Here is a 71,156-nt window from a genome sequence, read left to right as displayed (position 1 = left end):
AGCAAATTTTAGCTTAAAGTGCTGTGGTTGTTACTGCTTCCTTAGGCTGCAAGAACAGAGCAGGCATAAGAGAGGCTGGGTAAGTTACTTATCCTCCTGGTCTGAAACACAGTGCAAACAATAATTGTATTCTTTAGGGCATTAAATAAGGGGCTGGTGCCACAGCTATGACAGAAATCACTTCTTACTATCTTTTCCAATATCAAGCCATTAGCAGAAAGGAAAATAGAGACAGAGGGAAAACCAGGAGCCACAGTTTCCTGAAGAGATCTTGAGAGGGTGACATGCTTGGCTCTTACCGATGTCATGCTGATACTCCTGGGACAAGTTCAGGTGTGCCGTGTTTACCCAAAATGACAGATCATAGAACTTTTTGTCCCTTCCTCAGGAAAGCCTTCTCTGGTCACCTGCAGAGGAGAAGAGGCCTGGAAGGTATCTGCCGTTTCAGAACCCTATGCTTCTCCTTCACAGCATTCACCACAACCCTCACACAGATTATTGTTGTAATTGTTTGCTGTGTGTCTACCATGTGACCGCCTGGCTTACCTCTGTATCCTTAGCTTCGTCACAAAGATTGGTTCTTCTTAGGCAATTTAAATGTTTGATGAATTGAATAAGTCCTCAGGGGAGAGGGCAGAGGCTGTGTTCTTTTGTTTGTTGTTTAAATGTTTTTACCTTCAGTATCGTGAAGCACTTCAAGCGAAAACGGTGTCCTCAGCTCTCAATCAGTGTTTTGTGAAAGGACCCGTCTCTCACTCATCAGGAACTCTACATGCTGTAGTAGCTGCAGTCGCCTCGGAGGCTCCTTCCAGCTCCTTTCTTGAAGGGAAATCATATGAACTCAACAGGTGGCACATGAAAATAGATTTTCTTTGATGTCACTTGTAGAGGGCTTTTAGAGTGATCTGATAAAGTTGTGGAGTGGGCACTCAGTTTGTTGTGACTTTACTGTAAGTTCTATTTTGAAAGAGTAGTTCTCAAAGTGTGGTCCTGGACCAATCATTTGTATCACTATTGCCAGAAATGCAAATCCTTAGACCTCTGTATAGGCCTGATCAATCCTAAAGTCTGGAAGTGGGGTTCAGCAATCTGTTTTAATAAGTCTTCCAAGTGATTCTGATGCATGCCAAAATTGGAGAACTACTCTCTTACACCAAAGTTTAAGTCCACTTTAAGGATTAATAGTCCTCTTGGCTACCTCTGCTGGTGAGGTCTCTAATAGCCCAGACTACAGATGCTCCTTCCAAGCCTATGTGCCCTGCTCGGTCTGTACATTCCGCCCGCAGTTTACAAATCTGTGAACAGCCCAGCGATGCTCCTATGTGGCACAGGTGTCCGCCACAGGAACTTCCTTAGGGTATTAGGATAAGATGAGCTTCTGAAAGTACAGTTTGCTCATCAAACACGTCAGGTAAGCAGTAGCAACTACTGATAGATGACACCAGAATGACAACCTAAGGAGGCTGATTGTCAAAATGAGTGTGAAATTTGCACGCTGTGCGTTGTGGGGAGAAGGTGAGGAGGCACCTCGAAAACGTGGTTGCTATTCCAATTCTGAATTTTCACGTCACTACATAAATAGTGGAACCTGCATTTTGGTGCAGAAAAAATACCACCCAGTGCCAGTTTTCTCCAAAACAAACTCCAATTTTGTAAGTTGAGTGGTTAAACTAAGGGAGGGCGGGGCGGGAGGTGCAGAAGATAACCCGGCTAGGAAGGCTTTCTCCTGCTAGGACGGGCTCTCCTCATAGTCGCCTCTTGCCCTTCTACTGGTTTGTATTTTCGGGGCCTCCTCCTCCCCGCGTCCCCCGCAGGCTGCGCTCCGCCCTTCTAGATCTGAAGTGGCCAGGAGGCCCGCTGGGACAGAAAGCGAACGCAGAGCCCGGAGGGTCTGTATAGTCTCCGCGGCAGAGGAAAGGCTGCCCTCGCGCGGCGCTCGGACGCAATCCTGCAGACGAGGGCGCGGGGCCTCTTCCGCCGGGACTCGGGCCCGTGGCCCCGCCCCTTGCTGCGGCGCGCAGAGACACGCTCGGCGCCTGCGACGACCCCGCCGGCCTGTGGCGAGCGCGTCTCGGCCAATGAGGCTCCAGGAGCGAAAAGCGGTGACCAATGAGACGCTGGGAGGGTCTGGGTGGCCAACCAATCGCGACGCCTGGTACCCGGATATGATTGCTGCGTCTGCAACCCCGCTCTGAGGGAGTGTGAGGGGCTCGGCACGTGGGGCTGGGTGTGTGAGCTGGGCGGACGGGTGACCGGGTATTAGGTTCAGTGTCTCGCGCGTGGGGCTGACGTGTGAGCTCATCCCTGGGGTTTTGAGCGAGGGATAAGTCAGTGTGGTTGTCTGTCGTGGGAAGAACAGCACGGCAGGGTGCCGGTGCCGGCGTGTGTGGAAGCCCCACCGATGGTAGCTCAGAGGGCGAGTAGCAGAGTCGTGAGGACGCAGCTCGGACAGTGACAGTATGAACCTCTTACCCAAGAGCTCCAGGGAGTTCGGCTCCGTCGACTACTGGGAGAGGTTCTTCCAGCAGCGGGGAAAGAGAGCTTTCGAGTGGTATGGGAGCTACCTGGAGCTGTGCGGGGTGCTGCACAAGTACATCAAACCCAGGGAGAAGGTGAGCGCGGCCTGGCGTCCTGCGTGTGTGCTCGGGAATGTGCGGACTGAGAGCTTTAACCCCGCGCTTGGAGATAGCGACCGGCCGGATCTGACAAAAGCACATGGGGCCCATGTTTTCCGGCGAAAAGGCCGTTTTGAAATGTTGCCAGACCTCCTGCCTCAGCCCATCCTTGAGTTCGTAATCTCACTGGAAGGGTGACTTTAGTCGTGCAACGAGCTGTGGCCTCCCAGAGCCGCGGTGTGCGTTCTGTCACTGTCCCTCCCCGTAAAGCAGGTAATACCTGTGGCTTTACTGAGACGGGGGTCTGTAGACGGAACGGGTGTTGCTGGCGCACTGAATTTCAGGCGCCGCGCTCAGCCCATAAGCAGCAAGAGCCGGAAGGCACGTCCCAGGGTGACGACTGCTGAGTACAATGCTAGGGCTTTGATGGAGTGCAGTGTCCTGGAGCTGGGGAAGAAAGAGGCGTAGAAAGGTAACTTCCGTGGGGGATGCTCTGAGTGCCAAGACCGATGCTGGGTGCTGTGTGTGTGTGTTCCTTCAACAGCTGAAATCTCATAATAACTTTGTAAGGTTCATTCATTGTATTGACTGGAAACAGGCTCTGGGCACCAGTTTCTTGCCCAACAGCGTAGGTATAGTGAGTGGTCACATGGGAGTTTAAACTCAGCCCCCTCCAGTCCAAGACTTACCCACTTCCCACCAGGCTTTTCCAGAGATGGTGACATTGGGGCCTAATTTTGAGGGACCAGTGGGCGATAGCTCCACAGAGAGGGAGGCAACAACTTGTGTTTAGGTTTGGCTTTTGAAAATGACAGAATAAAGGCACTTGGGTGGCTCAGTGCATTACTCAGTATAATCAATTCAAAAATCAGTGTATTGAGTAAAAAATGCACATCTGGTTACTCTATATCAGAGGGAAACTAGTGGGGCCTTTATAGGATTTCTCCCCTTTGTTGAGCACTTGTGATTTCCTCATCCTGCAGGGCTGTGTGTATTGCCATCTGTATGGTACAGTAAATGGCGATAGGTGTTGGAGACAGGCAGTCCCAGGTTCACATCCTGACTGCACCTCCTGCTGTTTCTGGGGCTAATTATTAACTCTTCAGATCCTCGGTTTTTCATCTGCCTAACATGGGTATTATAAGGTTGTTGTAAGAGTTACATAACTAGAAGTCCTAGTATAGTAATTGGCACGGAGGAGGTAATTACTGACTTTAAGTCCTACTTCTCTGAAAGGATTTATAAATAAACTTGTCCTGTTAGTGGCCTTCTATTTCTCAGTGTAAAGGGGCTAGGACTCCTCAGTTCAGTTTTCCTAGGGTTTTGGGTGCGATTTGCCACCTTTCCCTTTTTTTTTTTTTTTTTAAGAATTTATTTGAGAGAAAGCAGAAACGGGGGGAGGGATAGATGGGGAAGCAGACTCCCAAGGAGAAGGGAAGCCCGATGTGGGGGTCAATCCTGACACCCTGAGATCATGACCTGAGCTGAAGGCAGACATTTAACTGACTGAGCCACCTAGGTGCCCCACTTTTCTGAGTTTTTGGTGTGCAGTGGTAGTGTGAAATGTTTAACAGCTGTGTTTTCAGGGGGAAAGAAAAACCCTAATATGTACTGTTTGCCGATTTCTGTGGCATAAAAATGGCCACCACAGGCAGATTTCAAAGAACCAACATGTCAACCAAGTCACAAAATTTGTGTATATTTAGCAGTTGGGTTCTTGAGTCGAATCAAGCTGGCTACAGCACAGTGCTGCTGGTATGGCTTGCTTTCCACGGACGAGAGTGCTAAGCATAGGACCTCATCATCTCTCTCTCTCATTTAGCCCAGAAGAAACGGAAAAAGGACAGGAAGAAGCAGCGGCCTGCTGACACTCCAGAGGACCTCCCTGCAGCCCCAGGGCAGTCCATTGACAAGAGTTACCTGTGCTGTGAACACCACAAAGCAATGATTGCCGGCCTTGCCCTGCTCAGAAACCCGGAGCTGCTCCTGGGTGAGGGAGACGCCGCTGCCTTCCACAGGAGGGGGCGTGTAAGATTACAGCTGTCTTGTGGCTTGAGCACAGCGATTACAGACCAACACATGCACATATCTTCATAGTTTTCTTCTTCCCAATCTTCTTCTAAGTTAATAAACATCCAGTAACTTTTCCTCAAACTCAAATTGTAATCTCGAAATGGCTGCACGTGTGGAAGTCTAAATGTTTTCTTTATTCGTTTATTTAAAATATTAAAGTATGAAATGTATTCAGTGAGATACATGAAATACACAGATTTTAAGTTGTTCAGTTTGATGAGTGTTTGCATATGTGTCTACCCATGTAACCAGAGGGAATATTTAAAAATCTTGATTCCAGAAATTCCTGTGCACTTGAGAAGAATTTCTGGTTTCAGTAATGCATTATTTGAGCACCAGATGCAATTGTTTCTTGAATTTCTACTTAAATAAAAAATCTATAAGTAGAACAATTATAACATTGTTTCTAATAATAAGTTTGGATCTGGCCACAGTAGCAAAAATGTTTATTTTTCTGTCTAGGCTTGTAACTGTTCACCCAAAGTCCTGAGGATGTCTTACTGAAACACCCTGTACTCTTGGCCTATCTTGGTGTCGATGTATGTCCCTAGAGTCTCAGTTCTTACGCTAATCCTCAGATATTAATCCCACATTTAATGTCTCCTTTCAGTGATTCTTTCTTGTTTCTTGTTTTGTTCTGTCTGCCTGTGGTTGCTGAGGTTTCTTTGTACTTAGAACTAGGATTTGGGCCTTTGTTTTCCCGTGATTTCTGGAACCTGGATGGATTGCCTTCATTTGGCTGATGTGTCTGAGAAGGCAGTTGTGGCCTTTGAGTTGAAAGCTGGGCAGAGGGCATTGCATCTACGTTGCCTTGTGATCATGAGCGAGATGTTGGCCGTTGTCCCTTCCAATTCCTAGGGGAAGTCTAATAATGCTTATGGTGGGGAATCTTGGCACAATGTCAGCTGAGTGCTTTGGGTCTGTTGTAATAGCACACTGGTTCAGCCTCTAGGTCTAGTAAAGGAAGGATTGTGAGGCCAGGGTTGAGTTTTCAGATGTCAGGTTGGCCCCTAAATTTCTGGGATGAGACAGAAAGGCTAGGCCTCTAAATCTTGTATCCCTTGGGTAGAGCCAGTAATCCAACTCCCTCCCTTGCCCTCCCCAAGGCTGGTACAAAACTTTGAGTGAGCAGATCGTCAAATGATGCTTTATTTCTTTATTGCAGAGACCCCACTGGCATTGTTGGTGGTAGGCCTGGGTGGGGGCAGCCTCCCCCTGTTCGTCCACGATCATTTCCCGAAGTCCTGCATTGATGCTGTGGAGATCGACCCCTCCATGTTGGAAGTGGCCACCCAGTGGTTTGGCTTCTCCCAGAGTGAACGGATGAAGGTCCATATTGCAGATGGCCTGGACTATATTACCAGCCTGGCGGGAAGAGAAGGTATGGCTATTGGAGAATTTGGAGGGGTGTTGAAGGAAAGTCATCCAAAGTCTGTAGATCTGCGAGGGCCTTTAGAATTCATCTCGAACAATTAGCATTGTCCCGTCTTTCACCCTTTTTTGTTCATTCATTGGTTGATGTATTGACTCAGTGAATCTAGAGTGCCAGCCATGTGCTCAGCACTGTGCTAGGAGTTGGGGTACAGCAGCAAGTAAAACCAACCATTTCTGCCCTTGGGGTGCTAACCGATCAGTGGGCTTTTCTCGTGGTTCTCTTCTGACTGTGTGTCCTTGCCACATCCTTATCTTCCCAAGGCACCTAAGGTCTGTAGCCGGGTGAGAAAAAGGGGAAGAAAAGTTGGGGTGTGTGTTGGAAGTTGTTTTTTCAATCTTTCAGCTGGGGAGAGAGCCAAACAGCATTCATGTAGGTCAGTGTTTGTACACCTGAGGGCATTGGGCAGTGTCTGCAGACATGTGTTTGGTCCTTATAACCGCAGGGTATGGGTGCTTCTGACCGCGAGTGAGTAGAGACCAGAGATTCTGCTAAACATCCTGCGGTGCACAGGACAGCCACCCCTGCCAGTGATCTGACCCCAAGTGTCAGTAGTGCTGAGGGTGAGAAATCCTGAAGCACATGCTACTCAGCGTGCTCCTTTTGACACTTTATATGTAGGCTCCTGGAGACTGGTGCTTCCCTGAGCATGAGTCCCTCAGGGAGAAGTCAGTCAGGTTGGTTCAGTTTTACGTGAACCTAGTGAGCTCAGGCCACCCACCCTTCCTGGTCTGCCCATTCCATAACTGATCCTCTGGTTCTCACTGGATCAGAGCATCTCCCAGGTAGGGTGTTGCAAAGTAGGATACCCGGGGTGAGTACTTTGGTGCTGGGATGGACAGATGGTACAGGAATTGTAATTGCACACTGAACTTAAGTATGTCAGAGTTTCACAGGTTACCTCTCTGAGGCTGGGGCCAGGGTGGGGGCCCAGACCCAACACAGTTAATACATGGGAATTTAAAACTGTGCTAGGCTCATGGCAGTCTGTGATATGTGGCCATCATTACTGCCCATCAGTCAGTTTTGAACAGCCTGGTGATCATCTCTAACAACCACCTTCCAGATTATTAGAGGGCTCATTGCTACAAATGTGGGCATGGTTGTCCTTAGGCTTTGATGAGCCAACATGTTCTGCTCTGTAAGAAACCAACACAAGATTTGTGCCATGGCAGAATGGGCATGCAATAGTCCTATGTCAATATTTATTAATTATTGAATAATCATTATCATAGTCTCAAAAGTTTGCTCAAAGTCAGTAGCATTGCAGGCTTAACCCTTGTAGAAACTATTTCTGTTATAGCAACGAGTGCATCCGATGCATCATCAGTTCTTTCTCGTGCGTTTAGCAAAATCTTTCTTGAGCCAGTGTTCTGCACAAAAGATTCACAACAGTCATGTTTCAGTTTTGAAAAGGAAAGAAAACTTTATTATTTATTACAGAAACCTAATTGAAACAGAAAAGTGATCTACACATAGATGAAAATAATAGTAGACAATAAATGAAAATAAGGCAAAGCTACATCAGATCAGGTATTTACAACATCCGACCTCATCAGCTGGGGAAGCCCTGGGGAAACAGCCAGGCTGGAGTCCTGATTGAGAGGCCTGGGGGGAGCATCCGCCCATCAGGTGAGACTTGCAACTGACCATCCCCATAAAGGCCATAATTATAGGGCAAATGACAGGGTTTGAAGTTAAACATTTACTTGCCTATGTGCAGTTTGGAACCAGCTGCATTTCCATGTTATCATGTTTCTGTATTTTCAAGGAGCCTGGGCTGTGTGTGTCTGCCTCCTCTCCCTGATTCCATGCCTAGGGGCAGCCCAGCCTGGAGCAGGAGTGGATGTGAGACAAGATATGTAGTTCTTGGAATCTAGAACAGAAGGGCCAGTTCTGACCGAGAAGCCAGATATTTTATTTTAAACAACTGGGTTGTCAAGGTTATTCACACAGCATGAGTCTCACAAATAGCATTCCTTAGCCTGCCTGTGTATGTGCAGGTCCAGGTGGTCGGTTATGGGGGACAAATCATAAAAACATTTATCCATACAGAACAGCCAGCTATTGTTCAAGTACTAGAAAAGATACACTAACTTTAATTTGAGAACATTTTCTCCTACAACCATTTGCTGGGTCAGCCCTTAAAGGCTTAGGCAGCTGCTTTGCCTAAATCAATAGTTCTTAACTCTGCCTGTATTTAGAATTACCTGGGAGTTTAAGAAAAAATACCTGAGGCTTCCTGTTTCCCCTCCCACCTGTTCCTTCCCACACCAGGATTTTTTGACCCTGAAATATTGAAGTATTTCGAATAGTCCCAGGTGACTCTGATGTTCTGCTGAGATTAAAAATTACTTGTTAGATGGACTCTTAACGAAGTAGTAATCATGCTAGCGTGGATCCCATGAATGTGTGTGCTTTCGAAGGTGCTTTTAAATCTGGAAAAGATCAGGTAAATGCCCTGTTTGTCATGTGGATGCTCACAGCAGAACCCGATTGACAATGATCTCCTGGACAGTGACGTCAGTGCCCTTACAGAAAAACCACAGCCTCCATGTCATCCTTCTGACTGAGCCGCCTGCGGCCACCACAGGTCACAGGGGAGATATGGGTAGGAATGTAAATGGTGTTAGACAAAGACTTGTTTGCTTCTCTTTCCCAGCACCGCCCCACTACAATGTCGTCACCTTTGATGCCGACAGTAAGAACCCAACACTGGGAATGAGTTGTCCACCACCAGCTTTTGTGGACCAGCCTTTCCTGCAGAAGGTTAAAAGCATCTTGACTCCTAAAGGTAGGAAATACAAATGGTTGGGGAGGGAGGAAGGATGGTTTCTTTAAAAATTTTCTTTTTAATGAAAAACACACATGTCATAAGTATGTAGCTCGATGAATTTCCCCAAATTGAACACACCCGTTTTACTCTTATCAAACACAGAACATTTGCAGCCCCCCCAGAAAGTCCACCTCTTACCTCCTTCCAGTAACTCCTGCTCCTCTCAAGGATAACCCCTACCCTAACTTCAGTCAATATAGCTTAGTTTTGCCCATTTTTGTTCTTTGTATAAATGGAATCTTACAGAATGTATTCTCTAAGTGTTTTTTTCTTTCATTAACATGATCTTTGTTTCATCAATAGTGTGTACATTTTTCCTTTATAGTGTGGTCTCTGTTATGTGACTATACCACATTCATTTCTCCATTCTGTCATTGATATTTAGATTGTTTCCCTTTTGGGGCTTTTTTTTTTTTTTTAAGATTTTATTTATTTATTTGTGAGCAAGAGAGGGAACACAAGCAGGGGGAGTGGGAGCGGGAGAAGCAGGCTTCCCGATGAACAGGTAGCCTGATGCGGGCTCAATCCCAGGACTCTGGGATCATGACCTGAGCTGAAGTCAGACACTTAATGACTGAGCCACCCAGGCACCTCCCTTTCGGGGCTTTTATAAGTAGTGCCTGCCCTGGTGATGAAGTCCAGACTCCTCCATCTCTGCCCCCAAAAGGAACCTGCGCATTTGGAAAGGTTGTTGCTTGCTGTGAAAATGAGACGTGCCTCCCAACCCCTCAGAGCCTGCACCAGTGACCTGGTGTCACCAGACACTGGCCTTTATCCATGTCTCTTCTCCCCTGACTTCCTCAGATGGCTTAGGTGCGGTATGCAACCAGGTAGTCTGCACCTGGGGCCCTCCAGGCCTGGGGAGTTCCGGTTGGTCTCAAAGTACCTGCCAGGCCTCCAGTCCTGTAGGAGCCCACTAGCCCCCAGCAGACCTTTTTCAGGGTGCTGCTTTCTTTGGACAGCTGTCAGTCCCCCTTTGGAACGGCTGCCAGAGAGCCCCGGCCTTGCCAGTAATGAGGCCTCCAGGTGTGTCTTGTTGAACACTGCCCCAGGTGGTGGCCACCTGGCAATCCAGACACCCTCCAGCTTTCCCTTCAGGGCTATTGTGCACAGTGGAGCCGGTTGCATCTGGGATTTATACAAATGCCTTGTAGCCAGGACAGCCTGTTTTCCGGCTGCTTCTCTAGACACTTGCCCTCCTCCCGGCCTCTGCCCTGACTTGCACAGCTCGAGCATGTGCACTATGAGCCCTCCAGGCCTGTGGAGCTCCTGCTTGTGCACAATACCTGCTGAGGCTTGTGGGCGTAGGGATCCCAGCCCCAAAAGGCTTCTGAAGCAGCACCTGGAAACTGAAGTCAGCCACTCCAGCTTGGGACTGGCTGCCTGACCGGGTTGCTGGCTTCTCCACCACTCAGTAGTGCCAGATGTGTCTTACTGGAGGGTAGCACCACTGCTGGTGGGGTCTGGGGTCCACGCTCTAGCCCCAACCCAGTGGGGCAGGCCATTTTTCTCCAGCTCTGCCTTCTGGGGAAGTATGAGCATCAACGTAGGATAAGGCTTAGAATGAGGCAAATGCCAAAGGCCCCAGATAGCCCCCTTTTCTGAGCCAAGCCTGTTTTGTCATTTTGTTCCTCTTAGCTGCCACCTCATCTGCAACCTATTAGCAAGCCTTGGTCTTCAGGGAACTTCCCAGGCCCCCAAAGTTCTGGATGGTCCTTGGCAACTGAATGGGCTCAGGGTGTGAAGAGCTTATACCCTGAAAAATATTTCTTAGGCTCCTTTTGATACTGGGAACTTTCAGTCCCCATTTGGACCAACTAGTTGATTGTGTCCTGGGCTCCTCCAACAGTCAAGCCTTTCAGGTGTCTTTGTTGGGTTATCCTCTGTGACTTACTCATACCTGCCCTTGCAAGGCAGTCCAAATTTTTCTAGCTCTGCCTTCAGTGGGAACTTTGATATTTTGAATGTTTGTGCTTGGAATTAGGCAGAGTTTTCCCACATCTGAAAGCGGGCACCAGCTACACGGCCTTTGCAGGCACTTTCCCTGTGCTGGGTGCACAGTATGCACTTGGTCATCCCAGGGACTGCAGCTGTACCCATACAGGCCTGTGGGCATCTTAGTGAAGAACCATGTGCTCAGCCTCCAAAGTGGTAAGATCTCACACCCCAGAAACCATTATGAGGTGTGAGCTTTAAACTTGAAACACTGAGTTCAGATTTGGACTGACTGCATGATTAGGTTTCCTGTTTCTTTGGTAATCAGTGCTCCCTGATGTGTCCTTTTGGGAAATACCCAGGCCGCCTCACCAGATGCAGCCCTGGCATAGAATCTAGAGCTTTCCTGCTTTGTCTTCAAGGGGAATATTTACATTTTTTGAAATTACAGCTTGGAATAAAGCAAATGTCAATATCCCCAAATAGTCCTCTTCTTCGACCTTGCTTACCAGACATTGCTTTGTTTTAGGTCTTCTACTATCTTGAGTTTGTGCTATCTATGCCCTGACAGCTGGCCTTGGACTGCCAGGGCTACTCCAGGCCTATGGAGCTTTGGCCAGATCTCAGCCACCTGAATGTCCTCAGGGTGAAGCAATCTCTCACCCAAAATTTTTCAGCAATGGAGCTTTAAACTGGTAATCCTCCCATTGATACTTGTTGTCTGATGGTATCACAGGATTCTCCAGCAAGCAAGGCTCCTTGGTGTCTGTTATAGGAGGTTACCCAGACCATCTTGTCTTGGCAAGGAAGTCCCTATTCCCCCAGCTTTACTTCTAGGAGTATAATACTCATTTGTGTAAGTTAAACTTTATTAGGCAGATGCCATGTATCCCTGTTAGCCCAGTCTGTGTCCTGTCCTTTCGAGACACTTACTCTGTCCCACGTTTCTGGCTTCCCTGACTTAAGCAACCTGTGCATGCTAAGTACATCCCCTGTTTGCTGCCCTAGGGCAGCTGGAGCCCTCCAGGCCTGTAGAGCTAGGGCCCATCTTCAACCACCTGCACTGGAATGAACCCACCCACTGAAAATTACTTGGAGGCAGTTGCTGAAAAGGGTGGTTGTCAGTCCCCATGTGGACTATCTGCTAGGGTCCCTGGCTTCTATAGCAGTCAGGGTTCTCAGGTGCTCCTGTTGGAGGATACCCCCAACAACCCATCAGATTCAGCCCTGGCAAGGCAGTCCAGATAACTCTAGCTCTACCTCCAGTGGTGGTATGCACATTTGTGTAGGTTAGGTTGGAATTAGGCAGATACCTTGTAATCCCAAGAGTCCGTTTCTACAACTCAGTCTTTTGGACACTTGCCCTGTTTTAGGTTCCTGGCTACCCTCACCTTTCGTTCTGACACATGGATAGTGTGTACCCCATCAGCTGCCTTTAGGCAGCGGGAACCCTTAAGGTATGTGGGTCTAGGGCCCATCCAGAACCATCTGCATTACCACAAGGGGAGGGAGCCCACCCACTGAAAATTGCTCTGAGCTAGCTGCTGAAATGAATGTAAATCAGGCTCCATGTGGTGTTGCTATTTGAAGGGACCCCAGGCTTTTCTAAGAACTAAGACTCCCAGGTATCTCTTAATGGAGGATACCTTGTTCTGTTTGTTCATACCTCTCCATCATGAGATAGTTGAAAAAACTCCAGCTCTGCCATCGTGGGGGATATTCCACAATTTGTAGGTAGGTCTTGTTATTAGGCTGATATTTGGTACTCCTAGGAGCCTGCTTCTGTGACCTGGCCTCTTTAGCATGCAATCCATTCCAGGTTTCTTGCTACCCTGACCTGCTCGGCCCGTGGACGTGCTGTCCACACTATCAGCCTGTCTTGTGCATCTCTGGCCAAGCCCAACCACAACATAGCCTCCTGCATGGAGGAAGCCCACCTCCACCAAATTCTTCAAAGGGGGCAGCTGCAAATGGATGACAGTCCCCATTTAGACTGGCTGCCTGCTGGCATCCCGGGTTTCTCCAGTGACCGGGGCTCCCAGGTGTCTCTTATTGGAGGATGTCCTGGACAGACTGCTTGGGTGCTCCATGGCAGGCCGGTTGAATAATCTGTAGGTCTACCTTCATGGAGAATTCCCTTTTGGGCTTGTAGGGCTTTCAGTTAGGCAGAAACCCTATCCCCGAAGAGTTTGCTCCTATGCTGTAGCATCTCCTGCCCCATGTCCTGTTCCAGATCCCTGGCTTCCCTGAACAGCACTGCATATGCATATGCTATGCACACATTTAGCAGGCTTTGGACAGCAGGGCCCTAGAGTCACAGAGAGCTAGGACTGGACCCAACTCTCTGCATACCCTCCAGGAAGGAATGAGTCCACCCCCCAACAATCACACTAGGGCAACAGATTGATAACCGTCCGCATTTGTGCTTGCTACTTGATCAGGCTCTGGCTTCTCTAGCAAGCAGGGATCCCAAGTGTCTCCTACTGGAGGTACACCTGCCAGACACCCAGCCCACACTGACAGAAGGAATGCAGTATGCTCCAGCTCTGTCTTCAGGGGCAATACATGTATTTGTGTAGCCTAAGACTTAAAATTAAGCCCATTCCTTCTTCTTTACACGTCTACACTTGTGTCGGCCTCTTGACCCTTGCTACATTCCAGATCCCTGGCAACCCTGAACTCCTCACCACATACATACACAGTACACACCCCTATAGCAGGCTGTGGGTAGCCCGGGCTGACCTGGGACACTGCCGTCCCTCAACCACCTGCATGCCTCCAGCTTGGAGGGAGCCCACCCCCAGAAATCACTCTAAGGCAGCTGCAAATTGGCAACAGTCAGTCCCCATTTGGACTTCCTTCTTGATCCAGTCCCGGGCTGCTTTTGCAACCAGGGCTTCCAGGTATCTCTTACTGGAGGATATGTGAACTAGCTGCCCAGCCCACCCTGGCAGGGTAGTCCAGTTTCCTCCTCTGCCTTCATGAGGAATATGTGTGTTTGTGTAGGCTAGGGCTTATAGTTATGCCCATACCTTGTTTCACAAGAGCTTGATCCTGTGATCTTGTCTTTCCAGACCCATACCCTGGTCAAGATCCCTGGCACCCTTAAATGTACTGTGCCCATATGTGCAGGATGTATCCCTTCAGCAGGCCTCGGGCAGCTAGAACTCTCCACACTGGGGAAGCTAGGTCCAGGCCCCAACCAACTGCATAGCTGCCCAAATAAAGAGAGCCTACCTCCTGAAAAATCACTCTGAAGTAGCAGCTACAAATAGGCAACATTCAGTCCTCATTTGACTTGCTGCCTGTTAGGTCTGGGCTTCTCTAGCCATCAGGGCTCCCAAGTGTCTCTTCTTAATGGCCCCTCCCTAGCAAGTCAGTCGAGCGACCTTGAGCTCTGCTAATCAGAGGAGATTCCTCATTGGGTAGGTTAGGGCTTGTGATTAGGCATAAGCTTTGATCTTCAAAACCTTGCTCTAACCATAACCAGACTTCCCTTGGGGTTTCTTATTGGAGAATTCACCAAACAGCCCAGCCCAACCTGACGAGGTAGTCTAATATACTCCAGTTCTGCTTAAGGGGAATATGAGCATCTGTGCAGGAAGGGCTAGCTGCTAGGCATAGGCCTGTCCCCCAGGAGTGTTCCTATGGGGCAGCCTCTCCAGGTCCATGCCCAGTGGCTGCCTCAGAGTGATTTTAGGGGGCTGGGCTCCCCCCACCCTGAGGCCGGTTCACAGGAGCGGGCTCTTGGGGATACAAGGTTATCTGCCTAATTCCAAGACCTAACCTACACTAATGTCCATGTTCCACAAGAAGGCAGAGCTGGAGGAGTCTTGATGGTGTTGCCACATCAAGGTTGGATAGAGGGCCAGGGTACCCTCCCATAAGAGACAGCTTGGGAGCCCCAAATCCAGGAGAAGCCTGGGGCCCCACCAGGCAGCTAGTCCAAATGGGGACTTACTATCAACACTTTATTTATTTTTTTAAGATTTTATTTATTTATTTGACAGAGAGAGAGACAGCCAGTGAGAGAGGAAACACAAGCAGGGGGAGTGGGAGAGGAAGAAGCAGGCTCCCAGCAGAGGAGCCTGATGTGGGGCTCGATTCCAGAACGCCAGGATCACACCCTGAGCCAAAGGCAGACACTTAACAACTGAGCCACCCAGGCGCCCCTACTGTCAACACTTTAAAGCTGCCACCTCATAGAGAGTTTTGGGCTGTGGGCTTCCTCCACCTTGGAATTACTGAGGTATTTGCCATCCAGTCTGAGCTCCAGAGTCCAGGAAGGCCCCGGGCAGACAAAGACCTGCTGACAGAGTGAGGACTGCGCATGCACAGGCGACAGAGGTCAGGGGAGCCAGGGACCAGGACCAGACAATGTCAGGCAAGGCTGGGTCACAAGAGGGGGCTATTATAGGTACCTGGAATCTACCTAATTCCATGCCTTAACCTAACCAGATGAGGTGGAGGAATCTGGTTTTATGCTCCAAAAAGAGACGCTTAGGAACCTTTTGTTTAGAGAAGCCTGGGAACCATTCTCACAGCCAGTCCGCATGGGGACTGACTGTAGCTCATTTCAGCTTCTGCCTCACAGCGATTTTGGGAGGGTGGGGGGTGGGTTTTCTCCTCATGTGAAATAATGCAGGTGTTGAGGACTGCCCCTTGCTCCACAGGCCTCGAGGGCCCCAGATGCCCAGAGGTGGCTGACAGAGTTCCTACTGTGCAGGTGCAGAAGTCAGGGTAGCCAGGTACCTGGAAGAGGGCAAGTGTACGGAGAGGTCAGATCATGGTGCGGGCTCTTTGGGTTCAAGGTGTATGCCTGATTGTGGCCCGACATTCCCTATGAGGAATATCCCCTGAAGGCAGGCTGGAAGAATCTGCACTCCTCAGAATTTTGCTGACTTCTGAAACTATTTTGGGCTAGGAGGCTGACATGATAAAATCACTGTTTTTCAGAGGCTTTTTGTTCAGCATCTTTATCAGCAGAGATGAGAGTGAATCTTCCTTGGAGAAGGATAATACCATAAAGGTACACTCAATATTTCATTACACTCAATAATTTATACTTAATTTTTAATATGCAATTATTTTATACTCAATAATCAATATTGAATATCAGAAACTATTAGGTGTGCCAAGAAATAAGAGTTTTATGACCTAAAACCAAGAAAAAATAGACAATAGAAGCCAGCCCGTAGGGAATCCAGGATTAGATAAGCAGACAGGGACTCTGATTAAAATGTCCAAAAAAATAGGTGAAACATGGATAATTTCACGAGAATTAGAATCTATTTTTTAATAGAAATTCTGGAACCAAAAGTACAGTAACTGAAGTTAAGTGTAACCTGGGAAATCAGGAAGCAAATGGGGAAATGTGTGTGTGCCCACGGACGTGACATTGACTCAGGGCATGCCTTAGTTGCATCTCTGGAGCATGTTGTCAGTGCCAGGATCCTGAGATCTAGTGCAGACTCAGAGGATTTGTACACACTTAAACCAGACTTTTAAAATATAAGTTCATATATTTGTCTTCGAGTATACTCTCAGGGTGCCTAGCTGGCTCAGTTGGAAGAGCATGCGTCTCTTAATGTTGGGGTCATGAGTTTGAGCCCCATGTTGAGTGTAGAGATTACTTAAGTAAATAAAACTTAAAAAAAAAAAAAAAGAGTATATCCTAAGTACTGTATTGCAGTAAACAAGCTCCAGAACATAAAGATGGGTTCTTTTTTCGAGAATAGTTTCTCAAGAATTCTCCAAACTAATTCCAAGAACAGGTATGTTTTTAAGTTTACTATCATTATGTTCCAAATAATTGGAAAACTCGTTACTGCTCTTTCTATAAAAGATGGGGGAGGGTGGTTCAGTGATTGCCAAAGCGTTTTCTTAAAATTATTCCATAGGGAGTTTGATGCCAGACAGATATCCTATAGTTAATCTCATATGCCGTGTTTCAGACCTGGGGCTACTTAACATTAAAGTATACCTTCTAAGCTGATATGATGAATTCAGAGTCAGAGAAAAGATGCTGTGAATTTTTCTGGTTCATTTTTTTTTTCTTTTAAAATGGGGAGAGTTGTATGCTTAATAAACTCAAAACAATAGCATAACCAGGGCCAGAAGGAAAACTGATTTATTATCAATGTTAAAAGTAGACATGCAATCTACCACAACATAGGGAAAAATTGGATATGACATGGCAGGCCATGGATGATTCAGAATTGTTTTCTAGTTAACACTTGTTTAAATTACTTTGCTTGTTTACACTTTGTAAGTAAGATGCAAAGATAAAGTGCTTTCAAGAAATTCATTATGAAATTCAAATGTAACTTCAGATATACTGATGAGCTGAAATGACTGTGGAATCCCAAAATTAATATTTCAATATTTAAAGGCAATGGTATTGACTGAGGTTTAAAGTAATCAAGCTGCCTCTGTTTACTTTCCTTTCATTTTATTTTTATAAGTCACAAATTTCTACTGCTTGTGTTCTTTTTTCCCCTCCTGTTATCTTGAAATGCCAGAAGAAAACCAATGCCAATAGAATCAATCTATAATAATAATGAAACAGTTCAGAGAAAGAAAATCTATAAAAATGGAAAATTTCTATATTGTTTATAAGGTGACCAAGAGAATGTATAAATATTATTTTATGAAGAGTTTGTGATATTCTTAGGTGCCTGGGAAATGACACAAATATTGAAAGTAAGTGACTTGAAGGTCATTAGGCAAACAACGCCTCCAGGATTCCCATGCCCTGGGAAGGCTAAAACATTTTCTCTTACTATCACTTCCCTTGTTTTCTTTCTTTTGTCTTTTCTGTTCATTCAAAAGCAAGCTTTCAAAAGCATAATCCAGTCATAAATTCATTGTGTGCTTGCCCATGCAAGGTACAATGGAGAATAAAAAGGAATCTAAGACCGCATCCTTGATTTAAAGGAGCAGTCAAAATCACGATTCTAGCCTGTATCTTCGCAGCTGCTGAGCCATCCTTTTGTTCAGTGTATTGCTGAGTTCCACACCTTCTCCATTTTCTTTCCGTTTCTTTAACCTTTTCCATCTCAACACTCCCAATTCCAACACTGCTTCTTTGACCCTTCACATAAGTCCTTGCTTGAGTTTTACTGACCATTTTGAGGTTATTTTGTGAGTTTCCCTAACTTCTCTCTTTTCCATTTCAAAATCACTTTATAGTTTTATCATTTCTCACTTCCTTCCCTCTTGCCTCCAAGAAAGGATTCTGTCTCCATCCTGCCCAGAACTCACCTCTGCTGCTCTTCCAACTCTGATCCTCATTCCTCTGCAGGGGCATCACCCGCCTTTGTTTCTTTTTTGATCTGCATTTCAATCTCACTCGCATCCTTACTCCCCATTCCTAAGTGTAACTTGGTTACTTCCAATCATACTTTGATCTTACTGCTGCTTGAACTAAAACTTCATGTGTTATTTCCCATTACAATTAAATTTCTTGAAAGTGAAATTTATAATCTGTAATTCCACTAAAAAATAACTCTTTCAGTATGGATTCCACATCCATAATGTTACTAAAATACTTCTTGAAAATCAGTAATGGTCTGTGAGTCAACAAATTTAATGGCTTTTTCTAGCCTTCATTCCCACCTTCCTCCACCCCCACCAATTTCTCTGAAACTTTAAAAATTATTATTTTAACAGGTTTTTTAAAGTTTATTTTTTAAGTAATCTCTATACCCAATGTGGGGCTCGAACTCACAACCCCAAGTCAAGAGTCATATGCTCTTCTGACAGAGCCAGCCAGGCACCCCTGAAATTTTTGATGTTAATAACCATTCCTCTTTGTTTTACATTGCCCTGTCTTCATTGTTATGTCTACTTCTCTGACCACTTCTTTTTTTAAATTTTTTTATTAAGTAAACACTCCCCTCAGTGTGGGGCTTGAACTCACCACCTCAAGATCAAGAATCACATGCTCTACTGACTGAGGCAGCCAGGAGCCCCACTCTAACCACTTCTTATTGGCTGCTCTCCTTATCCTCTAATCCCCTCATTGTCCTAAGTGCCCTTTTCCTTGCATAGGCCCCTCCTTGGGTTCTTCTTCATAGAGATGATAGTTGAAGCTGAGGATTCCCATGCTCTGGGAATGCTAAAATACCCCCTCAAAGAAAAGTGTATATAAACAAAAGGGCAGACTTGACCACCTTGCTTTTGTTTTTGCATGGGATTCACTTAGTTGGCAAGAGAGGTAGGAGAAATAGGTCCAAGCGGTCTTAGCAATAGCAGCATTCCTGTATCTATGACCATCCTGTGAGACAGCCCTTCTTCTATAACTGGGGCCCTTGCCTTGTTCTGTTGACCCTTCCCTTCCCTTTTCATACCTATAAATAGTAATGGCTTCTTCTCGTCCTGAGGTATAGCAGCATCTCTGCTTGATTCCCCTTATGGTTTTAATTTGTTAAACTCTAACAAAGTAATTCACTTTTGATACTAATAGATCACCTTAGGCAATTCTTCTATTTGCTAAAGTATTTGTGTGTGTGTGTGTGTGTGTGTGTGTGTGTATAAACACATATACTCCATTGTTCACTTGAATCTATAACTTCACTCAAAATTTTTTTAAGATTTTAAGTAATCTCTACACCGCACATGGGGCTCAAACTCAACCCCGAGATCAAGACTCACAGGTTCTACCAACTGAGCCAGCTAGGTGCCCCTATAATACACTCAATTTTTAATAGTTGCTTAGTCTTGTGTGTCTATGTAAGTTTGTGAAGTCTTGGAAGACAGCTAACACTGTTCACCATCTTTATATCTCCAGACTTTTACAGAATACCTGTCACTTATCTGATGGGTGAATTTTTTACCTTATAGCGCCCAAGATTAGTATTACCATCTTGAGCAAGAAATTAAATTTGTAGTTGACCATCAACAGACTAAAGCCTCCTGAATCAAATGAGATTATCACAAGACATGAGGCCTGACAGATTCCATCATCTCTGCAATGCTTTAAGAATAAACTGCTTGGGGCACCTGGGTGGCTCAACTGTTAAGCGTCTGCCTTTGGCTCAGGTCATGATCCCAGGGTCCTGGGATCTAGCCCCGCATTGGGCTCCCTGCTCGGCGGGAAGCCTCCTTCTCCCTCTCACACTCTCCTTGCTTGTGTTCCCTCTCTCGCTGTCTGTGTCAAATAAATAAATAAAATAAAAAAGAATAAACTGCCTACTTTCTATTATAAGGGCAAATCATGCAGCCCATTTCAATAAAGAATTGATCTCATCTTAAGCTTATAGCTCTGCAGTATTTACTAATGTGCCCAGCTTTACCATTCTCTTGCCTTTAACAAGTTACACAGTTCATCTCAAAACCTTGGTTTCCACATAGATAAAATGAGGAAAATGATAAATAACGTATAGTAATCATTAAGCATAGTGCTTTTAAAAATAGGCATTTAGGGCTCAGTTGGTTAAGCATCTGACTCTTGGTTTCCGCTCAGGTCATGATCCAGCCCCAAGTAAATCTCTGTACTCAGTGGGGAGTCTGCTTGGGATTCTCTTTCCCTCTGCCTCTCCCCGCCATGCACGGGCGCTCTCTCTCAAATAAATAAGATCTTTAAAATAAATAAAAGTAGGCATTTAATAAATGGTAGCCACTTTTAACTTTCAGAGAAGTTGTAAATAAATTTATAATGCAATTAGACATATTCCTGCACAGGTTTCTTTGTCATCTTTGTAGGGGGCAATTTCTCAAAGATAAAATTCTTACAACAGGTCATATCAATAAATAAGAGGAGAGGATAAAAAGCATCTCTATGAGTCCATCTTATAATGTCACATCTAAAATTCCATGAGGGAAGCACAGAGGACATTCCCATTTTATTGCATATTTTTAACAAAAATTAAACTATAGTAGAATCTGTCTTTAAAAACCAGACTCCAGTTAGCCTGCTTGCTCTGTTACTCTTTACTCTTTATTCTCTCTGTGTAGAATCACTGACTGATGCCACATAGGACATAACTGGACCCCCTGGCAAACTTAGAATGTAGATGCTTTATTAGAAAATAGTATTGTATTAATGTTTAATTTTTAAAATTGAATTGAATTGTAGTTATGAAAAGAACTGTTCTGTTCTTAGGAAATACCCATTGAAGTATTAAGGGGTAAAGAGGCATGATGTCTGTCACTAACTCAAATAATTGGGTGAGGAAAGAGGTGGGATAGCTATATATTTCAAGAGAATGAAACAAATGAAGTGAAATGTTAACAACCCCCTTGAGTTAAGTCACATAAACATAAACTCTCTGGTCCTGTTTCTTCATCTATTTGGAGAAAGAGAGACTGCCTGAACTATTTCAGTATCATTTATGCTGTGAGCTATGAAAGTCAATTAGGAGTTGAGACTGGCATTAGAAAAAGAATGTTAATAACCAGTGAATTTGGATTAAGGATTTGCAAGAGTTTTTTGTGCCTATTCTTTAGTTAAGTGTGAGGTTCTTTCAAAATTAAAAGTAAAATAAGCTAACCATATTTACACAGTACGAGACTCTCTGAGCACAAGAGGCTAATAGGTTAGCTAAGTGATACATCTGTGTACTTCCTCACCAAAACAGTTGAGCTATATGCTTATCAAGAGTCAATTTGTTTTTTTGTTTGTTTGTTGTTTGTTTTTGTACGTAAACTCAATGCCCAACGTGGGGCTCGAACTTATAACCCCTAGATCAGAAATTACATACTCTTCCAGCTGAGCCAGCCAGGTGCCCCTAGAGTCAATTTGTATTTGTAACATAAATATTTACACCTCTTATTATACTTATGGAGTTTAAATATTCAAACTAATGAAATACAAATAGAAAGTTGTTTTTATGAAAACTAAATTGAAGGTGAACAGAAGTTACTTTAGGATTAGATGTAGGTAAGAAAAATGTGTAAAACTTTGGGGAAAAATTGTACAAAATCTAGACTGATTTGACACTCAAACTTCTTCAAAGGTGTCTTTTTAAAGTTCTTGCTGTAGTTTGAAAAAAATATGAAACTGAAAATTGTAAACAATTTAAACAGTGCAATTCGTAATAAAGACACTGGGGCGCTCCAACCAACAGACTCATTTTCAGATTTTTATCTGAACTAGGTCTTGGCCCTAGTTCAGAGATTAGTGAGTAAATGTATAATGATACATTTGAGTCAAAATAAAAAGGTTATTAAAGTATATCTGCCTTTTAAAAAAAAAAAGATTTTATTTATTTATTTGACAGAGAGAGAGAGAGAGCACAAGTAGGCAGAGTGGCAGGCAGAGGGAGAGGCAGGCTCTCTGCTGAGCAGGAAGCCCGACGTGGGGCTCAATCCCAGGACCATGACCTGAGCCGAAGGCAGCCATTTAACCGACTGAGCCACCCAGGTGCCCCAATATCTGCCTTTTATTTAAAAGGCACTTTTAACCAACTTTTTAAATTAACCAACCAACAACTAGTCCCAATTTCAATCGGAAAAAGAGACTCTCTAGTGTATTTTTTTAACTGAGAAGGTGATACACGTGGTAAAATATTCTAATGGTACAAAATACCACACTATGAGGAAAGGTTTCCTTTCTGTATTAGTCTGCTGGGGTTGTTGTAACAAAATACCACAGACCAGATGGCTTAAACAACAGAAATTTTCTCACAGTTGTAGGGGCTAGCAGTCCAAGATCAAGGTGCCATCAGGATTGGTTTCTGGGGAGACTCTCTTCCTGGCTTGTAGAAGGCCACTTTTTCAAAGTGTCCTCACATGGCATCATCTCTGTGTCCCCACATATGGATACCAGCCCTATCAGATTAGGGCTTCACCCTTAGGACCAACCGCATTTAAACTTAATTACCTAAAGGCCCAGTCTCCACATACAATCACATTGTGGATTAGGGCTTCAACATATGAATCGGGAGGGGGTAAGGATGACATAATTCAGTCCATAATATCTTCCATAGTGGATTCCCAGCCCTTCTGGGTTTTGGTTTTGGTTTTTGTATATGATGCTCATGTGGAAGCAGAGTCTACATACTTTTTCTGCACCTTGCTTTTCTCACCTTACAGTTACAGATAGAGATATTCCAAGTCAATGCATATAGATCTACTTCATTTTAATGGTTGTATACTGTTCTACTGAATGGATATACCAAACTTATTTCCTATTGCTGGACAGTTAAAGGTTTTGGGGTTTGTTTTTTTTTTTCAGTCTTGTTGCAAAAATCCTTTAAAGAATATTCTTAGAAAATGCTTTTATACAATTTCTGTAAGTTTATCTATGGGATAAATTTTAGAAGTGGAATTTGTTAGATCAAAAGGAACTGCATATAAATTTTTGACATGTATTTTCACCCTGAACTTTAAAAATTTGTACCAATTTACAGTTCCATCAGCAGTGTTTAAGAAAGCTTGTTCTTCCCACCTCCTTGGCCTCCCACCCCATTATACCACATGTACATACCTCCAACACTGTATTGGCAAACTTTTTCATCTTTGCCACTGAGCTAACAAAAGAATCAAAGTTTCAAATTAGACTCACAACTCAGTAATCAGAGATCTTACCTAAGTTCAAGCTTCACTAATTTCAAAGACACCAGTAACCAAGAGACACAGACAAAATAGGAAGAGGTCTAGGACTCTTCATGCTGCTCCCCTGGTCCTTTCTTCCTGTGTTGGATGCACATCTGCTCAAGATAACTGATGTGGTTTCTAACTAAGGTATGCAGTCACCTCACTTACACAGAAGGAACCAACTCAGTTATGAAACACTCTCCATTTAAGGCTAAGTTACATAACTTACATGATATTTTCCAGTCATGCACCTCAAATCCACAGATTCTTGCTGTGTTTACCACATGGTCTCAGCCCAGGGCTATCCTGCTAAAGGAATTCTATAGATATGAACTCTCCTACTAGGAGATACTAGTTTGTTTACCAGCAAGTCTGTTATTACCATATTTCAGAGAATCACATGCTTGCCTGCTTTCCTAGGCGTATTCTTCTACAATGGGAGAGAATGGATTGCACATCTGGTGCTAACAACTCCTTTCTTCCCGGTCACTGATAGATGAAAAATGATATTTCTTTCAATTTACACTTTGATGTTGAACAGTTGTTGACATGTATATATATATATATATTGGCCTTATGGGAACAGAGACAATAGCAACAATATATTGAAACCTGGAAAGTAGGTGAATCCGTGACAATTACCTTAGTCTTAAGAAAAAAGAATCCTAAGCAGGCCATGAAGCAACCTGATTTACACAGCTAAACCCTGCATAAGGCTCAGAAGTGTTGGTAACTCTGAGCTTGATGTGAGCTAAAAACAGGAGGAATAATAGAAAATTTGTTTAAGAATCAAATGCTCAGAATCCCTTCTCCAATCCAGTAGAAGCCCAGAGATTTAGTATTAGAAGAGGGTAAAACAAAAGATCTCTGGCTCAGAGGACACCAGGCCTAGTTAAGGTGGAAGATCTAATGTTGAGAGAGAAATGATAAGAAAATTCGAGGACCAACATCTGAATAATTGAAACTCAAGAAAGAGAAACTAGGGTAAAAATAACCAAATAATTCAAGTTGGTGAGACTGGACCCTTGCTCTGACCCTATATCCCGGGCTATTTATATTCTTTCAGCTTACTGGTATATCTGATTCACAGTAACCGTAAAATGACATTTTCTGCGCTTTTAGAAATGTTGGGGATAGTCAAAGGGCCTTTTTGTTCGGGTGACTAAGGGGTGGGGCTAGCATTACCCCTCCCCTAAGTAATCATACCAAAATGGTTGGCAGAACTAAAGAATTATGGTTAAAACAAAACCAAAAAAGGGCGCCTGGGTGGCTCAGTCTGTTAAGTGTCGGCTCTTGATGTCCGCTTAGGTCATGATCTCAGCGTCCTGAGATCGAGCTCTTCCTCCGCGCCAGGGAGTCTGCTTGAGATTCTCTCCCTCTGGCCCTCCGCCCACTTGAGGGCACGTGCTGTCAAATAAATAAGTCTTTAAAAAAAATAGAATGTTTTATTTATAAAAGCTATGCCAATGAGGTGCCCCTACAACTCGATAGTCGTAATGTCGTAAATTGTGGTGAAAGAAGGGTTAATCTAGTAATTGCCTCAGGTTCGAATTGGCCAAGGCACCGAAGCAGGGAAGCACCCCATAACAAGCAGATTTACAGATATAAAATCAACTGTGGAAGAAAAAAATAACTTTCGGGGCCTCTGTGGAGTTTGAAGTAGTCTCACCATCACACCTAGGCAGAGAAACAAACTGTTAAAAGCTTCCCTTCCTTCTAGGTCAAAGGCAGCCTGGGTCTGAGTAGTAGACTCACAGATAGGGAGCTATCTTCGTTTGAGAACCCGTGGTTCAGTGTTTATCAGCATCGCAGGCCAACTGAATCAGAATCTCAAAGCAGTGCTTGGGCATCGTCATTTTTAAAGCTTTTAAAACTTTACATTTTAAAGCTTTACAGGTGATTCAACTTGAGATAATTGAGTTGAGAGTCGTCCTAGCAAGGCATCTTTCAATTAGTTACAATGTTTTGACTTAAAAATGCACTATAACACTGTCTACGAGGGATCTGTAACTATTAAATGAGAAAGATGAGTAATACAAATGATAAGGGGGGGGATGAGTAAAACAATCCAGCTGGAACGTGTGTGGGAGGAATGGATAAGTGAAACGAGAGAAAGTAAAAGCAAATCTGGAATTGTTCTGGATCACTACGCCCAGCGACTTCAGTATCATATTTAAACCTCCAAGCTTAAGGGGTGAGAGGGTGGTTGGTGAAAGAACACTGGAGTGGCTATACAAGGGTGATTTCCCACCTGAAACCTGAAGGCTCCGGTGTCGACCCAGTTATTTTAGGTTAAGAAGTAAAGGATACAGGGGAAAGAACACCGAGTCCTCGTCCCAAATCTGACCAAACTAGCTGTAAATCTCCTTTCCGGACCAGAGATTCCAAACGTCTGGAATGAGGAGACGGGATTAATAACCCTCAATATCTCCCTGCTAGTCTAACTGCATCGATAAACAAGGGGTCACACATCTTTCTTCCGAAAAGGCCCCCAGACGATCGGAAGCTGTCCTGGGGCTGCGAACCATCCTTCTTGTTTTCTACTCGGCTTCTTTAGCGCAGGGGCACGGGCTGCGCACAAAGCATCACCTTCTAAACGCCCCCTCAACCCCAGCCCCGAGCTTGTACCCGGAGCGCCACCCCGAGTGACTTCTCCGAGCTTCCTCCACCTCTTAACGCCCTGCACACCTGCCTTCCACGCTCCACTCACTCGACTCCCTCGACCATCTCCGCGGCCTGGGCCCGCCCCCTCGCCTGGCTCCAGGCCGCGGAGCACCGATCAGCTCGATGAGCGGGGGCGCTGCTGCGGCGGAGCGGCCGACGCCGGGTCCGCGCCCGCTGTCTCCCCCTCCCCGCTTTCTTCCTGCGCTTACCACTCCTTCCCCCGCCCCCCCAGTGCTGCCCGCCGGGGAGAGTGGCCCGGAGCTCCCCGGGAGAGTCAGGTACTGGCGTCGGCCATTCCGACGGGAGGGGCTGATGTGAGGAGGAAGGAAGGAAACCGAGACGACGCCCCGGTTCCGCCGCCTCCCAACGTCCGCCTTGGGCTGCGGGACCGGCCTGGGGCGGGCGGGGGGGGTGGGGGGTCGGGGACCCCCAACTGGGGAAAGGCTGGATTCGGGCAGGGAGTCGTGGAGAAGGACGACCAGGACTGGCGTGTGCGGATGGGGGGCGGTTGAGGGGGAGAAGAAAGGCAATTGAAGGGTGCTGGGGGGAGACGGGAAGAGAACAGTGGAGGGCATGGGGCGGGTTTGAGAAGAGTGGGAGGTAGCCTGGAATGTGAGTGGGTATCTTGGGGCAGAAAGGACCAGAGTTAGGAGCAAATGTCGGGGGACGTGGCCTGGTGCGACAGACTTTGGGGGGGGGGGTTGGGGCACGGAGCTACTTGCTGGAGGGGATGGATTTGTCTCATTATTTAAAGTCACGGGAGAAAGAGCGCCAACCCTGCTGCGTTTTTAATGACCAAAGGTGAGGTGAATCATTATAGTTTGACAGTTTTTGTGAATAACATCTCCAGGCTGTGTCCATCCAAGTCACGTATTTCCATGAAACTGCACCAACCAAGACTGGTGATAGAGATGAGGAAGAGGAGTCAGAAGGGGAATGGGGGCCGGGAAAAGGGAAACCTCTGCCCAGATTGAAGCTTTTTGTGAAACGAAATGCATACGGGGTTTTATTTTCTGTGTAAAGCAAAAAAGAAGCCAACATTATTAAACAACAGGTTCGAAGTGTATTACATGTGAAGACTTTGAATAGAGAACTTACGACCTCTTCAAAAAATACACACGAAATTGTAAACATATGATGATGACATAAGCATATGGTGATGTGACGTTTTTTAAATGAATTATATATTGCTGTTCAACTCTCAGTGTTGAAATACATCATGAAAGCTCTCTTATTTACGTATGTACTCACACACAAATCCCCGAATTCATGTGTATTTTTTGCAAGAGAAATTTCAGGTAGAAATATATGCCTCGTTGTTTGGCACAAATCATCAGTTGCCCTGTGGTTCATCGAGCATTATTAATCTTGCCCGGTGCTTTGCTGATGTCTTTTCTGTCTGTCAGACACTGGTTTCTTGCCTTCATGAGGCTGGTCCTTGGATTACAGGACCTGATGATGCGGTTTGCTCATCATTAAACTTGTAGCTTTACTGTGTATTTCATAAAGATGTAAGTCTGCCTGTTTTTTGCCTTCGGGTATTAAAGCAGCCCCTTTGTTGGGTTTAAAATATAAAAACATGTGGGTATAATTAAAAGCTCAGATATTTTCCGTTGCTTCCTTTGTCATCTATTTTTTTTCCTGCATGCTGTAACATTTCTGCGTGAATGAATTATTCTGAAATCAAAGTATGAGGAATAAAATGGGCCAGATGTACGTGACAGAAATATAGAACTGTAGAGGTGTTACTTAGGTAGCAAGAATTTGGTTTTTGTTACAAGTGTTAAGTTTCTGGTTTGGAAGCATTTCTTATCAAAACTGTCAATTTGTTTTGATAGGGCAACTTAAAATATTACTTTTATTTGGTTTATGAAACTGGACTCTGGGTTTGTATATAATATTAACCAGCAAACTGATGTCTAGTTATACTTAAAGATCTTAGAGTTGTTTCTTCTTGTGAAAAGGGGAAGAGGGCTGCTGGGTTGTTACAAGGAAGGGGTCTTTCTAGAACAGAACAGGTTCTGTTAATGGAATAAAAATTAAAACTGATCATGCATAGCCATTGATTAATTTGAGCCTATCTATGTTTCTGCTATTTTAATCAGTAGAGTGACTATTAGTTACTTATCTTTACTAAACCTTAGTGCTTAGTTTCTTAGTGCCTACTTTAGGAGTGTCATAAAGACTTAAAGAAAATGCATGTAAATCACTGAGCACAGTGCCTGCCACAGAGTAAAAGAGTCAGTACTTTAGCTATTCTCATTTTTCGTCTGTCTTCTAATCCAAGATACTGAAAACTCAAAATTTGCATGTCAGCTTTTTCTCAAGAAAATTTGAATAAACTGTACACTCAAGCATTTTCCTGGAAAATCACAATGCATATTAGCATATAAAAAGCTATGAGACTTTCTGTAGCAATAAAATAAAAACAAAACAAAAAAACCTGGCTCTGTTTAACCCACTAACTAAACGTACCCCTTTTCTTGGAGCCTAGTGCTGTGCTTTAGAATGGGATGTTATAACTTACAGAATATTTTTGCATGTATTACCTGATTTGACCATCCCAACTCCATGCAGAAGCCTAGAAATCACTAATTTGCAGATGAAGAAACTGAATCATTGTTTAATCAACTAACTTAAAATGCGAAAACCAAGAGTGTTCTGCTGTCTTCTAATTCCAGGTTAAATCTTAAAGCTTTTAATGTCTCATTTTCTCCCAATTTCCCCCTCTCCTAAGCAATCTGCTCTTGAATTTTATAAAAACTTTCACTAATTTCCCCTACATGTTCTCTTTAAAAAGTTACATCCATTTTCTCATAGTTTTAACTATTTTTTATGTGTTGAGGCCTGGCATGGAGGACAGGATCACCTGGAATGAAGCAAGCAGGAAGGCAGTAAAGTCCGAGAAATGAAGGAGACCCCTTCGTAGGAGGCCTTGAACACTACTGAAGTAATTTAGTTTCTACCCCAAAGTCTCAAATCAGATGAAATTTATTTTCTCTTCAAGGTGGTGAATACTCATTCTGCTGGGAAACAAAAGAGTACTTCTTGAGTAAAAAGTATGCCTCCCAAGTTTAAGCGCCACCTAAATGATGATGATGTCACTGGTTCTGTGAAAAGTGAAAGGGTGAGTTTAGAATCTTAATTTTTCAAACAGATTCAAAATATGTTTTCATTCTCTTTGTAAATAATTTGTTTTAGAAAAATCTAAAGTTTATGGCTATATTCTAATTCTGTTTTTTACTTCATAGTAATTATTTTAAAGTGTAGATTTAAAATATTGGATTGGTGACTCAATTGAATTCTACTTCCATTATTGATCAGATTATACTCATAGCTTCTTTCTAGTCTTTCAAAGTGAATTTTATGCCAATACACAGCACCTTATTCAGAACTCTGGAACCAAATATGGTTGGAATTCAGAGTTTTTCAGATTTTAAAAAGGTAGTTAAATGCATATTATATAACAGCAGTCTTTTTGGCCTCTGGAGCAGCACCTCCAAGTAGTATTTCTCAGAGAAATATCTGATTACTGAGACCTGTGTGGCTCAGTTGGTTAAGCGTCCAACTCTTGATTTCAGCTGAGGTCATGATCTCAGGGTTGTAAGATCTGAACCCCGAGTTGGGTTCTGCTGCTGGGCGTGGACCCTGCTTAAGATTCTCTCTTTCTCTCTCCCACACCCCCCCCCAAATAAAAAGAAAAGAAATGTCTGATTACTCTAAATATATAAGTAAAGCATATAAATAAATTAGCTAACATCAATTCAGGTCACGTTTTCCTCCAAATAAGTTTTGGCTCCAAACTTACAAAACCTCTTGGTTTTCAGAACTTCTTAGATTTTTGGAATTGCAGATAAAGAATGTTGGTTCTATAATTGTCTTGGAGTCCAGAGTAGTTTTTATGTAACATTCAATTTCTAATTTATTCCAGAACATTCTTTTTTTTTTAAGATTTTATTTATTTTAAAGAGAGAGCACAAGTGGGGGGAGAGGCAGATGGAGAAACAGGCTCCACACTGAGCAGGGAGCCCGATGTGGGGCTCTATCCTAGGACCCTGAGCCGAAGGCAGATGCTTAACCGACTGAGCCACCCAGGCGCCCTTATCCCAGAACATTCTATGCAGATTATCTATAAATCTAGAAGTTATGCAGAATTTTGGAAGAAATTTGATAGGAATGTTGTAGATAGATTACTTTTAGAATAAATACTCAAGAAATATTTATTGAGGAAAGGACTTAGTGTTTTTCTTTTTTATCCAGCAACCTGAAGCCCTCGCTCACTTCCTGTCTCATTACTATTTCTTCATTTACTGATGCATTTATCGACCACCTGCTATTGTGCTAAAAAACTGGAGGGCGCAGTCTCTGCCTGTATGGAGCTTATAGTCGACTTCACTTTACACATTCCTTTTTTGTACAAGTTCTGAACCTCATATTATTCACTCTTTACAACAGCTTGATTTTAAGTATCTTTTAGTACAATACGGGAAACATTTGTCTTTTCTTTATTCTGACTCACTCTAGTTTGTTTTTTACTTGAAGGGGGTAGAATCCACCAATAGACTAATTGCTAGGAAGCTTTTTAAAATAAGCTTTATGGGGGTGCCTGGGTAGTCCTTAACCACCTGCCTTTGGCTCAGGGCATGATCCCGGGGTCCTGAGATCGAGCCCTGCATTGGGCTCCCTGCTCAGTGGGAAGCCTGCTTCTTCCTCTCCCACTACCCCTGCTTGTGTTCCCTCTCTCGCTGTGTCTCTCTCTGTCAAATAAAAATAAAATAAAATAAGCTTTATGTATATACTTAAAATTATAAAAAATAGTCTCTATCAGTTCCGCTGCTGAGAGTGTAACTGTGGCTCTTTCTCTTTACGTTGTTGGTTGATTACTGCCACAATTAACTGTAAAAATAGGATATTGAACCAGAATTGAACAAAATTGGCTGTTTAAGTAGAGACCTCCTTTTGAATGTTTATCAGATGGTGAAATTTGGTAACTGGTTCTAATAATCTATAAATTACTTCTAAAAACTTTTTAAAGTTTTATTCTACTTTCGCATTCCACTTTTCTTAGTAACAGCTTTATTGAGATATAGTTCACATGCCATACAATTCACTCTTTTAAAGCGTACAATTCAGTGGTTTTCAGTTTATTCGCAGAATTGTGCAACTATCATCACAGTCAGTTTTAGAACATTTTCATCATTCCAAAAAGAAACCCTGTACCTTTTAGCATTCATCCCTCATTCTTCTCATCCCCTCAACCCTAGACAACCACCAATATATAGATTTGTCTACTCTGGACATTTTATATAAATGGAATCATACAGTATGTTGTCTCTATAATTGGCTTTTTGAATTTAAATCCTAGTGTTTTTGAAGTTCATGCGTGTTGTAACATGTATCAGTACTTCATTCCTTTTTATTGCTGAATAATATCCTAGTATATGGATATATCACATTTATCCATTCATCACTTGATGGACATTTGGGGTTTTTTGGAATATTAATGACTTTTTCCACACCACTTCTGGCTGTTGACTTTTTGGCTATTTGACTGTTAAGAATAGTAGTTGGGGCTCCTGGGTAGTGCAGTCAGTTAAGCGACTGCCTCTTGGTTTTGGCTCAGGTCATGATTTCAGGGTTATGAGATCCAGCCCTCCTGTCGGACTCCGCACTCAGCGTGGAGTCTGCTTAAGACTCTTTCTCCCCATGGGGCGCCTGGGTGGCACAGCGGTTAAGCGTCTGCCTTAGGCTCAGGGCGTGATCCCAACGTTATGGGATCGAGCCCCACATCAGGCTCCTCCGCTATGAGCCTGCTTCTTCCTCCCCCACTCCCCCTGCTTGTGTTCCCTCTCTCGCTGGCTGTCTCTCTCTCTGTCAAATAAATAAATAAAATCTTTAAAAAAAAAAAAAGACTCTTTCTCCCTCTCGCTCTGCCTCTCCCCCTGCATACATGCACACACAGTCTCTCTAAATAAATAAATTCCTAAAAAAAAAAAAAAAAAAACTGGCAGTGCTGGGCTGCCTGGGTGGGTTAGTCTGTTGTGTCTAACTCTTGATTTCAGCTCAGGTCATGATCTTCAGGGTTGTTAGATCGAGCCCCACATTGGGCTCTGCTCTGAGCATGGAGCCTGCTTGAGATTCTCTCTCTTTCTCTCCCTCTGTCCCCCCAAAGCCCCCCCCCCACCCACCCACACTCACACTCTCTCTCAATAAATCTTAAAAAAAAAAAAGCAGTGCTATGAATATTCACATACAGATTTTTACGTGAACACATTTTCATTTTTCTTGCGTGAATACCTAGGACTGGAATTGCTGGCTTGGTTATTATGTTCAACCTTTGGAAGAATTGCCAAATTGTTTTCCAAAGTGGTTGCACAATTTTTACATTCCCACTAGCAGTGTATGTGGATTCCACTTTCTCCACATTTCTACCAGCCAGTTTCTCCTCATCACCAATTTCTCCTCGTCAGTTTGTTTAATGCTTTTGTCCTAAAATTCATCTTTGTATTAATATTGCTAACCCTGACATTTTTTTCATTAGAATCTGCTGATGTGTTTTTTTCCACTTCTTTTTTTCATCCTTTATTTGACATTTGTTTTAGGTGAATTTTTTGTAAACAGATACTGGCTGGAATTTTTGGACTCTAATCATGTGTAGTTTTTACTTTTAATATGAGCATTCAAACCATTCATGTTTGTTATGATAACTAACATATTTGGGCTCTTTCTGTCTTAGCCAGTCGCTCTGCTGGCCATGAAAGCCTCTCCCCCTGATCTTTGGTTGGCCCTTTGTTATCTTTGGATCTCGGCTTAAATTTCATTTCTTGAGAGTCATTTTCCATGACAACCTAATCTCATTTAGTCACCCTGTCACTTCCTATCCTGTCACTGTTTCAGTTCTCAGCATAGCATTTGTCACCATCAGATATTTTTCTATGAGAGTTCAGACTTGACTGTCTTGTTCAAAGCTGGTGCTTGCCTAGAACAGTGCCTAGCACATAGAAGATGCACAAACATGTTTATTAAATGAATATTGAATACATCCTTTTTCATTTTCTCACTCTCTGTGGTATGTTATATATTATCCATAGATATGGTTCATTATATTTCATATGTTGTCCCTCTTTTCCCTGACTACTTTGGCAGATGGATTGTTTTTCCTCATCTTCTCCCCAGCCCCAGTATCGCTAGGTAGTTAAAAAACGTCCTTTCAGGGTGCCTGGGTGGCGCAGTCGTTAAGCGTCTGCCTTCGGCTCAGGGCGTGATCCCAGTGTTCTGGGATCGAGCCCCACATCAGGCTCCTCCGCTAGGAGCCTGCTTCTTCCTCTCCCACTCCCCCTGCTTGTGTTCCCTCTCTTGCTGGCTGACTCTGTCAAATAAATAAGTAAAATCTTAAAAAAAAAAAAAAAAAAGTCCTTCCTTTGTCCCTCTCTCTTTTTTGTTATTAACTTCATATTTTAACAGTTATGTTTAGAGGCGCCTGGCTGGCTCAGTCGGTTAAACGGTTAAGCGTCTGCCTTGGGCTCAGGTCAGATCCCAGGGTCCTGGAATTGATCCCCACTTGGGCTTCCTGCTCAGTGGGGAGCCTCCTTCTCCTTCTGCCTCTCCCCCACTCATGCTCACTCTCTCTCTCAAATAAATAAATAAAATCTTCCAAAACAAAACAAGTCCCCAAAAAACAGTTATGTTTAAATCTTTGTTCTCTTTCAACATACCAAAAACAATGCCCACTCCATTGTTTTACTTTCTCATTCTAGCAAGCTTCCCGCCTCCCCCACTCCTGTCCCCGGTGAGGTGCGCCTCTCACTCTTACTTCTGCATTTCCTCTTCCACTCCCACTCCTAGGTTTTATTAGAACAATTTTGGGCCCTTTTAAAGTTATTCCTTACCTTTTCTTTTTCAATAGCTGTAAGATATAATTCACCATCACCTTATCATCATTTATTCAGATTTGACCACACATTTTATTAGATTCAATGATTGTATCAGTCTCTGTCTTAGAATGTTTCTTCTGATATAATTGGGTTTTTTGGGCTGGTGAAATTCCTTGAGTGATTTTCTCAGAAAAGGCACATAGGTGGTGTATTTGTTTCCTATTGCTGTTGTAACAAATTACCACAAACTCAAAACAACACAGATTTACCATCTTACGATTCTGGTGACCAGAAGTCCACAGTGGGTCTTCCTGGGCTAAAATCAAGGCTCTGGCAGGATGTGTTCTTTCTGGAGGCTGTAGGGGAGAATCTGTATCCTTGCCTTTCCCAGCTTCTAAGGCTGCCTGTGGTCTTTGGCTCATGCCCTTCCATTGTCTTTAATTTTTTTTTTAATTTTTTTGTTCTTAAGATTTTATTTATTTATTTGACAGAGAGAGAGACAGCCAGCGAGGGAGGGAGGGAACACAGGCAGGGGGAGTGGGAGAGGAAGAAGCAGGCTTCCAGCAGAGGAGCCTGATGTGGGGCTTGATCCCAGTACCCTGGGATCACGCCCTGAGCCAAAGGCAGACACTTAACGACTGAGCCACCCAGGCGCCCCCTTCCATTGTCTTTAACGACTGAGCCACCTAGGCGCCCCCTTCCATTGTCTTTAAAGTCAGCAGTATAAGATCTTCTAATTCCTCCCCTTCCCCCTACCCTTTCCCTCCCTGTCTTCTCTGTCTCCTTTCTCTCTCTTTCTCTCTCTCACTCTGGCACTTCTGCCTTCCTCTTTTAAGAACTCTTGTGATTATGTTGGGCCCACATGAATAATCCCTATTGATCTTCCCATCTCAAGATTTTTAACTTAATCACATCTGCGGAGTCCCTTTTAGCATGCAAGGAAACATTTTCACATGTTGCAAGGATTAGGTTGGGGATATCTTGGGGAGTTATTATTCTGCCTACAAGTTACATACCATCTACGTTCTTGTATTGCTGAAAAGATCTGGTTGTTCAGAGAGGGTATGATCATCTTCATCTTAAGGAAAATAGTTCCATTCTTATTAAATAAAAGTATAAAGTTGTGTTTGTTTGGAAGTTCTGATATGTGTAGAGGTTTATTTGTGAACCGTGAAGGTAGTAGGTGGACTGTGCCAATTATTAAACCCTTGTCTCCCAGCTCCGAACCTGTCTTCTGTACTCCTCTCTGATACTGGAGATGGCTCTGCAACTACATTTCTCCTTTGCGCCCTGGCTCCCTATTAGGTTCTGCCTGTATAGAGATACTGGAAAGCAAGAGGAAGGAGAAGGGACTTAACTTCTTCCTGATTGCCTACAGTTCCTTATTCCCACTCTGGCTTCAGCGACCTTACTACCTTGTAGTCAGTCATAGGATCCTGCTATTAAAAGCATTTTCTTTGGAGGATTGGCCTATGTGGTTCTGCCTCTTAGCTTACAATGAAGCACAGGTGATCACTCTTCCCTCTGTCTGGAACCTTGGAGGTAAGAGCTTTCACTAGGATAGAACTCCTTTCTTTACTCCTCCCTGACAGTTTGTAAGCCTTCTGAATCTGAAAACTCAAGTCTTTTTTTTTTTTTGACAGAGAAATCTTTTGGAAGATGATTCAGATGAAGAAGAAGACTTTTTTCTGTAAGTTTTTTTTTTGTTTGACAGCTTTATTGGGATGTAATTAACATCTAATAAAATGCATAGAGTATATGAGTTTTGATACATGTACTATACACTTGTGAAGTCATCACCAAAATCAAGTAATGAACATAACCATCACCTCAAAAGTTTCCTCATACCCATTGGGAATCTGTTACTTCCGCTGTCCCTAGGCAACCACTGATCTGCTTTCTATCACTATAGGTTGTATATTCTAGAATTTTTTAAATAAATGGTGTCATTCAATGTGCCTTTTTTTTTTTTACCCCCCACTGACTTCATTCACTTTGCATAATTATTTTGAGATTCATCCATGCTGTCACATGTATCAGTGGTTCCTTTTTATTTCTGAGAAGTATTCCATTACATGAATGTACTGCAATTCATTCATTCATCCACTTACTAATAGATGTTTGGGGTGTTTGTAGTTTTCGCTATCATGAATAAAGCTACTATAAACATTTATGTACAAGTATTTTTGTAGACTTACGCTTTCAGTTGGGAAAATACTTAGGAGTTAGTTGAATAGCTAGTATATCTTTATGGCTGTTTTCCAAAGTGGTGTACCATTTTATATTCCCGCCAGCATTGTACAAGAGTTCTAGTTGCTCTGAATCCTTATCAATACTATATATGGTCAGTGTTTTAATATTAGCCATTCTTACAGTTATGTAGTGGTATCTCACTATAGTTTTAATTTGCATTTCCCTAATGACAAATCACGTTGGATATCATTTTTGTGTGTATTTGCCATCCTCATATCTTCTTTGATAAAGTACATGTTAAAATATTTGCCCAATGCTAAATGTGTCTTCTTTTTCAGTTGTTTTTGTATTCAAGATATGAGTTCTTTGTCAGATATGTTTTACAGATACTTACTTTCAATCTGTAACTTAATCTTTCCATTTTCATAACAGTATCTTTTGAAGATCAAACTGTTGATGAAATCACATTTTTTCTTTTATTGTTTTTGCTTATTTAAGAAATATATGCCAAATGCAAGTTCAATAAGATTTTCTCCTATATTTTCTTCTAGGAGTTTTATGCTTTTGGCTTTTACATTTAGGTCTATAATCTATTTCAAGTAAATTTTTATATATGGTTGAGGTAAGGGTAAAGAATGATTTCTGTTTTGTTTTGTTTTACTTCTTGGCATATGGCTGTCCAGTTGTTCTTCCACCATCTGATGAAAAGATTATCCTTTTCCCATTAAATTGCCATGATACTTTGTCAGTTAATTGATCTGATCAATCCTTTACAGTTGTGATTAGAAAGGGCTGTGTTCATGCAGGCCTAGATTTGTATTTGCAAAGTCAGGAAGGCGGGTGTATTGTTGCAGGAGTTTTCTCTGGAGATTGATGTAGAGTGGTGTGCCTGAGGGAAAACATTTGCCTCCCTCTTTGTTATAATGTTGCAGAGATTTTGTAGAGGCTTTTTCCCCCAAATAAAAACATTTTATAAAAAGTAATTGACAGCTGTGAGGCAGTGAACAAAAAGAGCCTGCCGGATAGGAAGCAGATCCATTAACAGGAAATAGTTTCACTTCGGCAAGGTCAGATGAAGTGGGAAGATAATTTCCTACATGTGACAAGATTTCCAAAGAGTCACAGAGCTAATTGCCACGGTGCCAGTTATGGTGAAAAGCCTTAGAACTAGAGCAATAGCTGCCTGTCAGAAAGGAACTTAGGGTTGAACAGAAGGCCAGAGGGTTAAATAAGTGATTCGCTCATTGGAAGCTGGATACCCTTATGAGAAACACTCACTCTGAAGACCCGCAGTGTACCGCTGGAAGTCCACTTTCAGAGGGTCTGACATCAAGCGGACACACTTGCTCAAAATGCGGCTTCCACACCTTGTGGTTCTGTCTGGGTGTTGAAAGGGAGACAAAATAAATACATTTTTAAAAAAATCAACACCCAAGTTTATAGCAGCATTATTCACAATAGTCAAAAGATGGAGCAACCTAAATGTCAGCAGGTGAATGGATTAAAAAAAAGTATATCGATACAGTAGAATATTACTCAGCCTTTATTACTCAAAAAGGATGGAAATTCTCACACATGTTACAACATGGATGAACCTCAAAGACATTATGCTAAGTGGAAGAAGCTGATCACAAAAGGATAAATTTTACATGATTCCACTATTATATGAAGTACCTCGAGGAGGTGAATTCATGGAGACACAAAAGTAGAATGGAGGTTGCCAGGGGCTAGGACGAGGGGGAATGGGAGTTAGTGTTTAATTAGTACAGATCATATTTTTTTTCCTTTTCTTATCTTTTTTTTTTTTTTTTTTTAAAGTAAGCTCTGCACCCAACATGGGGCTCAAACTCTCCACCCTGAGATCAGGAGTGGCATGTCCTACCAACTGAGCCAGGCACCCGATCCTACTTTTTAAAATTTTTGTGGTTTATACCTTATTCTCTATCTCAGAGGAATGATAATTACTCAAAATATCCAAAAGTTTTTATTTCCAGAATACTAAATTCATTGAAATGATACAACACTTGACTAATAAATAATTTGAGAAATGTTGGTATTTTCATAGACTCTTGGATATCCCTTTAGCTTTGTTGGTAAGTTTAAGATGAGTAACGAAAAAAATACTAGTGTTTTGAATGGATTTTTCTCTATATCCATTCCTGATAATCAGCATTTTATGATAACCTAATTCGAAGGTGAATTTACTTTTAGTGTTCTATAATTGATGATAAAGCTATTCATAGTCACTGGCACTTGAGGTGTTAAGGTGTTTCGGAGGTTAGTGATTAGAACAACCTGTGTATAAACAAAGGGTTATATAAACTCTACTTTTTCTGAAAATTTTAACATGCAGAAGAATTAGGTTGGTTGTGGCCAGCGCTAAGTACCAGGAAAGTACAGGTGTGATAAACATCATTCAGTTCCAGCAATACCAGTAAAATGTGGTTTCTTATAATAAATGACTGATCCATGTTTAGAGTTGAGCTTGATTTTGTGTGTGTGTTTACTATTGTTTTTTTTTTTTTAATGCTCTCATTATGAATATGTACTTGGTATTTTGTTTTCAGAAGGGGACCATCTGGACCAAGATTTGGACCTAGAAATGATAAAATTAAGCAGTAAGTGCCTGAGATACTTATTTGCTTAAGTGATTATCATATTTCTGTGGGGACCCAGGGTTGGCAGTCTTCAGCCTATGAGCCAAATCTGGTTGCTGCCTATTTTTCTGAATAAAGTTTTATTGTAACACAGCCATGCCTATTTGTTTTATTATCTGTGGCTGCTTTCAGACTACAATGGCAGATTTGAGTGGTTGTGACAGAGACCTTACGGCCCACAAAATCTGAAATATCTATTATCCGTCTTGCCCTTTACAGAAAAAATTCACGGAGCCCTGATGTAGACTAACTATAACTACGGGACTGTAAAAACCGAATAAATGTTTTTATTTTCACAAAACTATTGTAAAAACCCAGTGAATGTTTTTATTTTCACAAAGCTACCTCTGAATAATGGCTAAGGAAATCCAATTTCTGTGTTGGTTTTTCTTAACTTGATTACTTTATGTCAAATCCATTTATTTAGCATAATCTCAAGGTCCATTTTGGTTTTAAATCTATAGCTTGATTCCCATTTTCAGAATTAATAGAAGTAATATAATAGATTTAGTTTTTTGAAGTATAATATTTTTTTATATTTCTCCAGAATTTTTTCATATCTATTACTTATCCTAATTCCTATATTGATCTAAGATTTATAGCTAAGTAATTTTCAGTTTAAAGCTTTTTCTGTGTATGTTGGTGGTGGTAGTGTGATGGGTATTGCTGTAGTAAATATATCTAATGTTAGAAGGATCTGAGTCCTGATAAGAAGAGAGAAGGAATGGGAGGAGCAGTGAAATAGCCCTGGAAACTGACCGGGTTCTGAAGACTAACTGTGGACAATAAACTAAATGGCCTGGATTCAGGATCTAAGGAGGAATAGTCACTGCTCTAGTTCAGGATGTGGTTGGCACACAGTGGGAAGGGTGCTGTAATAGGGAGTCAAGTTATTGGTCTGACACTTGGGCTTTAGGTAGCTGTTGGTGTGGAAAGAAAATGTCCACACTTAGCCTAATGGTGTGAATAGAATAGCTAATGGATTCTGCAATACAGAACCAAGGTTCCAACAAACTGATTTGAGTGGTAGACGGGATGTTTTCATTTCTCTTGCTATGTAACAGATTGCCCTGAACTTAGCAGCCTAAAACAACACACGTTATCATCTCACATTTTCCATGAGTCCAGGAGTTTGGTTACTGCTTAGGTGGGCCCTCTGCACCGGATCTCACAAGCCGGAAATCAAGGTGTTGCCAGGGCTGGGATCTCACTTGAAGCTCCTGACCAAGCTCAGGTAGTTGTTGCCAGAATTATTTTTCTTGCAGATGTAAAACTGATGGTACTTGCTGCTTCAAGGCCAGCAGAAGAGAGTCTCTGCTGCTCCAAGGTTCTAATTTGGTAAAGATACAGTAAAGATACAATGAGATGCTTAGATTCAGGCAGTTCATTATGTACGTAGACCGTAAAAGGAAGAGTAGCCAAACTCTGGGTTCTTGTCCTACATACCAGAAATGATGATTCCAAAACAAAAGGGGCTGCATGGCTGTAATAGAAGTTGTAGGATACCCTGTGACAAAGAGGCCAATTCTGCACTGTAGCTCAGGGGTTTTATAGCCTGCAGATATGACCTGCAAGGAAGCCTCCAAACATCATCAGAACCTGGGAGGTGGTAAGAAATTGTCTTGTGACCATCTTCTAGGGAGATGAGTGGGAGATGGCCTCACAAGCCATTCATCTTCTCGTGTTGAGGGAGGATTACAAAGCATTCAGGGTCATCAGGATGTCATGGCAGAGCTCTTCCTCTACACTGAGCCACAGTGACTTCTGTATCCACCCACATAGTTCTTACACCTAAACCGCCTGGAGAAGAGGACTCCGCTGATGACACACTTGTTTTTTGTCCTATCAGTATGCTTTGTTTCCTATCTGATAGCCTCACTGTAGAGTGAGTATGGCTTGTTGAGTCTTTTGAATATGATTTCCCAGATGAACCCAGACCACTACTGGTAGGTGGGACAGAATGGGCACTGCAAACAAAGTATCTATGTTAGCAAGTGCCAAGCACATACACAACATGAATATGTTTATGTACATATTAATTAGCACAGTATCTTTGGTGATCACAGAATTTTAGAATAGTAAGGGATTATTGAGTAACTGTAATGGTTCTTACTCCAGAGCTAAAGGCTTGCCAGACTTAGAAGGTGGTTCGTCATCAAAACACACATATTCAGCTTTGTGGGCAAAATCATGAATGTGTATTTAACCAGGCATGACTCAGTGTGTGTGCTCAAGATGGCGGAACATAACCTACCACACACCTTGCCCATGGACAAAATTCCTGGCATTAGTTGAGTAACCAAAATTGCTAGCACTGGTGAGTTTCTTTAAGCTGTGTTGGCACTACCTAGTTTGCAACATTTTAATACAGGGTATTTCTTAACTGCATGCATCAGCAACATTGTTGCTTTGTTTGAATTTGATGGGCATGTTGACACCAGATTATTCCCACAAAAAAATACTCACCATCACTTTCTATGGAAGATTTTTTTGGTGAAAGATTTAAAATATTCACATGCCTATATAAAATGTATGATTCTCTTTAGAATGTTTTATTTGCTTTTAAGTTAAATAATAGCTTTATAAATGCAACTCTAATGAATTACAGGCATTCTCTGTTAGGAGTAGGAAATTTCCTAACTATAGTCTTGGTCCAATTAGTTTAACTTTATAAAAAGGCCTCCAAGGAATGTTCCATGATGCAACAAAAAATATATAGTTGCAAAAATACAGCATAACTTTAAACCTTCTTTAGTCAACAGTACCTTAAAAAGCCACAAGATGGGGGTATTAAGTATGAAAATAAATATTTTCTTTAGAGTATTTGTTGTAGAGCATGATTTTTTTCTTTCTTAGTAGAAGAGCACTGACATTAAGGACATGCTAAGTGTTAGGCATTGTGCTAAATGTTTAAAAAACACTGTTACATCTAATTCTCACAAGTTGAGAGATGATCATTTTCATTTTAAAAGTGAGAAAATATGAGGCTCAAGGAGGCTTGCGGCAGACACTACTATACCATGCAGCTTCCCTGTTGATAACTGGAATAGAGGCATTTCAGGAATACAGGTGCTGTCAGGCCCTAAGGATGACTTAAATCAAATTGAAATGTCTTTTCCTTTGTGCATATCTTTATCTTTTCTTGGGTATGTTCTCTCTGTGTCCTTTTCTTCTACCGTATGACTCCTTTAACCGGAAAGGATATAAATCTCCACACCCTCTTTTACAAACTTGTTTTTCCTTTGAAGTTTTAATTTCCTATTTTAGTTAATAGCATCATCTCCTGATACTCGATTGCTCAAATTACAAATCTTTCTATCCTTTTCCTGCTTCTACCCTTTCTTGCCTCTACCCTTTCTTGCCCCAACTTCTTCACCAATGTCCAGTTAATAACTTGGTGCTTGAAATATCCCCTCCTCTCACATATATTTCCTTAGCCTAGAATTTTCCCACCATCAGCCTCCTTCGTTACTCTGCCCAGTTTACGAACTTATCCCCTTAAAACTCAGTACCAGGATCTTGATGCCGTGTCTGTCTGCTCCAGGCTACACAACTGATACTATGGGCTTCCTTCCATTATGGCACTTAATGCATGGTGGTATAATCACGGATACCAGTTTTCCCCAGTAGACTCTAATCTCTCTAAAGATTGGACTTAAAACCTTCACATTAGTATCCTCAATAAATAGTATAATAATAACTCCTTAATAAATGTTTTTTGAATGAATGAAATCATCCAGATCAGAAAATATTTGTTGAATGCCTACTTTCTACCAGGCACATTTCACATGACCTAGGAAATAAAAGGATGAGTGGGACAGTCTCTGCTTTTAAGGCTTAAATGATTTAAGGTGTAATAATGAGGATAAGATCAACATAAAATACAAGTAGAGATTGGTATTGTAACTGCTGTGAAAATGTATAAGATCATGTGAAATATGTTATCACTTCTTTTTAAAGAATTATCCTTTATATTAAAATAAATAGATAATTTTCTATAGAACTTGCATTCTGGGCATGAGAACATCTTGAAATATAGAAACACATTATGAGATTTTCCATTATTAAATAAGGGTTTTACGATAGCTGGATTAAGACTGTTATACCAGCGGACAGTACTATGTGAAAGAGAAAGTAACAATTTATTAGTTAATCCTTAGCAGAAAAATTAAAATGTTGGCTGATTTCTCATAGTGAGAGAATTATTGCATGTGTGCCAGGCTGTTGAAGTAATACCCTTAGGTTTCTGACAGTGTAGTAAAAATTAATCTAGAATTGTATGAGTTCTGTCCTAATTAATCTGCCTTTATCCATGAGGTCTTTTGCTTATAGGGATTCTAGGACCATAGTTACTTCTTCAGTTTTTTGTTTTTGTTTTAAAATCATGTGTAGTGTATCAATATCCCTAGTGGCCGTCATCTGATCACGTGGAGGGGCTGCAGTACAGACCTGTTTTCTGCGCCAACCCTGCAGTACTGCCTTCCTGGCGGCTCTTGTCATCCCTTGCAAATGACAAAAAGTAACTACCTTGGGAATTTCAAGATTGGTTCTTGATGAACAATAGCTGTGTTTCTGTTACAGTTCTCTGAGTTCATTGGAGACCTCTGCATTCACTACCTTATATCTTTGTCAAGTAACTGGGTATGCTTTGCAGGATTTATACCCAAATTGTTTGCTTATTCAGCAAATGTTCATTGAATGGGAACAGGCACTGTGGCTGGTACTGGGGCTGCAAAAATGAACAAAATGGGCAAAGTTTCTGCATTCATCAAGCTTAGCTTCTAGTGGGGGAAAGGCAGGAAACAGGTATGTACTTTCACTTAGTGTTAAATGCTTTTGGTAGACAAGTGGGACAGAGACAAGCTGTATCTCGGCTCTGAAGGTTCATGCAGTGCACTCATGCCACATTTGAACGTAAGTTCCGTGAGAGCTGGGATTGTCTGCTTTGTTCATTACTGTCTTCCCAGTGCCTAAAGCAATACGTAGCAGGCTCTCGTTGATTATTGAACACATTAATTAGTTGCTTAAGTTTTTGTGCCATTGTTCTTATATAGGATGAACTTTAGCTCTTTGTTTAGGTGATTAGGAATTGCAACAAGCCATCTTAAGGATTCAGGGGCTTTTTCGGATCTTTTTGGGTGGAAGAGAATTCTGAATATTCCAGCTTGGTTGTACTTCAGTCTAATACCCTTCAGTAGGATCTGTGTGGGTGACACAGAATTCTGGGGAGCTGGGATGAACCCAGAAGTCTGTGTGTGGATAACCAGTGGGTTTACATAATGCTTTTCACATAGGAAGGAGGGACATTCATCAAACATAGTCATTGCTACTTGAATCTGAGACTGCTTCTGAACCCACCTATGTCTAAATGGGTCTTCATTTTTATTCTAAAGCAAACTTTTTGGAGATACGGTTCTTCAAAGGGAAGAGATAAAACTTAAAATTACATACCCATGCCTCACCCCTGACTTACTGGGTTAGTTTGGGGGATAGTGTGGAACAGAGGGCAGAGACAAGGTGTGTATTGTGAAGTGTTTTTTTTTTTTTTCAAAGCACTGTAGGTGATAATTGACACAATTCTTTCTTCCCCAATTAGAAACAATTGCATATCCTTATAAATTTTATATATGTATAAATATATATATATATATAAAATTTATGTACATAAGGTATATGTGTGTGTGTGTATAGTTGCTAGTGATCCAGTGCATTTTAAACATTTTTGAGTCTTAAGAACATGAGTTCACTTTATTTCTCCTTTTAAATATTTCACTGGCATGACCATTTTATGAAGTTATTTAAGGTAATTTTTGTCTAACAGAACAGAGGAAAACTAAACACTTTAAATTACATTTCTGTGTTTGTGTACTCAAGGTAACTCCTGCGTGAGAGTAGGCAGCTGAGAACTAGACAAATGAACCAATGAAGATTAAGTCTTTATTAAACAGTCTGAAATTTGGTTAGAACAGGCCCTCATCACCTAACATAAAGAAGGAAATTATATTTTCATTTTGAAAAACAAAAAAAATTTTTTTTAAGTATTTTTTTTTTTTTAAGATTTTATTTATTCATTTGACAGAGAGAGAAACAGCCAGCGAGAGAGGGAACACAAGCAGGTGTGGTGGGAGAGGAAGAAGCAGGCTCCCAGCAGAGGAGCCTGATGTGGGGCTCGATCCCAGGACTCTGGGATCACGCCCTGAGCCGAAGGCAGAAGCTTAACCACTGAGCCACCCAGGCGCCCCCCAAAAATGTTTCTTTTCTGCTCCTTCTTGGGTGCTTCAGAACCTTCCCAGCTGTGCCCATGTCTTAAACCTGTTTGTTTAAGAGAAAACTGATGAGCACTGAACAGCTACACCCATGTACATCAGTGTACATTTCCATTTTTGGAAACTAAGTATTTTCATAAACTAATCACACACCCAGGCAAACTCCTTTGTTAGCCTTAGTGTATAAACTACAGCAAAAGTAGGTTATAGCTGCGTCTATGGGATGCTTCAGTAGCCTGTGGAAAAGAAAATGAAACTGATTATTTAGAGTCAATCTATTTGACTAAAATCGGCAGTTACTGAACATTCTGACAGGAATTGCGGGAACAGGGCTAAATAAGCTATCTTTAAGTTAAATGTGACTTTGACTTATAGTATCTTTAATTTCCTGAGTGTTCAAACCCACAAAAGGAAGGACCGTGCTACACAGCCTTCACTTAAACATTTTATAGTTGAGTACTTGTCTGAAAAGCTATGGAAGTTTTCTAATGAAAGTTTCAAACATTATAAAATGCTCAAAAGAAAAAATGATTTTTAAATCTTTCTTTTAAACTAGTGTTCAGAATCAGGTGGATGAAGTTATTGATGTCATGCAAGAAAATATTACAAAGGTAATTGAAAGAGGGGAGAGACTAGATGAACTACAGGACAAATCAGGTACAGATACTTCATATATTTCTTGATATTATTAATCTGTGTTTTGATAGTTTATTTCTCCTCCCATTTCTCAAGCCAGAGTTTAGGAATCTTGGCTTAGGAAAATGATACTTGGTTCTTCAGTTTGTGATTTTAGTATTTTAACTTTAGCTCCCTTTACTTGAATCATCTTATTGCATTAATTGTTGGGTTGAGAATGGAAAAATTTTGAATTTATTGTTGAACAGTTAGAATAGAATTTTTTTTGCCTTATTATGTTTCATGTGCACTGTATTTCTTATGATCTCAAGAAGGAAACGTCTAATCACTTCTTTTCAACACTTACGTCAAACTTCATCGATATTTTTATGTTAGGCTTTCTCTGATAACTTAGTAACATTTCTTTATTGACAAATGTTAGTCTCTGTACTTGTAACAGTTGGCACGTGTCAGCTTCTCAAATATTATTTCAGTGATGAATGACTGAATACCTCACTCATCCTTGAAAGACTTGTAGAACCACAAAACTTACTTAACCACTTTTAAAATTCATTGTTTTGCTTCAGACTGTTTCACAGTTTGTTTATCCATTGTCCTGTTAATGTTTCAGATTTTTTTTCACTATTAAACAGGTTTGTAGTGGGCATGCTTGTATATGTCTCCTTGTGCGCATGTGTGAAAGTTTTCTCTAGGGTGTGTAACTAGCAATAAATTGCTGTTTAGTAGGGGACAGATATTTTCAGCTTTACTAGATACTATCAAACTATTCTTCAAAGTGATTAAATCTCTACCAATTTATATCCTCACCATGTATGAGAGTTCTTACTGTTCCACATCCTCAATAAAACTGATAATGTCCCAGCAAAAATAACTAAATAAAATTCATTGTTTTACTTCAAAATCAGTCACTTTTTGTATCTTCTAAGAATCTAACCTTTTCCACATGTAAATTTTTTTTTCCATAGGTGTGTCAGGTATTTGAATTTTTAAAGAGTATTTTCTTACCAGAATTCATAAGTTTATGTGAAAGCATTGAGGCCCTGGGAAAAATGACCTACAGCCGTTTTTGCTTTTTCCCCACCTCCCCTAGTACAGATTGCCAGAGTTTGTGGGTGGAGGAAAGGGAGGATGTTGTTTTAATGCTTAAAAGGGAGTACATTTGCAGAAGTAGAAATTAATATTTTCTTGTCTTTGTGTGACTAGATAAAAGAATCCTGTTATGTCGTTTAATCCTTCTCTCCATCCTCTATGTGATATAGAAAGCTTATCGGATAATGCCACTGCTTTTAGCAACAGATCCAAACAACTCCGAAGGCAAATGTGGTGGCGTGGATGCAAAGTAAGTCGGTCAGATGACACTAGATAAGTTGCCCAGCATCTCAGGTGGTCTTAAAGAATAAAGGGCCTCTAGATCTGAAACTCTGTGAGGATGGGAACTATCACTGCTTTGTTTATTATAGCTTCTGAACTTGGGACATGTTGGGGCTCAGCAAATATTTGTTCAACTAATTAATAGCTTCGGGAAGAGGAATAACTAAGGAATCAAGCAATTCCTAAAAGGATGTTTTCATGGATTTCTTCATAGGAAGTATCCCACACTTTATTAATAATTTAGCTACTTGTAGACTTAACTGCCTTGTAAGAAATATAAAATTTTCGTGTAATTTATTATTAGCACCTTTTTGGAGCAACTTATAATGTTACATAGAGATATTAAAAAGATGGAAGCTAGAGAAAAATATAATTTTCATTGGAAAAGAATAAATAAAAGCAGTTTATATGTCAAAATCCATTATTGACAAATGAGGCTTAAAAAAATCTCACTATTATTCCAGAGAAATAAGAAATAAAAGAGAAATGTTTAACAAGGAAAAACATGAGAATCAATATATACACTAATATTTTCTTGCAAAACATTTTATAGAAATGAATTTGCTTCTTAAATCAAATATGGCTACTAAGCATTAAACAGAAAATGTTTAAGATTTCATAGCAAATTTCATGTCACGTGAGCAATTTCTTTTTCCTCCAAATTCCGTGTATCATTTTTGGCTTTGTTGAAAATCTTAGACATAAATTCACTGTTTTAATCTCTCATTTTCAAGTTTAGCGGTAACTTTCTAAACTTGACTTTGCCTTATGCTAAGAATTTCTTCCAAAAGTTGCCATGGATTTACTTGTCTTTGTCGGTTGACCTGTTAAATCATCTTACTTTCAGAAATAGAACTGAGGAAACATGTTTCATTGTACCCCTTGTCTAGAATTTTAATTTTGGCTTAAATTTTTATTCTTTAAAGAATAAATTCCCCATTTTCTTTAAGTTTTCCATTTTTATAGAAGTTCTCTACCCTATAGCCCGGTTTGGAAGAGCAAAGGGTCTATAAGCTACTCACTTCCTCTCCCCATACCTACACATGACCCATTCATGTAGCCACAAAAAGATGACCATAATGTGCATTTTGCTTGGTTTTTTTAGCCATATCTAAAGATTGTTGTTTTGTATTTTCTAGATTTCAGATCAGAGGAACAGTATGCTTTTTCTTTTTTTTCTTTTTTTGAACAGTATGCTTTTAAGGAGAAAAATTGAATTATATTTTAAAATTATATTTGAATTATATTTCTAAGTAGTCCCTATATCACTGCCATTTTCTGGATTGACTTTATAATGATGAGTTAGGAAAGGCTAAGGAAAGGGATATAGGGACAGAAAATCAGAGGTTGTCAATGGCTAAGGGTGGGGATGTGGATGCTGACTGTAATAGGGCATGAGAGAACTTTTTGGAGTGATGGAAATGCCTTATGTTTGATGGTGGTGATTGACAACTAGACATTTGTCAAAACCCACCAAAATGAACTTTAAAAGGGTGAATTTTATTCTAGATAAAGTATATTTCAATAAACCTGACTTTAAAAATAAGTGAACAAAATTACCCAGTAGGTGAAGAGGGAGAATTTCAACATTGTTTTGTTATTGTAATTAATAATTTTAATAGGCATCTGGTGTCCACATTGCAAAGCTTCCATGTATTCTCTTAGTCACTTTGTTGTCGTAAATATGATGCCACTAAAATGTTACCAGTAGCTCTGTTTTAGAAACATTTAAGCTACTTCTGGTTGCTATTTCTGATACTCGTGTGGTTAGTAGCTAGGTATCTTTTTTATTTATTAATGAACCATCTTTAATCAATTATCTGTGAAAATGTTTGATGAAAACTGACTTGCATTTGAATTCATCAGGAAAATCAAGCCAATTTATAGTTTATGCATTTTAGGATTAAATGAGGAATGTGACAATTTTATAGGGAGATGTGAGCTGAAAATACGAAGCAGCTGAGTGAGGACTAATCTTCAGGTTTCTCCTCTCAACTGTGAAACAAAGAGTACACTTAGGCAGGTTACTTATTAAATGAGGTTATTCACAAAGAATCTAAATTATATTCCTCAAGATGGAGACAAAAATGCCAAAAAGAGAGTAAGGGGAACAAAAACTAACAGAGTTCTCATATATTTTGAGAGTAAGTGCTATAAAAAACACTGCCTTATGTTATGTGGAAAGAATGTATTATATTATGCCTGCGTTATTCATCATATCCTGACACTTGTGAACAGAATTGCTAAAATTTCATACTTTCCCTGGTCTCATATTAGAAATAAGCATGAGAAATCATAGACACTGTGTTCAGGCCAGTAAAGGCTTTGATTCTTACTATTTACTGTGCAGTACAGCCTTGAACAATAAAATCCAGGCAAGCAAAAACCCCTGAATTTGGGAACTCTGATTATTTGTAAAAAGACGCAAATAGCCAGTAAGTTCACATGAGAAAAAACTGGACAAGCTTCCAAGGGAAGAGCCTACTCATTGATGAGTTATAATGTAATAAATAGCATAACAGGTAATCTTGACTTTATTAACAAGTCAAACATTAATATCTGTCTTATGCCTTTTTGTGTGTTGCAGATAAAAGCCATCATGGCTTTGGTTGCTGTTATCCTTTTGCTAGTGATTATCAGTAAGTATTTATGAGATTAGTAATTTTGGGGGGTATCATTTGTTTTAGAGTTCATTCTAATTTCCCTTTTAACTTATTTTCAGTTGACCTAGTATGACTAATGTCAGGATTGAGTAATGACTTCTGACCCAGGTCAGGACCTCTTAACCTAGTAGGGTCTGTGGATCTCTGAAAATGTTCTTAAATTGTATGAAAAAGTGTATGTGAATATCCATATGCACATTTTTATTGGGAGAGGGTCTCTATCTTTTATCAGATTCTCAGAGAGAATCCTGCCTAGCCTCAACCCTCACCCGAAAATACAGGCCTAAGCTATTTGTTCAAGGCCAAACAACTGTTACATCCATCTTCTATTAGCTTTGGGTGTGGAAATTTGTATTTCATAATACTGTGTTTGGAGAACAAGTCCAGATAAATTTTCTCCATATGATGGTTTTTTGTCTTGTCGTTTTGTTTTGGTTTTAGATTTGAACTTGATTTCAATCATTAAAACTTAACTCTTGTCCTTTCTTTTTTTCCATAATGTTCTTATTAAAGTCAGATCTTTTTTATTACCTCCTTTTCTCCAAGGCCTCTTTACCTGTGTTTGTAGGGATTTTACGAAGATCTGTAAAGTGTCTCAAAATAACCATTTGAAAAACTCCATAGTGATCCTCTCTTTGTAAGAAGAAAAAGGTTGTTACAAAGAGATACTGTTGATCCTCATTGTTCGTGGATTCTGTGTTTGTGACTTCACCTAAAACAGTGATGTGTAAACCAGAAATCAGTCCTAGAGGTGCTTTCCCACTCGTTGGCAGCTGTGTTCAGAGCGGTGAAAAATCTGAGTTTCCCAGTGTGCATGTCCCAGCTGATATCTAACAAGGCCACGCTCTGCCTTTCTAGTTTCAACTCTCATAAAGTAACAAGTGTCTTTCTAAGCCTGTTTAGTGCCACATTTCTCCCATTTTTGTGCATTTTCTTGGTGATTTCACTATTTAAAGTGGCCCCCAAGCATCATGCTTATGTGTCGGCTAGCGTTGCTAAGCTCAAGAAGGCTGTGATGGGCCTTCCAGAGAACACCTGTGTTAGATAAGCTTCTTAGGCATAAGTTACAGTGCTGTTGGCCAGGAGTTCAGTGTTCGTGAATCACCAACATATATGAAAAGGGTTATCTTTGAACAGAAACACAAGGTCATATACTGATTGGTTGACAAAAATGTAGCAGAGGCTTGCAAGAATTTAACCCTGTATTTTCCCTAGGAATGAGGGTTTTTCACTAATTCAGTGTTTGTAGTGATTTTATAGAACATAACTACTATAGATACCAAAAATCAACCATCATGGTAGATAATTTGGAAAATGTAGAATAAGGCATAAAGAAGAAAATAAAATTCAGCTGTAATCGTACTACACAGAGATAGCCACTGTTAATATAACTATCATATGTACTTCAGGTCTTTTCCTATTAAGATATTAAGCATGTTTTTAAAAAACTAATATATATACTTTCTAATAAATATATTTAATAACCTGGGACAATATGTGTAACATTTAAAAAGTACTGTAGCAGCTCTATGCTATGTTAATACCATAATCTATTTGATCAAAATGCCAATTTAGTGGCACCTGGCTGGCTCAGTCAGTAGAGAACGTGACTTGGTCTCGAGGTTGCAAGTTCGAGCCTCATGTTGGGTGTGGAAATCACTTAAAAATAAAATCTTTAAAGAAAAAATGCCAGCACTAGACATTTAGTTTGTTTTGTGATATTTTTGCTTATCCATTCCCATTTGTTATCTTTCATCTCAGATAAAAGTTCCTTCCTGGGGCTCCTGGGTGGCTCAGTTGGTTAAACGTCTCTTGATTTCGGCTCAGGACATGATCTCAGAGTTGTGAGATTGAGCCCTGCACTGGGCTCCATGCTCAGTGCTCAGTGGGGAGTCAGCTTGAGATTCTCTGTCCCTCTTCCCCTCCCCACCTGCCCCACGTGCACACATTCTCTCTCTCTCTCTAAAATAAATAAATCTTTAAAAAAATAATAAGTTCCTTCCTCATTACCTGTTTCTAAAAGTAGACAGCTACATTTAGGAATATTGTTTTTAACATACCATCTGAATCTGATTTTGATATGTTCCTTTTTCATTTTTTTCTCTTGCAGTTCTTACAGTCTTGAAATACCGTGCTTGATTTGGTGACAGAGATCTTCATTACACAAAATCTGGGACAACAATAATAAAAGATTGCTGCATAATTTAAATGAAACTTATGTATATAACTTTCAAAACTCCTTTTTCAAGAAACTAAGAGGCAAGTATCACTTCAAATTGGAGCATTGAGAATGTCCAGTTATCTTCATCCCTTCTAACAAAATGTGTTTTTAAAAATTATGTTTAAGGCAAAGATAACCAGCCTCTATTATGCCATATTCCAAGGATCTAATTTGAAACTAGATACTTGCCTGTTCATTGTTTGTACATGTAATTAAACAGTGATCACAATATTTCATACTGTTATTGTAAGGACTTGCATTATTGCATCGACATGGGGGTCAGACTGGGAGTCTAGAAGCCTATGTAGCGTTCCAAAACATTATGCTAAAACACATGCATCGCCATTCCATCAATATCTGCAAGATTCTTCTTACATTACAATTGCTTTGCGAGCAACTTCCACATGTTTATAGGTGTAACAAAAGCTAAACGTTGTAAATGTTGCTGCCTTCGGCTATAACTAAAACATTCCAGTAAACCTATTTTTGACTGTATAAGGGAATGTGTAGTAATGTTTTAGCATATGGATTATGGAAATGGAAAATTTAAACAATACAAAAAGCGTAGTATGGCACCGTAAAACTGGAGACAATAAAATTATTGGAGAACATCATTGGAGTGTTTGAAAGTGAACAGCATGGTCCAGTCTGTTTCCAGTTAGCCTCCAAAAAGGAGGGTCCAGACCCAATGTGAGTAAATGAAATCCACAGGTAACTTATTCTCTAATCTTATTTTCTTTGATAGCTTCCCTCTTTAACTTCAGCTGGTCCTTCTGCCAGAAGTGCTAAAAGTAGCAAAATCGCCTGCTTAGAATTTGCTACTTTTGCATTCCCTGATCATCCCCGGAGAGATGCATGTTGTACAATCAAGTGTCAAATTAGCCAACAATGATGAGTGTGGAAAGCCAGGAGATAATCATCAGTCAGTAACCAAATAGCTAGAGTCACCATTAATCTAAGTGTGCTTTTACAGCAATAAGATGTATTGTTAACTTTAAAATGTGCCAACCTCCGTGTCGTTTAAATAAGTCAAAGTGAAAGACATAGTCCTCAAATGTGTTCGAGGAGGAAGCTTTATAATAAAATTGGAGGTTCTGCAGAAACTTGCGCACATGGATGTGTTGACTATATATACATGTATCACTAAATTTGACATAGGATTAAGAGAAGAACCAGTATTTAAATAGTAAAGAAAAATGATCCTGCATCGGTTTTATTTCTTTGGTCATTTTAATTCAGAATTTATGAAACACAGAAGCTGTTTTGGGGTGTTTTGTTTTGTTTTTTTTTTAATTCTACAGGATTAGTACTAAGACGCAAAAATGTTCTGTTTAAATGGAAAGAAATATGAAGGGAGAAAACAGGAGATACTCAAGACACCTGCAAGTTACGCTAAATTTTATAGTCCGACAACATTTCAAAAAAGATAAAGGTCTTACATACTCTGGGGTATTGTCACTGGTCTCTCTACTCTTTGTAAATGTCAATTAATGTAAATAACATAATAAATACTAAATCCTTTGACAAAATAGGATGCCCAGGAAAATGAGCATTTTTAGAATCTCAGTAGCTAATACAGTTCAGGAAAGGAAATGTTGTCACGGGATGGACAGAATCAGTCCTAACATACATATGTGTGTCTTTTACTTGGGCTTGGCATTAGATTCATCAGTGGTTAATTTTCCGTTGGTTGGGGGAGAAATCTGGTTTCTCCATGATAGCATTGAAGATGAAGATTATTTCTCACATGGCAATCCACATTTCCAGTGTTTCTTTTAACAAAGTATTCCACTCTTAAAGAAATATAAAAAATAAAACTATAAAATTATTTTTTAAAATTTTAACCATAAAAATTGAAGTATTTATATGATAATATCGTATATATGTAATTCTCTTTGTATTTAAATATATGGCTGCCAAAAGTACTGGTGGTGGGCATGTCATTCTGTGTTCTGGTGGTAGCTTGATTCACAGTTTATCCTTTTGTCTTTCTTGGTCTTCATTAATCCTGAGACCCTTAAAATGGCTGGCATGTTTATGACTTTATTGTGGTAATCTTGGAGCCTTCTTACAATCAAAAACAAAAGAAAAATATGTTGTTCAAATTGATGTCAGGCCTGTCTTCCTTCCTTCCCTTAATCATTCTTTTTCTCATTCAGCTCAGATCATCCTGCACTTGAAAAATGAAGTTTTACCACTATCAAAAGTATCATTATTTAACAGCAACGAAGATCAACAGAAAAATTCAAGTAGCTTTGTAAATACTAGTTGGTGCCCAGTGAAATCAGGTCACTATTTTTATAATGCCTGAAACATACCCTTATGATCTATGTTTAATTACTGAAGCCTATTGCCCTGTAACAATTTTATGATTATAACACTGATTAAGTCCTTCTGACTATAACCCAGTATCACCAGCGGTCTTTCGGCTTCTCCATCCTGATAAAGCTCACTGAAAATTGCACTCTGATTTTATGAACTTGGGGGTTTCTTGATTAAAAGCTCAATATTAAAAATGGAGCATATCTAAAATGGAGGAAGAATGATTAGTACACGTCAGATGGAGAAATACATGCTGTTAGCTTTCCTGTGGGTCACTTACCGTATAATCAGTCTGCGTTAGAAAATAACGTCAGCATTTCTACAGCAAAATTTGACATCGTTCAATTCTGTGTAGCAAGAATAAAAAGAAATTGAAATTTTCATTGTCAATACAGTCTTCAATATGCTTGCTGCCCTGTCAGCTTTGTCGCCCACACTGACTCTATCTACATCTGTGTGTCTATACACTGATTAGAAAACTTGCAAGAAGTTGTTTTTTCATGTTGAGAAGGAATGCCATTAGAAGAGGTCCTTAGCTGTATTGAGTCAGAGTATTACCAAGTCAAGGATAGCTAACTGCTCTGTTTCATTAGTCTAGTTTTGGGTTTTCACAATAGAAGTGTGATTGAAGTCTATTTTATTTTTCTGTGAGTGCGGAGTAAGGGCATGAATCAGTCCAAAAGCATTTGTACATTTGTTGTAGAATGCATTGTAGTGCTTATATTTGTGCAGGAAATGATCACAGAGCAATGTAAAGGTACTTAACTCCTAACAAGCTGAAAGATGCCCTACTTCTCAGTGTATCCACTGCTTTTCCCTGTTGTAGACAAACGACCATGTGTCAGGTGAATGTGGGGCTCGGGCTGTCTTTATAGGTTTGATTTGGTCTTACTCTGACTTCTGAAAATCAAATAGAATAAGGGATGGGGACACAAACTCTTTGAATCTGGCTTCCGTTTTATTATAAGAAACTGCTTGGAACAGGTCAGGGAGGAATGGAAAGGAAAGCATTACCGACCCAATTAGAGTGGGTAAGTGTAAGCTTGTGAAAGCACAGATAATACCGTATTTGTGTGTCTCCACTGCACGCAGCAGTTTTCTAGATCAGGGTGCCTAGGAAATCACAAAGACACCAGTGTGCTAGTACGAGAGTCCACTTCCGTAGTCCTCACCGCAGAGAGGACATGATCACATCATAGTGGCCTTTGGACTTTACCAGGAGGTAGTAGTGTTCTTTAATTATTATTGGGTCTAGAAAAATTCTGATTTTATAGTATTCCATCAGGTTCTTTTCATTTGAGGAAGTCTTCATGATTTGATTGCAAGGCTACAAAGTAAATTGCATATCTCAGAGATTTTAGTAAAATGTTAAAATTCAACCACTTGATTTTTATGCTTTGGGTATGTGTCATTTGCAATTCCACACTCTTCTATTTAACCATTTTGATAAGTGCCTTCGCTGTTTTCAGATGTATGGTGGGGATGAGCAACTGTAAGGGTCACGTGCCCTGTTCTCTAGCTTCTCCGTTCTTCATCAACCATTCTTACCAGTGTTGCAGAGTTTAGAACTTTGTGTTCATATCAGCTATGTATTTGTAGCCCCTCCGTACAGTAAAATAAACTATTTCATAGAAAACAAAATTAAGCACTTTGGCTTTTTCGCTGTTACTTGTTGCCTTACCGTCAAAGCGTAGCTCACTTAAAATAACATCTGACTGATCACCCTGATTTAACCTGTCTTTCCAACCGAGTACATGGGGGGAAAATAAGAAAGAAAGTATTCTGTCACCGAAACCCATGCTCAGTGCACAACCTATTGGTGGAATCGAGGAGGAATTTCTCAGTGTAAAATCACTGAGTCTCAACTGTGGAAAAAACAGTGGTGGAATACTCGGGCTTTACCTCGGTCATGTCTGCTTGAAAGAGTGGAAGAAGGACACATTGTCTTAGACTTAGACGTCCCAGTCAGAAAATCTGACGTAGCCCTCGGCTGCTTGGCGCTGCTTTTAGACAACCAGAGTGGTGGTCCTTGTCTTCGACCTCCCTCCACCTACGTACACACTAAATGTAATCGTTCTAATACCCCAAAAAGGTGTGGCAGGGGGATGATGTCGGGGGCAGACTGCCCTGAGATGCGTCGTCTCCGCAGGAAAAGTGCTGTAGTAGCCTTTGCGTCCCTCCTGACCGCGCCCCGCTCCAGCCCACGGCTTTCCTGTTCACGGGCTCTGTGCACGGTGAGAGCTGAAGGCAACGGCTTCCACCCATTTGCAAGCATGGAAAGCATAGCAGGGCTCTGCCTTCACCATCTCCTCCCTCTCCCTTCCTTCCTCCTTCCCTCCCTCTCCCTCCGCCCCTCCCTTCTCTCTGTTGTCTTTGGAGCCACCATCATCACGAACGTGTGTCAGTACGGAAGCAGCGCCAGGCACAGCCCGGGACCTTACACGCTTCATAGTGTCACCGGTTACTTTGTCACCCTCTATTGCTGAGGATATCGATTAAACAAAGCTTACCTTATTTCTTCTTTAATTAGAAGATGCATCTTAACTGATTTATCATAACGCTATTAGAATAAACCAGGGGTGCCAGAACGGCTCAGTCGCTGAAGCGTCCAACTCTTGATCTCAGCTCCGGTCTTGATCTCAGGGTTGCGGGTTCAAGCCCCAGGTTGGGCTCCACACTGGGCGTGGACCCTACTTTAAAAATAAATAAACAAAATACACCAGTGCCTCACAACTGGGAGCAATTTGGGGTGACCCCCTTCCCAGACATTTGTCAATATTTGGACACATTTTTGATTTGACATAGGTTGGGGGTTGCAACAGGTATCTAATGGGGAAAGGTCAGGGATGCTGCTAAATGTTCTAAAATACACAAAACAGCCTCCCACTTCAAAGAATTATCTGAGTCAAAATGTCAAGAGTGCTGAGGTGGATAAACCCTGAGGTAAGTTCATCTTTTATAGAGTTTGGAAACCATGCACCATTAAGATAAACTTAGGTTACCATTGACTCTTTTATATCAAATTATACCATTTTAAAAAAACATTTATGTCCACACCTTGCTGCAACACCAGAACTGTTTCAAAGCATTTTTAAAATAAGTCAAAGTATATTTCCATGAAGTAAAGAGCAAAATGTACATCTTCTAGCATTATATAAAATACAATTTTCTTAACAAGAAAATGTTACTAGCTCAGTAGACAATGGTTTCTTTTTGTTGTTGTTTCTTTCTTTCTTTTTTTTTTTTTTAGTAATCTCTACACCCAACATGGGGCTTGAACTCATGACCCCGAGATCAAGAGTTGCATGCTCTTCTAACTGAGCCAGCCCAGCACCCTGAACAATGGCTTCTTTTATAAGAAAACTGGAGAACTCTCATAGTTTTGCAACTTTTTCCCTTTAACCGTCCATCTTGCTGGCAAGCACTAAACGGAACCTGTTTACTATCTGTTAAGGTAAAACTCATTTCTCATCTGAACTTTTCTTCAGTGGAGGGGCTCCTTCTGCATTGTAATGGCAGGTTTGAAAGAAAAGTTTTTAAACCCTCTATTTCAAACAAGTGTCAGCCAAGAACAGCAGCAAAGCCAACCATTCTCTTCCCTTTTATTTCTGGCGTTTAACTTCTTACTCTTCATCTAATTTATTCAATGGAACGTTTTTCTTATTCTGTATCTTAGGTAGTGTCAGTTTTTCCTGGCTTTCCTAAAAAGCTTATGTTTTCCCTCCAAAGTTTATATTATCCTGCTTTCCCAAAAAGCTTATGTTGTCTGTATACACACAGCTTAAGTCCCACGTGTTGATGGCTTTCACACTTGAACTTCCTCCAGGTCTCTGGGCGGCTCCGGGCTTAGCCAAATTGGCTTCGTCTGTATTATATGTGCCGAAAACGGCCGGGAGAAGTATGAGTGCCAGGAACAAAACCCAGGCATTTCGAACCTCATCATTTCTTTGTAACGTCCATATTCCTTCTATTGAACAACTCCTCCTCCTCTCCCTTCACCCTGACTTCCAAACTAAATCAGCTTTCAAGACAGGGTTCCTTCTAAAGCCACAGTCTTGTTTATCCTAAAAACTTGGCCATTGGGTTTTAAACTCTGAACAGTATGCCCTACTTAAGGGGGAAGGTGAGGGGGAGAGAAAATAGCTTTCCCAGAAGTATGCAGCTAAAATATTTACCAATCTACTTTTACAATTTGGAATGATTTCTCCCTTCCTCATTTTATTACGAGGAAGACTGGCCACGGGCCATTGTTGCTTGATGACTTCCAAAAACAGCCCGCTCCTGTGTTTATAAACAGGTTGTCTCTTGCTAAGGGCTCTCACCTCAACCTCGTCCTCATCTCCCGCCTGTGTCCACTCACCAGCAGTTCACATTATTTCTGACAGAGAAGTATGAACTATGTACTGTGTTAATTGGAAATTACAAGTCAGCTCTGAAGAGACTGGTGATTTCCTTCTTGGCATTCTGCTTGCGATTGTAGCTGATAGTCCCAAGTAAATATTGGACCCTGTATTTGGCAGTGGCCCCCCGATTGTCAACTTGCTCCAGATGCGACTGAAATAATCAGGATGATTTAAGAACAAAAAGAATAAATACGAACATAATTTTCCCACTTTCCCTGGAACTATTTGGCTAAATAATAAATAAATATTTGGAGTAAGACTAGAAATATATCCGCCAAGCTATGAGTTAGGCTCTTTTCTTGCATGAAACTCAAGCGTTAAATATGACCATTTAACTAGTGTTTCTCCCGTTCTCCCATAAAGATTTTTTTTAAACTTCTTCCACTTAGGGTTGGATATCGAATGCCTAATCAGAGCATCTGTGGATCCTAATTCCATCTGCCTTCCCAGCAACTATATTCTTCATTTAATCATCTTGCTATTAATTCTAATTTTCTAATAAAAGACCCTTTTGGGTGGTTCCATCCTGACATTCCTTAAGGCCAGCTCCCTTCTGCAGACTTCTCCAAAATGAAGATATGAGAACAGAGAACGCTCAAGAACATACTGGCCTGTAATAGTCTCTTTTCTATCAAGACAGAACTGCTCTAAGGACCCGCATTTTTAGCCACAACCGACTGAGCCCCCCAGGTGCCCCCCGGAGGGATTGATTCCTAAATCGTTTCTCACGTTGGGGGTTTCTGGACTGCTCACCCTCCAATCTGTGCAAGGAGCAGGGCAGTCATTTCCTCAGGAGACAAACCCAAGCTTCCTCTCCATATCCTCGCATTGGTGAATGTTTCGGGTTTTTTCCCCTCTTATCATTCCTCTGTTGTTCGATGTTTATTCGACAGAGAGCACAAGCGGGTACTTCATTATGGTAACCCTAGGAAACGAATACACTGCTATTCATCCAAAATCTAAAACAACCCAAGTGTCTGCCACCTCGTAAAAGGGTAGACATATTACGGTACGTTATGCTCTGGAACACGACTCCGTAATAAAGAGGAATGAACCACTGATTTACGCAACAACATGGACAGTCTCCAAAGCGCTTATGCTAATTGATAGAAGCCAGAAACAAAAGGCTGCATAGTAGATATTTTCATTTATATGATATTCTAGAAAAGACAAAACTAGAGACAGAATCGAATCAGTGGTTGTCAAGTGAGGAGGGGGAAAGGATTTACCACAAAAGGGCATAAGGGAACTTTCTGGGGCAAAGGATATATTCTGTATTTTGATTAAAGTGGTGGATACATGACTGTATCACACATCTAAAAAGGGTGAATTTAACTGTATGTAAATTATACTTCAATGAACCTGACTTTTAAAAATTAACTTATGTTGCAAGAAATGCAAAGATAAAAACCAAAATATTGTGTATTCTCATTATCTAAATATAACCAGTATGAATATTTTGCTGTATTTATACCTAGCATTTATATATAAAACATATTTACAAGCTTAGGGTCATTTGTATATATATATAGTTTTAGAATTTACTCATTTCTTTAATAAAATATTACAAATACCAATATTCTTCTGAAACTTTATTTCTGACTAATTCTATTCCATGGCACATGATTTTTTTCACCCAATCCCTTATTGTTTGAAAAGTAAAGGTTTCCCCACAGTGTCCTGCCATCATAAACAATGCTTCAATCAATATCTTGAAAGCTTAGTTGTTACATTCATTTATAAAAATGGAATAATGATTTTTTAAACAATGATAACAATGTCATATAATATATTAAAATAAAATTACTAGTTTAAAAGCAATCCACTTAGAATATATCCCCATTACTGTACATTTTGGAGAACTGTCCTCTTCATGACCTACCCTTTCCTGCAATAGAATTCAGAGGCTAAGTAGTTCAGTGGAAGTAACATGAGTGTTAGTTACTAGAGTCAGTTGATCTAGGTTCGTGCCCCAACTCTGCCCCGTGTGACCGAGTCACCATGATGTACATTAGTTTCTCATCTGCGAACTGGAGGCGGAAATAATACTGTGCGGCCCACTGTCGGTCGGCGAATGAGACTTCCATGACAAAATGCTTTGCTGTTGCTTATGTCCCCAGAAGAGAGGCTGGAAAGGCTACAGAATTGCTTTCCCACTCTTTCTGAAGTTCGGATGGCCGGGTGACACAGTTCTGTCCCATGAAAGGTCCGTTGGGAAAGCTTTTACTTTTCTCATAAAGCAAAGACGTCCCTGGTGCTTGCTCCTTTCGTTACTCCTTACTCCAGCCTCGAACGCAGACGTGATGACTAGAGCGGCTGCCTTGCAACCATGAGTGACTTTTCGAGAGGTCAATATGGTAGAAATGGTGAAGGGGAGGGTCAAAGGAGCCTGGATCGTGGGAGACCCTGTTGGGCCACCACAGCATTTCCAGAAGGCCACCTCCACATGTCTCGTTAAATGAGAAAAGCAACTTCCATCTATAAGCTGGGTTCCTGCCACTAGTAGATGAAAACATCCTAACTGATATAGGCCAGCTGTCGTGAAGGGCAAATGAACATATCTGGGACTGTGTTTTGGAAAATGGGAACCACATAAACATTTCAGGTGATATTTGCTGGTCAAAGACAAAATTAATAACATGCTGTCTTTCTACTTGTGATCTTTTTCTCTCTGTCTCCAAGCTTCTCACTCATCAAGACTTTATATTACATTTCCCATATGCTTTCAACATTTTTTCAATTGTTTACTACTGGTTATTTTCAGAAAATGTTTATGATCAAACCAAAATATTCTGCACATTGCAGTTTTTTTGAAAAGAAACAAAAGATCGGTTGCTTTGTTCGGTGAGATGAACGTTGTTGACAGTACCATGCGTGTGTCGTTAAAACTGGGACTAAGAGTTCCGCTGTCCAAAGCAAAGGCAGGAGTGCCAGGATGGTCTCCACCACAATCGTTGAGTCAAGCCTCTCTAGAAGGGTGGTACCTCCAGCTGCTCTCAAGGGCATCATTTCCTGAGCTAGGAATTCTCGTTTCAGTTCACTAGATGAGAAGTGTTGGAAACAAGTGCTGAGAATGATTTGAGGCCGCAGAGCCCCACATTCATCATAATCCATGACAGTGTTTGAAGAGAAACGATGAAGACTTGGAGCACGTCAGGAGCCACGGAGGCTTTGGTTTCCCACTTTCAGAAAGGGGAGCTACAGCTCCCTCCCCGAGGGATACATAAGCATCAGAGTTCATGTAAATAAAGGACCTGGCATCTATGAGGACCTGGAAGCTTGGCTCCCACCCCAGGAAGGGCACCTGCTTCTGCTTTCCAGAGCTCAGCAGTGCAGAGCCCCCTTATTCAACTCACTCTCACTGGGTGATGTTGGACAAAGCCTTACTTTTCTCATCTGTAAAATATCATGCTAATAACAGTACCTACTTTAAAAGCGTGTTATGAAAGATTAGTAATAGAATCCTGGTAAAGTGCTTTAGTGTGGCTCCTGGCACAGGGATATGCTTAATAAATGTCAGCTCCTATTACTGTTCATACTTACGCTTCTGCTCTGTTGGCTTTTTCCCTTTAGCATATAAACACATTAAGTTTTTCCATCTTAAAAAAAGTAATAGACTTTAGATATTACCTTTTATTTATTTTGCCTGTTCCTTTTTCTTCCCCCTCTGTTCGTATCGTCCACTTTGCCTTCAACTGCGTACACATAGGCTGGGTCAACGCCTAAGGAGTCAATACCTGCGCACAGCCCAGGGTGATCCTTGATGGGGGCAAGGGGGTGTTGGCACAGGGTCCACTTCTAAGCTCGCTCGTGTTCCTATCCGCAAGCGGCCTGGTTCGTTACCTGGTAGACCTGTCCCCCGGGGAAACTCACAGCATGGCTTCCCCCCACACGAGTGATCCAAGCGAGGGAAAAAAGCCTGAGAAGCCCACAAAGGAAGCCACAGTCTTTTATGACCTAATCTCAGAAGTCACATGTCATCACTTCCGCCAATGTTATTGGTCATACAGACCAGCTCTGGTACAACGTGGGAGGGAACAAAAGGGTGTGGAGACTGGGAGACAGGATCTTTAACAGCTTTTTTTTTTTTTTAAGATTTTATTTTATTTATTGGAGAGAGAGAGACAGAGTGTGAGAGAGAGCGAACATGAGGTGGGGGGAAGGGCAGAGGGAGAAGCAGGCTCCCAGGACCCCAGGGTCATGACCTCTGAGCCGAAGGCAGAGCTTAACCCACTGAGCCACCCAGGCGCCCCTGAACAGCCATTTTGAAGGCCAACTACTACAGATAAGCTCTCTAAGTGACTGTGTATATTGTGAGAAACGTAGGGATCAGTGGAAGGAGCAGTGGGGCACCCACAGGTATGGGGTAGAAGGAAGAAAGGAACTCAGCTAAGATGGAGACACGATCAGAGGGGCAGAGGTGACCCCTAAATGTCAGGGTTGTTGCAATAAGAGTGAAGCAAGATTCCAGGAAGAGTATAGAATCAACACAAAACCCAGCAATGGTACAAACTGTTAAAAAAAAAAAAAAAAAGCAGGGTTGAGGGGCGCCTGGGTGGCTCAGTCGGTTAAGCATCTGCTTTCGGCTCAGGTCATGATCCCAGGTCCTGGGATCAAGCCCCATGTGGGGCTCCCTGCTCAGTGGGGATCCTGCTTCTCCCTCTCCCTCTGCCTCTCCCCCTGCTCGTGCTCTCTTTTATGTTCTCTCTTAAATAAATAAATAAATAAATAAATAAATAATAAAATCTTAAAAAAGTAAGCAGTAGTGCAGTTATATTTAACTCGGACTATGCTGTGTTTTTGGTTTTTATTTATTTGTTCTTGTTTTTAGGAAAGTTACCTTTTCCTTCAGTCTTACTGATGCTGATAGTAAAATCGCTCTGACTTCCCTGACCACGGGCTAGCTAGATTTTGTGGAAAAGTTGCCTGGGAGATTGAGAGCCTCTTAGGGGGCTCGCTGGACCTGAACTCTGTCCACAGATAATCTTCCAGGCACACAGTTTCCAGCAGGATGCTCCGGGCCCGCTGACCTAAGGCCATCTCCCGATTTTCCACAGTGGATGTTTTCCTGCTTTTTCATAGGGCAAAAAGCCACACAGAAGATAACTCTTTCTTTTGAGACAGTTTTCCGCCCTGAACTTTGGTTATAATGTACCAGAACTGGGATTTTGGACAGGACACGCTGTTCTCACTTAAATCCAAATTGCCGAGGTCCAGTGCGTGGGTGTGCCTGCCTCCTTGGTGCTCTCTCCCCACTTAATTTGGCTGGTGGGAGATCACAGTTCCAGCTTTTAAAATAAAATATATTGTAATGCTTTCTTAATTAAAAACCCTTCGAGTCATGCTTACTGAAATCTGTTACATGGATTTAACCGATCATCACGAAAGAGATTTTCTGTTCCCTGTGGAATAAAAGAATTCAGAAAGGAAATGAGTGGATGAAAATGTTCCAGTAATGAAATCCCTCTCTTTAACAATACATGTCACACTGAGGGATTATCCACTGGTACGTTTACTTAACTTCAGTAAAATAAAGACCTAACCGGTCCCTCAGGAAGCCCAGGCTCTGGGGAAGAGGTGGGTTCACGTCCCAGCTCCCACACTCACCGACCGGTCTTTTTTTGAGACTCAGAAACTGAATTTCCTCAGAAGTAATGTGGGGAAATACGAAGCACTACTAGGGTGGTGGAAAGGACTCTGTTTGTAAAACAGTGAGGGTACCATCTGGGCACCATAAATAGTGGCTCTTTTATCAGGAAACGATTCCTAACCTTGTACCACCTGGCAATGTGGAGTGAATTCGGGAGGAAGCTTCCTCCTGATGTGGCCCCTTTGCTCCACTGGACAGACAGACGGAGGAGGAGTTGTGAGCATTAAAGCTTCTGATGTGGCACCCTAAGGGCTCTCACGCTCATTTTGTCATGTTATCTTCACAAGAACTTTCGGGAGCATTTCATTACGTTTTTTTAAAAGACTTTATTTATTTATTTTTGTGAGACAGAGAGTGCACGAACTGGGGGAGGGGCAGAGGGAGAAGCAGACTCCCTGCTGAGCAAGGAGCCCAAAGTGGGACTCGATCCCAAGACCCCGGGATCATGACCTGAGCCGAAGGCAGACCCTTCACCGACTGAGCCACCCAGGAGCCCCTCATGAGCATTTTAAATCTGAAGAAACTGGGGCATGGCCAGGTACCCACAGAGTGAACAGACTGTGTGGAGATATCTAGGTCCCATCCTCTTTTTGCTAAAATACACTGACCCCTAAAAGAGGAGAAATATAAGGAATAAGCAAAAGGCACATCTGGAAGAAGCTGAATAAAATTTTAAGTTATTTAATGATCACTCAAAATAAGTTCTGGCTGATTAATCTTCCACGCTCAGACCAAAGACAATAAAATGAGAATACCTTAACAACCTTTCATCATTTTCTAAGGAAAATATTCTGCTTTTCTGTGCATTCTTCATCGACACCATTCAGAAAGTAAAGTCTATACTAAGTATCTGCCAGGAAATATCATTATGAACTTAATACAGATGAGGACTAAGTGTTTACAAATCAGATGCCATCTCGATGCGGTGTGGGAGGCCGGGGAGGCCGAGGGATGCTGGGCGGGGATACCGCCGATGGTGGGGTAAGCACTTCATTTCCTCCTTCGGAAAATGGGGTTCACCGTGCCAATCTCTTGGGACGGTCATAAGTTTCAAAATAAAAATGAGTCGGTAAATGTGAAAACATGTTCAGGTGTGAGGGACTATCCAAAGAGATAAAGCGACATTTGGGAACTTAGAAGCCAAAGATTTGGTGTGTGTGTTTACACACACGAAGCTCAGTCCACCATGGGCTTCGGTTTAGGCGTATTTTCCAACGTGTCGCTCTGGGGGCAGGAGCCTCTCCCAGACCCTTCCTGCCCCTCCACTGCATAGCGACCCTTTATTTAATTAGCAGCAGGCCAGAATAGCCTTGACTTCACACCAAAGATCACAAGTCGATTGTGCTCCATCAGGGATTATAAACTTTTAGCTTCAGAGAAGCTACTATAAACGTCAAAACATTTCACAGATTCCCCATGTGAACAGCTGCTGGGCGTGTCATATGTATCTATGGACAAGATACCCACTGACGCGTGGCTCTCTGGGCAATTCGGTCCCAGGGGCTAACTCCCAGCCACCCAGACTCTGCGTCCCTGTTTCTCCCGTCGTCCTCCAGTAGAGTTGTAAAGTGCATTTTAAAAAGAAGTGTTTTTCTTCTTCGATGCAAGCCATGAGACGCATTGTTTCATAGAAAAACATAAATAACACGCAAGGTCCCCCCCCCAAAACCCATAAATGTCCATTTTGCCTATGCCCCCGCCGCATGGCTACCATGCCTGTGATTTTTTTCCAACATGCGGTAAGAAGGGAAGCCCCAGTCATCTGGAAGTTGTCTCCATCTTCCCCTTAGCCCTCTGCTCCCCTGAAACCTTTACCAACGATCTTCAAAGTATCTTCTCATGCCTAGCACCGTGCCAGGCACACAGGACGCCCTCAAATACTCATCGAATGAATGTCCCACAGGTTTTCCCACCCTGGTAAGAAACACTGCCTAACAGGGTGAGGAAGAGATCACCCTGGGGCCTTGCCCTAGACCTGCTCATTAGTTCTTGCCAGCCCATATCTTCTAAGGGAATCTTGGCTCATCGGCTTTTCTAGTCTAAATAGAGTCCTCATTTCCCCCCCAAGAAAACATGTAACTGAATGGATTAAGGTTGAGTTTCTATCCCAAGAACAGAGCTTCCATTGGCTACTGGACAACCTCTGACTGGTGTGGCCGGCTTGAAAGAAGGAGCTCAGCCTCCAAATCGCGCTGGAGAATGTGCTCTGGGAAAGAGACGGAGGCGGGAAGCAGAGCTGAAGGGCTGTCAGGCTGGGAGGTGGGTGCGGGCCTGGGGGTGACCGTAAGGGGCCCGATGAAAGCTGAAGTCAGCGGGAAGATACGGGTCAAGTGGAGAACAGGGTGGACACATCAAGAAGTAGAACTGCCATGAGAAAGATTTCGCAGCTTCTGAGAAGCAGGGAGAGCAGTGGCCTTGATCGTTTTTTAAAAGGCTTATTTCGGTCTCAATCTAGGAGAAACTTACCATATTCAGCTTCCTCCCCCCACCCCATCCCCCTTTTTTAAAATATTTTTTTTAAAGATTTATTTATTTATTTAAGAGAGAGAGAGCACAAGAGCAAGCAGGGGGAGAGACAGAGGGAGAGAATCCCAAGCAAACTCCCTGCTGAGCGCCGAGCCCAGTGAAGGGCTCGATCCCACCACCCTGAGATCATGACCTGAGCTGAAATCAAGAGTTGGGTGCTTAACCTACTGAGCCACCCAGGCACCCTTTTAAGATCTTATTTTTAAGTAATCTCTACACCCAACGTGGGGCTCGAACCTACAACCCCAGGATCAAGAGTCTCATGTCCCGCAGACTGAGCCAGCCAGGCGCCCTTTTCTCCTCTTTTTCCCTTGAGCAAACATGAAAGAGAATCTGTACCTTGAAACTAAGGAGAATTTCTTTGCTCAACGTAAGGAAGATGTGTGTCAGTACCAGCCTCTGGACGAGTCTCGGATCGCCTTCAGGGTTAGTCCGGGACTTTCCAGTACACTGCGGTCGCTCCCGCTCTGGACCCACCCAGCGGAGGACGCATAATCCCACTCCACCCGACATCCCCACCTACGTTTGGACTAATCTCGCCTTCAAGCTGTTAGTCAGTAGATTGTGTGGAAGAGAAACAGCAGAGGAGCCTTTGTAAGGTTCATTCTTGAGGTTTCCCTGCAACAGTAGTAAACGTAGAAATGGGATGAAATGGGGAAGCAGAGAACGTTCAGGTCCGGTCCATGTACCGGCCACATGGCCTCGCACAAGTCGGTTAGTCACTCTGATCCACACGAACTTTGCCCAGTTTACCTCGGGGTTATTTCGAGAGGGTTAAATGAGCTGAGGTTTATGAAAGTGCCCTGCGAGCTCTTTGGCCCTCGGTCAGATATATGTCTTTGTCAGTGTGATGAAGAATCGGGAGGAAGGTGTGTCAGCTCTAGGAAAGTGTCCAGGCTGTGTCTGCTCTTATTTTAGTAACTAATGTTGTTCCAGACAGAAGTACGAGATACCATAAGGTAAGTCCATCAGGGAGGAGTTAAAAAAACAAAAAAACGACTGCCCTATGGCACTTGTCCAAGTGAAAATTCTAGGAGAGAAATGATGGAAAATAAACTTTCCCCTTGCTTTTTTTTTTTTTTTAAGTAAGCTGTGTGCCCAGCATGGAGCCCAATAATGTGGAGCTTAAACTCCTGACCCTGAGATCAAGACTTGAGCTGAGATCAAGAATTGGACACTTAACCGACCGAGCCACCCACGCGCCCCACTCACTTTTAATTTCAGGAAAAAATTATGAATCAGAAAAACAGCTCAAAAAGACATTTCCAAATTAATAGTTAAATATCTGGTCCTTAGGGAGGGATTTTTATGTGAACTTGAAAGAAAAATGAGAAAAAGTGTGATTTGTTCGGGTCCCAAAGGGGATTGTTATTTTTAAAAATACCAGCAACAAGCAGCATCACTGTGTGGGGGCGAGTTCAGAAAGGTCAGGTTGGCAGAGGACATAGAAATAACAGCAGAACCCAAATTCTCAAGAAACTCTCCAAAGATCATTAATGTTGATCATTTTAAGAATAAAATAAATATGGAAGACATCAGTTTAGAGATGGGTAAGGATTTTGTGAAGTCAGGCATGCAAGGATACAGTGTCCCAGCTCCTGATAGGTTAGCAATCACTGTCCCCTCAACCCTCGCTCTTCCACCACGATCCATGACAGCCCCCCCGGGGTACAGGCCTGATGCTCTTTCTCAAATGGCACTATTCTTCGGTCTTTTGAATGAATCTCACTTTTTCTCTCTGTGCTTCCTTTTATTTTATTTTATTTTTTTATTTATTTATTGGAGGCGTCATCACTTTTATTCAGATTTTTGAGAACACTAGAAAGGTAGGTTAACACCTATTTTTCGAGATAAGATACCAAAGATTCCCAAGAGCCTTCAAATACGAACCCTCTCCTCCACGCACAGGGATCTGTGCTTCCTTTTATACCCCCAACCCCCGCCCCAACCATGATCACTAATACCCTGTGGAAATCCTACCTATCAATAGCTGGAAGAAAATCAGCTCAACACACCGTATCATAAGGTTTCATGGGATGTCCACGGGACTAGTGGTAGTACCTATAGGGCAAAAATTGCCAACGATATCCTTGTGATGATTTAAGTGTGGTTTGACTTTAATTGGATGCTAGCATGATGTTGGCAGCTCTCAGGACTCCGCGAAGAGGGCTGTCACTACATCCATTCCACCCCCTAAGAACCTTCCTCTTGGGGTACAACACGCTTCTGGGCTACACAGTTCCTGCCCTTGGAAGCCTCTCTCCTCACAGGAGAAGATGCCCCAGTGCTCAGGACCAGCTTCCCCCTGGACAGCCCTGGACAGCCCTGGACGACCCTGGACTGCCTTGGACAGCCCTGGACAATGCTAGACAGCCCTGGACAGCCCTGGACAACCCTGGACAGCTCTGGACAACCTTGGACAGCCCTGGACAGCCCTGGATGAACCTAGACAGCCCTGGACAACTCTGGACAGCCCTCTACAACACTAAACAGCCCTGGACAGCCCCGGATGACCCTGGACAGCCCTGGACAGCCCTGGATAGCCCTGGACAGACCTGGACAACCCTAGACANCCCTGGACAGCCCCGGACAGCCCTAGACAGCCCTGAACAACCCCAGACAACCCTAGAGAGCCCTGGACAGCCCTGGACAGCCCTGGACACCCCCGGGGGCCAGCGCTGGATGAAGAGACGGTGCAGGGCTCTCTGGCTTAAGACCTCTGCTCGCCTTCCCTTCTGCTTGGGTGGAGGGGAGCTGGGGGGGCAGCAACAGAGGAAATAGATGTGGTTATTCTGATGCGTGCCTTGAAATTGGACACAGTCTGAACATCGGAACCCAAGGCAGACCCGGAACCACGTTGACAGCCCCAGTGCCTCAGCCATTGTCAGCATGTCATCTCAGTAGGTCCCATTACAAATGCCATCTCGCCTGTGAAGCCTGTCCTGTTCACGCGGGAAATCTCCCTCCCCTGGGCCTCCCCAGCACTGAGGTTCCCGAAATAGCTGTACCTGTAGCTACAGCTTGACAGCTTCTGACACGCTTGCATATGCTCCACAGCCGTGAACACACAGTAGGTGCTTAATAATGACTCGTCTGAATGATGGGCCAGCAAGGACACGGGTGAAAGGCTCAGGGTGGAGAACGCTACCATGAGCTCCCAGTCCAGGCTGCTTCTTCTATGCTGGCCCTTCCCTCTCCTCATCTCCGTGCTCTTGAGTTACCGCTTTAACTCACCCTGCTTTGCAGTAAGCCTCCAGATCTGTAGTGAAATGGAGGTATGCATGGGACGATCCCATGTGAGGCTGTGTGTGCATCTGGGGGAGGGGAGTGTGCCCCCAGCAAAGTTTCCTCTCCAGCTGGGAGAGCCCTGACCCCACCCCCAGACACCAGGGAGGTGTCCTGAGTGTCCCAAGCAGCCTCCGAGATGGTGCCACTGGCTTGGTTTTCCTTCCTAAGGGCCCTTATGCTTTCTCTTCCTGCCGGAATTATGTATCTATCCACGCATCTACTGAAAAGTTATTGAGCACTTAGACCTGCCAGTCACGGGGACAAAATGATGAGCAAAGTGATCACAGCCCTGCCTTCGTGGGGGTTACATGTTCTCATGGAAGGACTGCGGAGAAAGTCAGCAGCCAGCCAGCTTACACCCAACCCTGGACGAAGAGAAACACAACCTTGAATGGACTTGAATAACAGACGCTCCTTACTCATGCCGCTCCCTAGCGCCCCCTGCTGCCTCCATCTAGCACAGGAGGCCCCAGGGCCAGCACCTCCCGCTCCCGCCCCAGCAACAGGCGCGGCTCTGCACTTGGCCTTCGCACCCCACGAGCGTCTTCTTGGCCGCCGACAGCATCTGAGTTGGAGACTCCCTGGCTCCAGGCTCCAGAAAGGAAATAGCCATGGAAACAGTCGAACAGCGAATCAGGAGTGGACAGTGTTTCCTCAGAGGGAAGGGGGCTCCATGTCCAGGCAAATTCCAGGAGGCGGGGACCTCGGGGAGTAGGGGCACTGGCCTGGAGAGGGAGGTGACAGGCAGGAAGGTGGAGAGTGGGAGGAAGCACACCAGATGTTTACTGCAGTTCATGGGGCTGGGAGCTTGCCGTGTCTTCAGTGAGCCTTTTTCTCTGCTTTTAGGAGAATAATTCTATTTGATGCAAGGATGCAGTTTGATAACATCAGCTGTAAAAACCGAAGGGTGTGCATGATTTTCCCTCACCCAAGGCCTTCATTTAATGGAAATAGAGGAAGCGAGCTCATTTCCTAGAGCGTCAGTTCCTGG

At 42.1% G+C, this 71,156-nt stretch overlaps 2 protein-coding genes and 1 long non-coding RNA gene across 6 annotated transcripts in view; 2 read left to right on the top strand and 1 right to left on the bottom strand.

Moving 5' to 3' along the window:
• The window catches only part of LOC103667985, a 5,326-nt gene extending 3,676 nt beyond the window's left edge, over positions 1-1,650 (bottom strand). The window contains exons 1-2 of the long non-coding RNA XR_569923.2: positions 547-1,650; positions 300-407 (exon numbers count right to left, since the gene is read on the bottom strand). This is a non-coding gene — a long non-coding RNA (uncharacterized LOC103667985). The remainder of the gene's footprint in view (positions 1-299; positions 408-546) is intronic.
• A 523-nt stretch (positions 1,651-2,173) lies between these two features.
• On the top strand, positions 2,174-20,146 carry LOC103667948 (eEF1A lysine and N-terminal methyltransferase-like). 2 transcript variants are annotated; one of them, XM_040636204.1, is made up of 6 exons: positions 2,174-2,612; positions 4,438-4,605; positions 5,854-6,069; positions 8,783-8,914; positions 15,848-15,920; positions 19,736-20,146. In XM_040636204.1, the coding sequence occupies exons 2-5, from the start codon at positions 4,560-4,562 to the stop codon at positions 15,916-15,918; spliced, it is 465 nt and encodes a 154-aa protein (XP_040492138.1). In that variant the 5' UTR covers positions 2,174-2,612; positions 4,438-4,559; the 3' UTR covers positions 15,919-15,920; positions 19,736-20,146. The 2 variants fall into 2 exon arrangements, with proteins under 2 accessions (XP_040492138.1, XP_040492137.1); XM_040636203.1 differs by having other exon boundaries at positions 19,683-20,146.
• A 6,051-nt stretch (positions 20,147-26,197) lies between these two features.
• On the top strand, positions 26,198-54,679 carry VAMP4 (vesicle associated membrane protein 4). Of its 3 annotated transcripts, XR_005836368.1 has the most exons (9): positions 26,198-26,373; positions 29,103-29,222; positions 35,613-35,659; positions 38,730-38,780; positions 45,642-45,742; positions 46,981-47,060; positions 49,680-49,731; positions 51,866-52,014; positions 54,136-54,679. XR_005836368.1 is itself a non-coding variant. In XM_040636205.1 (8 exons), the coding sequence occupies exons 2-8, from the start codon at positions 29,157-29,159 to the stop codon at positions 51,892-51,894; spliced, it is 426 nt and encodes a 141-aa protein (XP_040492139.1). In that variant the 5' UTR covers positions 26,198-26,373; positions 29,103-29,156; the 3' UTR covers positions 51,895-54,679. The 3 variants fall into 3 exon arrangements, 2 of the variants coding, with proteins under 2 accessions (XP_040492139.1, XP_008694478.1); XM_040636205.1 differs by having other exon boundaries at positions 51,866-54,679; XM_008696256.2 differs by lacking the exon at positions 26,198-26,373 and adding an exon at positions 26,806-26,896 and having other exon boundaries at positions 51,866-54,679.
• Positions 54,680-71,156: the final 16,477 nt, after the last annotated feature.

The sequence above is a fragment of the Ursus maritimus genome, unplaced genomic scaffold (genome assembly GCF_017311325.1).
Source record: "Ursus maritimus isolate PB19 unplaced genomic scaffold, ASM1731132v1 scaffold_2, whole genome shotgun sequence".
Classification (NCBI taxonomy): domain Eukaryota; kingdom Metazoa; phylum Chordata; class Mammalia; order Carnivora; family Ursidae; genus Ursus; species Ursus maritimus.
The sequence above is the reverse complement of the archived record's forward strand: the minus strand, read 5'-3'. Positions and strand labels throughout refer to the sequence as shown.

Excerpts from the sequence above, each read along its gene's own strand:
- LOC103667948 (XM_040636204.1), top strand. The coding sequence starts at position 4,560 with ATGATTGCCGGCCTTGCCCTGCTCAGAAACCCGGAGCTGCTCCTGG. Across the intron at positions 4,606-5,853 it reads AAACCCGGAGCTGCTCCTGG|AGACCCCACTGGCATTGTTG; the intron begins GTGAGGGAGACG and ends TCTTTATTGCAG. Across the intron at positions 6,070-8,782 it reads CAGCCTGGCGGGAAGAGAAG|CACCGCCCCACTACAATGTC; the intron begins GTATGGCTATTG and ends TCTCTTTCCCAG.
- VAMP4 (XM_040636205.1), top strand. The coding sequence starts at position 29,157 with ATGCCTCCCAAGTTTAAGCGCCACCTAAATGATGATGATGTCACTGGT. Across the intron at positions 38,781-45,641 it reads AGAAATGATAAAATTAAGCA|TGTTCAGAATCAGGTGGATG; the intron begins GTAAGTGCCTGA and ends CTTTTAAACTAG. Across the intron at positions 47,061-49,679 it reads TGTGGTGGCGTGGATGCAAA|ATAAAAGCCATCATGGCTTT; the intron begins GTAAGTCGGTCA and ends TGTGTGTTGCAG.